The following is a 69,975-nucleotide window of genomic DNA, read 5'->3' as shown; positions in this document are numbered from 1 at the left end:
TACACTTACCTTTCACCATTGGTACAGGCCCTTACACAGCTACCATTACCACTAACTTCCTGGTGGTTGATTGCCCAACGGCATACAATGTCATCTTCGGACGCACAGGCATCAATGATCTCAAGGCCATGGTATCCACACATATGTTGTTGATGAAATTTTCAACCCCCTACGGTAATGGTTACATCAGAGGAGATCAATTTAGTGCACGATCATGTTACAACACTTCGGTGAAGCAACAACACCTGTCTGTGCCCAAGGAAACCCTTTCTATACATGACCAAGTCATAAATACCAGCCCAGACGAAGCCAACTTGGATCTTCACGGTGGCAATAGTCAACCCGACGATCCTCGAGATGAAGGAATAGCATTACTACTTGTTGTTAGGAAGACTCCTATATATGTCGACCTCCATCGTCCACAGACAGGCAGACCTGCAAAAATGCTCAACCCTTCCACATATTTGAGAGGGCACTCCCAACGAAGTCTCTTAAAATACTCAGCTTCTTTTCCTCCCGATAATACCTCTGCAAACAAGCCACACCAGAGCAAGAATATCTCATATCATCAGGGTTAAAAGCAAGAGTATCCCATATCATGCTTTTTCCCTGTCTTTTCCTTTGGCCTTGTTCTTACCTACAAGACAAGGAGAAAGAGAGCAATCAGTCAGCACTTAGAATCAAGCTTCCAGTCAGGAACTGACTGCCTGGAACCCATTGCCTGATTACTTACCTGGCATTGCTCTCGAGTACTCGTCTTCAACATCTTATGCTTCTAGAAAAGATACCACATCTGCTTGAGGAACATATAGGGCAAGTGAGAATGATACAAGGAAGCATGTGGAGACAAGCGCCACAAAACACATGCCGATTCATCTATTACTTCGTCAACAACAAAAGTATCCCATATCATCAAGGTCGAACGCACTCTTGATTTGATGGACTTGTTTTGACCCTCAAATTCTTGAGTCGGCCTTATACTCTGGAGGAAACCAAAAAACCCTCCAGCCTAGTTCAAGAATAAACCAGTGGAAAGTTACTTCTTCAAAAGCAAAAGCATCTCATATCATATCTTCTCCATTTGCTTCTCCTTATCCTTGTTGCTGTTTACGACACAAGGAAAAGGAGAACAATCAACCGGAAGCCGAAGCCGAACCTCTGATCCAGGTTGCTTGCTTGGAAGTTTGATTGCTTACCTTGTCTGTTACCTCTTTCGGCTAATTTCCTAGCTCAGCGACTTGGGGGACTCTTACTATTGGGGTTTGTATCGCACTTGACCAAGCCCGAAACTATAAGTAAGCTTCAAATAAAATTGATACATTACCTTGTGCATCTTCATCGATTAAAGATATCACCCTTGGATGAATGAAAAGTACTTCCAGAGAAGATGCCACATCTACGTATAAGACACATAAAGCAAGTGAAAATGATCCCACACTTCAGTACTTAGAAGTTTCATGATTACTCAATGGCTTGGATCTTGCAAGTCCCCAATCGAGGAGCTTCCCTCACTCGATAACTTAGGGAAGCACTGTTTGTACCATACTTGACCAATCCCGAAACTACTGAGCACCGGTCAACGTTATACCGTCAAGTACCTAGAAGAGTTTCCCTCCAACCAGGAGGCCAATCACAGCGCGACACGTGTCGACATCAGAAGCCAATCATAGCGCAACACATGTCAACATCAGAAGCCAATCATAACACGACACGTGTCAATGTCAGAATGAAACTATAGGTCATTCTCTCACAATATTTCCTAATGTCATTTGTACTAAATCATTCACTTGTAGTCACTAAAGGAGACCCTTCACAATTAATGAAAACTCCTCTACTCCGTGGACGTAGCCAATCTGGGTGAACCACGTACATCTTGTGTTTGCTTCCCTATCTTTATCCATTTACATACTTATCCATACTAGTGACCAGAGCAATCTAGCGAAGGTCACAAACTTAACATTTTCTGTTGTACCAAAGTCCTCACTGATTTTGTGCATCAACCAAAATCTTTCATTTTGCCCTGAGATTGATATGTCTGTTGACTTGGCAAAGTATTAAGTAAGGCAGGGGGAGGCACCACTTCCGTTTGGAAGGTTAAGGTCTTCTCATTTGGTTGGATCTGGCTTCCACTCCCTACTTGTTGATAAGGGGTGGTTGTGAGGGGTTTCCCTTGATATGTCCTTGCCTCGGTGGAAGCATGGTTGTAAGCATGTGCCATCACCTCAGAGTAAGTCTTATAAGTGTTGGCATTGATCATGTACTTGAAGAAACAATCACGTAGGCCTACCGTGAAAGCTTTGAGGGCGGTCTTGTAATCTGCCTTAGTGCAGTGAGAATACTCATGGCTGAAGTGACTGGTATACTCTCGTAGTGACTCGTCCGGCTTCTGGCAAATAGTGTACAAGTCATCTGTATAATGCAAGCGATCGGTCTGGAAAATGTGTTGAGAAACAAACAGTTTCCTCAATTCCTCAAATAAGTATATCGTCTCAGTTGAAAGACAGCAATACTAGTTTAGAACTCCGCTTGAGAAGGTGGAGGGGAAGAGAAGACATCGCTCTTCATCGGTGTGCATCCAGTATGCCATGGTGGACTCAAAGAGGTTAAGGTGTTCAATTGGGTCCTCCTTTCCAGTATAGAGTTCCAAGCCAAGCTTCTGCTTTATCTTTGCTTAGAGGGGGTGTCGAGGATCCTCCTTGTAAGAGGGCCAGGCTTAGGTTGGTTCCAATCAGGTATCTCAGCATGTCGTTTGGCTTTCAACTTGTTTACTTCTTTAAGAAGCTGTAGGATAAGAGGGTCCTGAGTGGAGTCATGTACCACTGGAGCTTTCTTTCGTAAATCTCCATCTCCTCTTGGAAGTAGGAATGTTTGATCAAGAGCATGTGATTTTTCCCTGGACTCGCCGTACTGACTTTCAAGGTATGTCTGTCGAAACATCTCTGAGTCCCCTATACCTTCATGTTTCTCTAGGACTTGTTGCCCCTTCCCTAAATTGGTAGTCGGCCTGGGACGTGGAAGGGGACCGAGTCTTTCAGAAACCCTTGGGCATTGATCTTCGAACATATATGGAGGGGATTCTCTCGACGTTGCTTTAGGAAGTCTCGACAGTCACGATAAATGGCTTTCGATCCTTCCAACCTTTCTGCAAAGAGGTGTCTTCCTCCACTTCTCCTGCTTCGGGTCGAAGCAGCTGGGTTGAGAAAAGTCTCATGTTGATCAATGTTTTGATGATTGGCTTGCTCCTCATCAGGGATACCCATGTCGAAGGAATGTGACCCTCCTTGTTGGGAGGCATCCAAATGATGGTTGATGTCCACAGGGGTAACGGGTTCGCGTGTTTGAGTACGCCTAGTTTCATGGAGCATCTCAAAGAGCTTCTCATCCTGCTCCTGGAGGACCTTATTCTTCATTGCTATCTTGTTGTTTTGAGATTCTAGCTCATCGACTTTAGCTTGAAGAGCAACCCTATTTCCTTCATTCTTTCGTTGCTTCGCACTAGGTGCAAAATGGGTGTCATTCTGTGTGCTGTGGCTTCCTTCGTTCCCCATGTTGGAAAGGGATACCTGGTCAAAAGAGAGTGTACGAATGGTGGAAATCAGCTTAACAAAGCTTAAGAGAGTGAGAATAAGTGTCGTTCCCACAGACGGCGCCAAATATTGATACACAAAATCAGTAAGGACTTTGGTACAACAGAAAGTGTTAGGTTTGTGACTTTCGCTAGATTACTCCGGTCGCTAATGTGGATAAGTATGTAAATGGATAGAGACAGGGAAGCAAACACAAGATGTACGTGGTTCACCCAGATTGGCTACGTCCACGGAGTAGAGGAGTTCTCATTAATTGTGAAGGGTTTACACAAGTATATAGGTTTAAGCTCTCATTTTGTGAGTACTAGTGAATGATTTAGTACAAATAACATTAGGAAATATTGTGAGAGAATGATCTCTATTTATAGAAGAGAGTTTCTAGTTTCATTCTGACATTGACACGTGTCCTGTTGTGATTGGCTTCTGATGTTGACACGTGTCACGCTATGATTGGCTTCTGATGTCGACACGTGTCACGCTATGATTGGCCTTCTGGTTTGAGAGAAACTCTTCTGGGTCATTGACGGTATAACGTTGACCGGTGCTCAGTAGTTTCGGGATTGGTCAAGTATGGTACAAATAAATTAATTTGAAATGGTGCCTCCATGTTAACGACTTGGGGGTTAAATTGCTTGCTGTAAAGTGTAAAGACCTTCTAAGTGTGGATCTTTCTTACTTGCCGATCATAGATAGATGCTTGCCATCGATCTTCGAGTTACAATATCTTGAAGATTTGGTTCCAGAAGGATGCTTCAATATCGATGATGATAGCCTTTCCATCTTCAAACATGGGTACTTTGTTGATTTCAAAGCCTGTTGAAAATGCAACCAGAGATACGAGAAGAACTCATCATCGTTGATCGTTCCCCACCAATCTTTAACCATCATGTACTCTTCTTGCTCGGATGGATCTATCTCCCTCCAGCCGGTTCAAGCGATGAATCTGCCACATGTAGAGGAAAAAACAAAAGCAAAAGAGATAGGCGTAGTGGGAAACAAAAGCAAAAATAAGGAATAAAAAGAGAAAAGAAAAAGCAACATGGGTGGACAGAGAAGGAGCGGGGAGATCAAGAAAAGCAAAAGACAAGCTTCATATTGTTAATTCTATCATGATTCCTTTTATCTGGCAGATGGAGAGACAGAAAGAGGTGCGGTAGGAAAAGAAGAAAGCAAAAGCAAAGCAAAAAAACAAGTAAAAGAAGAAAGAAAAAACAAAGTAAAAGCAGAAAGCAAAAGAAGATAAAAAGAAACAGACATAATTACGGTGGTGATGGCATGCAAAAAAAGGAATTATGGGCATGACCCACTGAGCAGAGGATCAGATTTATTTTTGAATGATGTAAATTATTTTTCGGGGATATCTGTATAACCCCATCAGATGATAATAAAAAAATAAAAAGTAAAAAAAAAGGCAAAAACGACAAGCCCAGAATAATGGGCTGGAATGTTATGTGGAGGGCTAAGGCCCATATGCCCACAAGAGCCAGGCCCTATGGCTTCAAATTTATTCGGCAACCTACCTCTATTATCACCAACCAGGTGATCACAAGTACGCCCAGTACTACAAAAAAATTATTCGGCAGCCTGCCGTTATTACCACCAACCAAGTGATCAAAAGTACGCCCAGTACTCCAAAATTATTCGGCAGCCTACCGCTATTATCACCAACTATGTGATCAAAAGTACGCCTAGTACTCCAAAATTATTCGGTAGCCTGCCACTATTATCACCAACCAGGTGATCAAAAGTACGTCCAGTACTCCAAAATTATACATGAGCATCATTCATGTCAATCATACATAAACATTCATGAGCATCATTCATGTCAATCATACATAAACATTCATGACCATCTTTCATGTCAACATTCATGACCATCACTCATGTCAACATTCATGACCATCACTCATGTCAACATCTATGAGCATTACTCATGTCAATCAACATAAACATTCATGAGCATTACTCATGTTAATCAGCTTCGAAAGCTTCATTTACAAAGCTCCAACTTCAAAAGCTTCATCTACAAAGCTCCAGCTTCAAAAGCTTCACCTGCAAAGCTTTACCTACAAAGCTTCAGTGCAGGGTATACAAATACCGCCTCTGAACAATCGCCATTTTGGCATATACATGGATTGAATTTGAAGTCTTTAGCCAACATACTCTATTGACCGAAGACTTGGGGGACTACATTATATACCATATATTGGGCCTCATGAAAAATACTTGGGGGACTTAGCCCATTATTTATGTATTGAGGAGCGAGCCCTTATTCTATAAAAGGGACTATTTCACTTTCATTAGAGAGCACCCATTATTCATGTACTGAAGAGCGGGCCCTTATTATATAAAAGAGACCCCTTCACCATCATTAGAGAGCATCGTCGCCTACTGAGCAACACCTCGCTACGAGCATCACTCCTAACCCATTACTTATGTATTGAGGAGCGAACCCTTATTCTATAAAATGGACTCCCTCACCATCATTAGAGAGCATCGCCGTCTACTGAGCAACCGCCTCGCCGCGAGCATCAACTCTAGCCCATCATTTATGTATTGAGGAGCGAGCCCTTATTCTATAAAAGGGACTCCCTTACCTTTAACGCCACAAGCCGAGCCAACCAAAGCAACATAAGCCACAAACCAAGCAGCCTCGCAACATGTGCTACTTCTAGTTGAGCATCATTTCAGATTGAGCACCGTCCCATATCGAGCATCAGTTCAAGACGACATCTAGTTACTTCAGCCCACACACGGACTGAATTTCAAGTCTCCAGCCAAAAGACTCTCTTGACTGAAGACTTGGGGGACTGCTGTTTGTACTATACTTAGGGCCTCCGTATTTAGGTCTTGTATAAATACTCGGGGGACTCAAATTTAATTATGTAATAAATGAAGGGGCAAATATGTAATAAGTGATGAGCCTTTATTCTATGTGATGACTCCTCACTCTCCTCATTTGAAGAAGCCAATTCTTAGGCCTGAGATCCCCAGAGCCTCACTCTCACATTCAGAGAGGCTTATCCTCACATACAGAGGCTCTCTCCCTCACAATCTTCTCAGAGAAATAGAATATCAGTGTGGACGTAGCCCAAACATTGGGGTGAACCACGATACATCTTATGTTCTTTACTTTCTTGCAGATTCACGGTCGGATTTACGTTGTTCCAAGACCCCTCCGGTTTTGTACATCAACATAATTAAATATTAGTGCTCATTATCCTGCACCCCGGTGTTAGTGCTCCGCCCGAGGCCAGGGCCAGCCTTCACGTGATCGTTCACCTCATGCACCACACGCTCACCTTGGATCCAAGGTAGGTGCCAGCCTGTCGTACATACCACATTAGGTGGTTCCGACTCGTAGGTGACTTGCGATACTTCGCACAGCCTTCACATGATCGTAGCACTTGAGCGTATTTATTTACACCCATTCTGTTGTACGGACCACCTTAGGTGGTTCCGACTTGTGTGCAAGAACTGATTTGTGAGATATAGGCTCAGCCATACAGGTCACGTTAGGTGACTCCAGTTGGCACATCATTTTACATTGATTTATTCTACTTGGCTTACCTATTGCATTTCTGAGATACTTGACATGGCATACACTTGATTTTCATTACTCTCGAGCATGATCTCTATATACATATGTATTATTATTTTCTAGGAAACTATACGGGTTTTACGGTGAAGGGTTATTATTTTTGGAAAGAGAAATGGTTTTTGAATAGTTTTGTTTTTGCCCACTCACATTTTCTGTTTTGTGCCCCTCCAGGTTCTAGTAGCAAAGTTTCTGTATCGACGAGGATTCGTGGCATATCCCAGTACATATGGCTTCCTATAATGGTATAATCTTTATCTTACCTTACTGTACTTTACTTATGTTCTGTAATCACATGTGAAATGGGTCCATACTCGCTCTCGTGCACTCGTGTATTTAGGCACTTGTAGGATTAAATTTATGGATACTTTGGATGCGGTCCTTAGTTATGAATATTATTTATGAATATTATTTGATTAAAACCTTGTTGGTTTTTATTTTTTGATCGAGGTCCCTGAAATTAATGTGATAATTTATTTCTATGTACGTTACTATATTTTTTAAATTAAAAATTAGAAATTTTAGTTGTTTATATAAATGAGATTTTAAATAATAAAAAAAACCATAATTTGTGGGATTTAAAATATTAAAATATAAATATACTATTGTGTGTGTATTTATATAAACATGGGTACATTCATCAAAATTAACCAAAAAAATTATTTAAAAATTATTGTATCAAAACATGGGTACATTCTTCAACATCAAAAAAAAAAAAATATTAGGCTTAATATAATTAGTAATTTTCTTCGATTAAACTTGACATGGATACAATTTAAAATCAAAGAAAAAAGAATGTACCCATATAAGTTTAAAAATGGATTAGAAAAAAATTGAATAGATTTTATATAAAAAAATGGTACATTTTACATATAACAAATTGGTATATTTAAGAATGAGTACATTTTAAGATTAAAAAGTTTTACATGAATGAGTACATATAATTAGCATGGGTACATTTAGCAAAATAAAAAGTACAAATAAAAAATATATATGGGTACAACTACAAATAAACTTTAAAAAATATGGGCACAAAAAGAAATTAATATATGGGTACAAATTAATACTGAAAAAAAATTGGTACAAATTAAAAATAGGTACAAACTATAACTAAAAATATATGATAAAAAATTTAGTCATAAATATAAATATACTAATTGTAACATTTTTAACATTAAATGAATATATTTAGAAAAAAAAAATATTTTATTATTGAAATAATTAATGATGTTATTAATACCCAAAGACCTTGATCAAAAATTGAAAAGGAATAGGATTTTAATCAATGGAGTGGCAAAAGAAATGATGAGAACCTAATTTCTCCTTAAATTTATTCACATTTTACACATCATCACACTTTATGGCTTCGTCACCTTCTAGTTGTCGGCCAGCACAGCTCGATTCGAAGTCCTAAACATTCCCGGTCGGAGTGTATCAATCCATAAACCTTTATGTTCATCATTTAAAAAGAGCTATTTTTATTGTGTAAGATTATGAATTTGTTATGACTATGATTAAAAGTGTTTTATGATAACTAAAAACGTTTATATCCTCATTTGTCAGAAGAAGAAAAAAAAAACAACCTAAAAGTGATTTGTGGATAGTTAGTTTGTAGTACTGGTTTTAGGGCAGTTTATGTCAAGTATGTATTTAGTTGTTGGAAGTGCTCTAGCAAAGTGAGGTACTATTCATCCTTCATCATTTTTTATTCGTTGATCCAAATACTTGAAATAATTGAGATATAGGGATTTGCATATATAACATCCATGAATCTATGGAGGGATTTGCAAATGACAAAGGATTTAGCATGAGTTAGAAATGTAGTAAAAAGCATTTCGCGAAGGAATTTAAAATGACCATATACAAAGCATTGAAAGAGATTTACAAATGACTCATTTCAACCCCTCTTCCTAATGTTTTGTAGTGTGATTCAAATTCATCTTTTTAATGTTTTGTATTCATTTCTAACTAAATTGTTTACTTATATGTCCCTCATCTGAACTTAGTGGAGTTCACTTTACAAATGGAATAATGAACCTAAGCATTCATCCTACTTGTCAATGACCTTGTGTAAATCCTGAGGTGATAGAAAGCTCTGGGCGCCAAGGTCAAAAAGTTCATTGGACATGATAAAATATGTATCACAAGGGATATAACTCAGTTAGATGGAGCAACTTGTTTACACGTGCCAATGTTTTTCCAGAGAAGTCTTCATCATGCGTGTGTGATATATAGCCTGACCCAGATTAAGGATATAGTTCTCTTCCTAATCTAGGTTAGGGTTCTAAACCGAAAGAAGTGGATTTAAGAGGACTACAATAAATCACAATAATATTTATGTCACATATATATTTCGTATTCTTTAAAAAAATTTATTATTGGAGAAGTATTTGAACTTGAAACTTCCTCAATAGCTTAAATGTTGAAAAATCCTTGGACATTTTCTAACCATTTAGAATTAATTTTGAGTTATATGCATCTATTGCTTGGTCCGAATAATGAAAGATAAAAAAAAGTTGATCCTTCACAATAATCTTGTAGAATAAAATTTATATACAAATGACTTTTTAAAGAAAACCCTTGACAACCACTAATATCTTATCAAAAGAAGAAAAAAAATAGATTAAACTTTATATGCAAACATGCTATCCATCAAAAGAAGAAAAAAAATGATATTGCCATTGTTGAAATAATAAGGCTATTTCCTGCCAAGAGTTGCAGGCCACAGAGGGTTAAAGCGAATTAGGTTAAAAGAATCAAGCTAAGTTTGGCGTTAGGATAAGACAAGTTAAGTTTCGTCCAAAATGTAATAAAATATGAAGCAAAATATATGGCTGCATGGGTGGAGATGAAAAAAAATTTAGTTCTAAGGTAGTTTTTAAAATATTAATTTTTAGAGAGCTGGAACATAATCAAGGGCACATATAACCCTTTATGATTGGAGATGACTTAACAAAAAAACTTTCTTCTCACACATTATATTTCTTTCTCTCTCATCTCATATATATATATATATATATATATATATTATATTTTTTTTTAAGATAATGAAAACTTGAACTATTCGGTAGGTGGTGATAATTTACATATTAACTTTGAAACACGTAAAGTAATAACATTATGATACTGTATTAACGTTGGGCAAAAGAAACTTCTCGCCAAATAAAATAAAAGTAGAGATCCAAGATGTACGGTTGGTGGGAGTGATAATGTCTGCTTTGGCGTTAGTAGGTTGGTCAAATACTCCTTACCAAAGAGATGCTAAGTAGACTAATATTTTTTATTATATTTATAAATTATTTGATGTATTATAAATAAAAGGTAATTTAGTCAAAAGATCAATAAAAAATTTACTATTTAGTAATATATCAATGACATATTTTTATTCTAAACTTAATCAATGATGCATTTTTATTAATTAGATGTAGGTCAATGATAAATAATATATCTCTCTGCACCCTTCGTCGATTTCTCCTCCCCTCCTTGTCCACCTCCTCCGCAAAATCCACCCACTCCGCCGCCGTCACCCCCAAGAAACGCCTCAGCACCTCCTTGCACAACGACCTGGACGAAATCAATGCCGCCACCGCCAAAAGCTTAGACCCCAAAACGACGGGTTTGATGTTTTCTTCTTTTGGGTTTGAAATCATATTTATGTTTTGATTAATTTGATAGGTTCTATCTCCTTCTGTTCTATGATATGAAATTTATAATTTTTTTTAAAGAAGTAATTTTATGGGTCGAGAGAGACTCCATGAAATGTGGAAAAGATTATGGAAGAGGAAGAGAACAAGGAAACGAACAATGCAATTTGAATAGAAATATAAAAACATAACCAGAAAATTGACACTGCATTGCATTGTCTAAATCAAAACGGAAAAAAAAAAACAAGAACCAAGAAATCAAAATGTAAAAAAAAAAAAAAAAGAACCAGGAAACGGACACTGCATTGTAGTGTCTGAATCAAAATGTAAAAAAAAAAACAAAAAAAAGGAACAACCAGGAAACAGACACTACATTGTAGTTTCTAAATAAAAATGTAATACAAGAAAAACAGGACAGGGAAACGAACATAAATAGTTGCTCAAAGAATGAAGCATAGAAGGCGTGTGAGTGATGGAAAAAAAAATGGAACTAGGAAGTTGAAGTGGATGTCAGCAATAATGGTAGATTCTGTAATGTTTGTTTATTTTAAATGCATTTAAATGTCATAATAGATGATTGACCTATTTATAATTAACATAAATATTGTTGATCTATTGTCAATATGGTAATTTTGTTTTGATTTTATACAAAATCACCCATAAATAAAAGTAAGCACATTGATCAATATTCAAATATTTAATCATTAACGATTACTTCATGTAATTTACAAAATATAATTTACATAAATGTTCTCTAACATTATCCGTAGAGGCAATAGTAGCACCAACAGGATCCTCTCCCGATTCTTTTGATAAGGGTCATGGAGATTTGTAAATCGTGTCCGTTCATTATATATTATGTGGTCAGTTTTTATCAAGTATTGTTTGTGTTTAATTTTAAATAAAAATATTTAAAATAATTTCTGACTGCACGATATATAATGAACAAATACGATTCGAATATTTGAAATCTTCACAAAAATATCCGACGAAAATCCGGATTTGTAGTAGCATATCTCATTTCTTTTGCTTTTGGGGTTCTGAGTTGTATGAGCGTCAAATGTTGTAATCACACGCCACTCTCTGTATGGCCTATATATAAAATGAATATATAGATAAATGCATGCATTGACAGAAAAGAACAGAGCAGAGTCAGCAGACACAACGAACCGACCCAGGTCCTCCAGAGAGCCCCCAAACCCCAATCGCAGCCCCTCTATCTCCTCTCCCTCGTTAGGCAATTGGGTCGGGTCCCACAGTCTGATGAGAGATTTCCAAATCCCTCAAAGACGAAGATCCACACATTCCAACATCAAACCCAGCCCTACGTATCCTTCTCCCATCCCCTTAAGCGTTTAGCCTCCTCCCCTTATACCTCCACTCCTCTCTGTTTTTCTGCTTCTCTTTGTTTCTGAACTCAATGGTTTGAATTTTTGTTAATTCTTTCATCTGGGTGCCTCCGGATTATTGGTTTTTCTCTTTGGTCCATCTGGGTAGCTCTGGTTTTGAGTATTTTATTGATTCGTCACTGCTTTTTTAAAAGATTAGGTTTTTTTTTTCTTCTTCATCTGGGCACCTTTGATTTCGATTGATTTCGCTGTGTGTTGCGGGGATTTGGAGTCCTGATTCGGGATCTGGGTCGGTGCTGTTTTTGGAATTGGAGGTCTGTCCATGGGCGCTTTGGATGAAGGGCATTTCTGCTCGGAGCTTGAGAACGGAGTGAAGCTGGGTTGCATTGAGCTGAGTTTCGAGGAAGAACCCGAAACCATAGCTATTGAGGATGCTGTTAAAGTTCTCATGCAGGGCCTGGGGGAGGATGTTAACAGAGAAGGTTTGAAGAAGACGCCTTTTCGCGTTGCGAAAGCCCTCCGAGAAGGAACAAGGGGTAATTACTTTCTTTACTCTGTTTTGTTTGACAAGGCGATATTTTAAACTATTCTAATTTGCAGAGGGGGAGGTTTGAATTTGAATTTTCTTAACTTTGTTCACTTGTTTTATTTTGGTATTTGCACGCTAAGTTTTTTCCCCATCTTGCGTCTGCTGATTTTGTTGTGTTATGTGGGCCATTTGGCAGCATTTTCTTTAATTCTTGTAGTACCTTTGAATTGTTGAGGCTTTTGGGTAGTTTGTTTTGGTTGGTAGTATTTGGACTTAGTAGTCAACAATTGAATAGTCATTGTTTCATAATTCGGAATCTCCATGTTAGTGCCAAACTAGTTGTGTTCCTAGTATCATGGACTCCATATGGAAATTGTTAGCAATGATACAAAATGCTTCCTGCTCACAGCCGGCCTCTGCAACTTATTGACCTCAGATTTCAGGATTGCAACTGTATGCATAATTTCCCGTACACGATTTTCATTTTCTTTTGGAACTTGAAAAACTTACTTTTCTTTTGGAATGCTCACAGTGTGCAAATCCCCTTTTAATCGCCCCTTTTTCTGTAAGTAAACGCGTAAGTCTAAGTTTATTCATTATGGCTACCAAAATCATCTAGAATGGCTTCTGTTTCTAGGTTGCTAGGGGCGAGGAATTGTGCCCCAACTATTTTACGAGGCTAGGTTCTTCGTTGGCATATATGTGTGTGTGTGTGCGCGCGCGCATTATCTCCAAGTTCAGAAGTTTTTCCCAATTTCCGTTGCGGAATTGATTCTTTATGCAGCATGAAGCATGTTTCCTGATTCACTCACCTACTTTTAATATGACATGGATGATATTGGTGGTGCTAATTTCTTTTAAAATATTCGCCTAAAAGAGAAGCTATCCCAAGCACTGATTTGGAAACTTTAATTATTTTCCAGGTTACAGACAAAAGGTTAAGGACATTGTGCAAGGTGCTTTATTTCCTGAAGCTGGCCTGGACAATGCAGTTGGTCATGCTGGGGGAGCTGGTGGACTTGTAGTCGTTCGAGATCTTGACCTCTTCTCATACTGTGAATCTTGTATGCTACCCTTCCAGGTTAGATGCCATGTGGGTTATGTCCCTTCTGGTCAACTGGTTGTAGGCTTAAGCAAGCTCTCTCGAGTAGCTGATGTGTTTGCAAAACGTCTCCAAGATCCCCAGCGTCTAGCAGATGAAGTGTGTTCAGCTTTACAGCATGGAATCAAAGCAGCAGGTGTTGCAGTCGTACTCCAATGTTTGCACGTCCATTTCCCAAATCTGGAATCTGTTTTCCTTGACTCGAACCACCAAGGATGGGTAGAATTACTGGTCAGCTCAGGTTCAGGAGTCTTTGAAAATGAAAATGCCAATCTTTGGGCTGACTTTTGGAGTCTGCTGAGATTCAGAGGCATAAATGTGGAGAAAACTCGCATGAGAGACACAAGCGATCACCATTGGTGTCCATCTCGTTCTTCTGCAGGTGCAATTGCTACCTCCGAGATGGAATCTATCAATCCGGGAATGGTCACTGCAGTAGCTTCAATCCTTAGGTCGTTGGGTGAAGACCCTTTAAGGAAGGAGCTTCTGGGAACACCTGCTCGTTTTGTGAAGTGGTTGATGAGCTTCCAAAATAGTAACTTTGATATGAAGTTGAATGGCTTCGTTTCTGGTAATGGAGATAGCTTCAAGGAAAAGCATATCCATTCCGAGCTGAACTTGTCATTCTGGTCTCAGTGTGAGCATCATCTACTTCCTTTCTATGGTGTTGTGCATATAGGATATATGTGCACAGAAGGATCCAATCCCATCGGAAAATCTCTTTTACAATCGATTGTGTGTTTTTACGGTTTCAAGCTCCAAGTACAAGAAAGACTCACGCGACAGATAGCAGAGACAGTATCACCACTGTTAGGTGGAGATGTGATTGTGGTTGTGGAGGCTAGCCACACCTGTATGATCTCTAGAGGGATCGAGAAGTTCGGAAGTAGTACAGCAACAATTGCTGTACTGGGTCGATTTTCAACTGACCCCGCTGCAAGAGCCAAGTTTATGCAGAGCATTCCAAACACTGCCGTTTCAGGACGATGATCCTAGTTCATCAACATATTTTATTAAGATATCCATTTTTCTCGAGCGATTTCTTTGCAAGGCGTTCGGTTTAGCCATTGTACCCCAGCTTGACCGTGATAAGTCGAAAGATCAAGCAATCTCGGCAGTCTTGCCCATTTTTCGTGTTGTCGGAATTCATTAGATGACTCCAAAGTTTTGGTCGTTTATCTTCTACTATCTGTAGCATAAGCCCTTGCAAGATTCCAAGCCTGTCTTTGTTTCAACGATTTTATTCTCTCAGTGCTTTTTCTTTGTGCGGTAGGTCTCGGTTCGAGACTTGGGAGCAGCCTCTTCATAAATGGGGGTAAGGCTAGCCGACATTCACCTCTCCCAGACCCTGCATAAAGCGGGAGCCTTGTGCACTGGGTACGACCTTTTAGTGCTTTTTCTTTGTTCCTTTTCTGGAATACCAAGGAAGAAATACTGAAAACGAATAATGCGTTGGACAGTTTTTTCAGATCGATTCTATGTGTTCGCCAAGCAACAGGAAAACCATACTACTACTCGAGCAAATGTATTTTGAAGTATTTGAAGATCTTCGGAAAATACGCGTAAATAGAACTTTGAGTAACCCTTGTTCACTGTGTTGTACTTTTATGGGTAAACGAAAGCGAATTCTAAAAAAGTACCAATATCAACGTCGTAGGTCAAAGCTAAAACAAACAATCTCAAACTAACACAAGGGATTTACGTGGTTCGGCGTAATGCCTACGTCCACGACCAAAGCACAGCGAAGAATTTCACTAAACAAATGGAGATTACAAAAGAGTGTTTAAACTCTCACAACCCAAATCTCACAAATTACAAACCCTAAACCAAACGAGCAAAGAACCCAAAACTAACGGAGAAGATTCTCCCAAATTGCTCTCTAACTCACAAACTCACAAATTGACTCTCACCAAATTGCCACACGAAGGAGCCAAACTAAATACACTAACCCTAAGGTCCTATTTATAGTGCATAGGACTTAGGTTACAATAAGAATCCTAATAGGAAGTAAATACAAATCCTAAACAAATAGGTAATTAACAAAATCTCTCCACCAAGGAAACTAACTAAGAAGTTAAAATCCAAATCCAAATAGGACACCAAAACCAAATAGGTAACGCAAACCTAATTTTTGCATCATCCTAATTTTGAGCCGTAAAACCCAACACACTGTCGTATTCAAAACTCGAAACAGGGTTTGCACGGACCAAATGCAGAGAATGAACAACATTACCAACGAAGGCGTTCGCTTGAAGCGAAATAGATTGAACGTGCATATACCAATTACAAAACCATATAAACATCAGCACTTAACAGGCGCATGTATACATATGTCCGACCGGGAACAATGTGATTATACTATATAGAAGTGAGTTATAAGACATTGAAACAAAATAACTTAGTCATCTAACCACAAGTGTTGGATTTTACTCCATTCGATCCTGATCTTCTGATGAAGTTTCGTTTTGGTCTGATGAAGTTTCGTTTTAATCTTGCGAAGTTCTACTCTCGGCAAAGGGCCATTGTAAATATGCTTTTCCGCTGAAGGATCATGCTGAACATGCTCTTGGAGCAAAGGGGATGAAGGCGGTGAAGGGGATGAAATCGGTGAAGGGTTGTCGTGAATATGTGCTTGGGGTGAAGGACCATGGCTATGCTGGATATGTGCTTGGGGCGAAGGATCATGCTGAATATGCTCTTGGAGCAAAGCGGATGAAGGCGGTGAAGGGGGTGAAAGGGGTGAAGGGTTATCGTGAATATGTGCTTGGGGTGAAGGGCCATGGCAATGATGAATATGTGCTTGAGGCGAAGGATCATGCTGAATATACTCTTGGAGCAAAGTGGATGAAGATAGTGAAGGGGGTGAAGGATTATCGTGAATATGTGCTTGGGGTGAAGGGCCATGGCAATGCTGAATATGTGCTTGGGGTGAAGGATCATGCTGAATATGCTCTTGGAGCAAGGTGGATGAAGACGGTGAAGGGGGCAAAAGGGGTGAAAGGTTATCGTGAATATGTGCTTGGGGTGAAGAGCCATGGCAATGCTGAATATGTGCTTGAGGCGAAGGGCAGTAGCCATGCTGAGTATGCGCTTGAGGCGAAGGGCAGTAGCCATGCTGAGTATGCGCTTGAGGCGAAGGGCAGTAGCCATACTGAATATGTGCTTGAGGTGAAGGGCCGTGCTGAATATCTGGAAGATGATTCATAGACCATATGTTTGTGGCGATGCTGAGGAATATTAGCAGGAGCATACACTGTAACAGTGACAAAGTATCAACCTGCATGTAATAACCACAATCAGCAAACGAACAAGGTACTGGAAAGATACGGGGAAAATCATAACAAACAGATGACAAATTACATCAGTGTTTGCAAAAAGTACAGACCTTTCTTCTACGAGGAAGATTTTTCTCGGCATGCTCAAGCGAATAGCGTATCATGTCAACTATTGTCAACTCAGTTACCGGATCACTGCTTTCTACTAGCACAAAGAGAAACATCTAATTTTGTAAAAATTAATTAATATGAAAACCATAACGGAGAAGGGGATAACTTCAAGGGTCACCTGGGATGTCAAAAATTTGAGTTGTAGGAGGAATACCAAGCAGTTCTCCCAAATGGACACGAACACGAGCACGTTCATCAAGTGAAAGTAAATCACCATGTGTGACGACAAGAAGGGGTTTATCATCTGGAAGAAAAAATGGAGACGTAGTGACTAGACACCTTAAATTCAAGTTTCCAACACTTCCCTTGCTTCAAAATATTGAAATGAAGATTGAGTCATAAAAACTCAGCATCCAAATACCTTTAAATGCCAAGTATCGAGAGTTGAAAGCTGAGGCGATCATTTCGGTATATCGTGTCTCTGCATCTTCATCGCTTTCCATTGATTTCAGAACTGAGAGGCCATTAACAACAAATATGACAAAATTAACGTTCCTGATCTCACTGGACAGATAACCATCATCACAAGCTTTGTACATCATCGTACTCCTCAAACTCTGACTGTCTGAATCCCTGAGAGTCAATTGAGTTCAATTGAAGTGAAGGAAAGTAAACAAATTCGTAAAGCCAAAATGAGAGTGCTGTACAGACTTGGAAATTCAGACCTTATAACAAGCTCCCCGTGACGAACACCATTTTCCATCCAGTGCTTCAGTATTATCATGTTTTCGAGTGAATTATCAGACAAACTACGGGTATCATAAAGGCAAAAAGAACTCGAACATCTTGGTATCATGTATCCGTGGAGGAAAAAAGTTCCATCTCCAACAGATGAATTATCTGGCACAAATGAAACAACACAGGTGAAGCTGTGGAACATAAATAACCAAGTTCATTCACAAAAAGCGTCTTTCATGATTCAAAACTGAAGCCATACATGATACTTGGGCTCTTTCACAGGCAAACTCGTCATCTTCAAACACTTTGGATATTCTATTTACAAGGCTGCTCTTTCCAGATCCTTTTGGACCAACCAATAAAAGCGTTGTCATCTTTGGCACATCATAATTCCTCGGCTTCACAGAACCTACCCTATCAATCCACGCACCCGGGCGGTAGCTGTAAAATTCATGAAGCCAAATCACTTCAAGCAAGCATATATAACCAATCTAGCCAATGTATACAATACAAAATCCTCAACACAGAAGATATTCTGAAATGATATCAAAGAAATGCCTTAATTTTCTGAAAATTCGAATTGATCTCAACGAGTTATTATTCCACTACACTGACCACAAATGACAAAAACCTTTTCTCCCCCCGGCATTTCAAATAACTTGAATATAGCTTGGGAATTCGAGGACAAAACATTCTATGAAAGATACCGGAATAGTTCTGATATGTCAATGTGCAAACAAATATTATACCTCAAGATTTTGCTCTTGGCTTCTTCCAAATCTTTGCTTCGAATCCGCAAGTCATCATAACCCTGCAAAATTTTCCTATAAACATTTTCCCTCCTCTGATCAGCTTCAAAATCCAAAGAAGCAGAAGAATTTTGACTTCCCAATCCGCCAAAATTTCGAAAAACCGGCCCATTTTGTTGATCCAGCACAGCATCCTTGACACTCAGACCATCACTGCTCCATTGAAAACCATAAACCACTTTTAAAGTTCAACTTTCACAAACAGTACATGTATTTAATACAATCACGACGGTCCGATATAAATTAATTCGATAGTAATTGTATTAAATTCGTGTAACACGAACAAAAAATTGAAACATGGGTTCCGAGAATCACGTCCTATAGTTCAAAACCAAATTTGATCATGCGTTTTTCATCATAGTTTCTCGGGAACCAAACAGGAAGCAAGAAACCGAGAGGGACTATGGGAATACATGAGGTACCTGAGAATTTGTGATGAAAGTTGGGAGGAATCTTGGTGGAGTAAGAAGTCTTCTTCTTGCCCTGTATCTGTAATTTTACCATTACATTAAATAGTCGGTTATTAACTTCATTCACCCAAATCACATGTCGGAAAGCTAGCTTATGGATCAGCTGATAATTTACCTCTGCCATCGCCACCCATGTCAGCTCCCTGGGAGTTGCAGTCTTCAGACACAGAGAGAGAGAGACAGAGAGAGAGAGAGTAACTAAATTCGCAGAATATCTTTTAGGAAGGATTGATTAACAGTTAAGGAACCAGGTTGACGAAGACGACGCGCCAGCCACGTGAAAAGGTGAAGATGCGCAAACTGTTGCCACCTGTCGGGCATCACCCATTGATTTACATTTTCTTTTTAATTTAATCTTTTTTTTTTTAAGAAAAACTAATGAAAACTGTTTGAAAATTTTGAGTTTTAACGATAAGGATAAAATAGAGGGTAAAGTGAATAGTATCATGATTGATTTTTTAGTGTAAAAATATGATTTTTTTTCGTTAAAATGAACGATACCGGGAACTTTTCGTTAAAGTTCTTTTTTTTTTATTGATCATGTATTTAATCCATCTTATTTGGCAGATTTTACCTACATTTGTGGCTGTTTTGTAGATGCTCTACCGTTCTCTTTGAACTTTAACACTAGAAGATGATGGTTTTGTTGAGCCTGCACTGGTTTGTTCGGATGCTCTCAAACCGTTAATTCTGGGTTCCTTGATGTCTGCTTTACAATTGTTGGCTGGCCCCTCCTCTGATAAAGACTCGGCAACAGTTTGGCTTGCTTCAAATTTCCTTCCATTTTTCACGATTTGGCTAACGAGTGATCCGATAACAACCGATTCGTTCACTAATTAACTTAAAATCTGATAATTTTTCGTATCGTTTCGTGTCATGTTAACAAGTCGTCACCTTGTTATAAATTGCATTGATTTTATCTCAAACTCATGGCCAGATATTTAGTTGATTTTGACTTTAAAAGAAGAAAACAAAAAAAATTCAAACCAATGGTTAACCGTTTGGTTCAATTCGTTTGGGTTGTTTGGGCTTCCATTTGGTTTATAAAAACAGAATTTTCCTGATAATGGGCCCCTCTATTTGAAAGTGGTTGCTCGTTGTTGTGTGTATCCTGTTTATATTATCTTGTGTGTTGACAAAACCTTCCTTTTCTAATGTTCCAAACATATATTGGAAATTAAACGGATACATGATTTAATTTCTCCAATATAACAAAAAATAAAATAAATAAACATGCATCATAGATTCTTAATATAAGATAATATTTCATGTCAGATCATTATATTACACACCTTGAAAAATTTCTTAATTTTTCGAGTTTGAGTTTAGATTTTGAGTTTATATATAATTTTAATAAATACATTGTCAATACATATTATAATCATCCTAAACCATTTTCCAACTTCTCTCGAGTTTAGAGTTCAGATTTGAGGTGTTGAAATTGTTTTGATGAGATTTTTCTTTTTATATGCAAAACTTTTCAAGTGCACTAATACATTGACTTCAGCTATTAAAACCGAAAGGTTAAACGTGCACCGAAGAATTCAAGTTGATAACAACGTAATACTATGCATTGGTGCAAGGGCGGAGGCACTATAAGGCCTACCCTCACATTTTAAGGCTTTCTAAATATTTAGTATTATAATTTTTATTTTATTTTGTATTATACTTGTTTTAGTTTACTCAAAACTCTTAAATTTTATTCACAAATAATTAAACAAGAGTTCTCCTTTTATTTGAAACTCCCAACAACACTCATTCAAAAACTAAATTTAACATCTTATTTTATAAACAAATCAATAACTATTAGATTTAAAATTTAAAATCTAGTTTAGTTTTATCAAATAAAATTCTTTTATATTGCCAACCGAAGAATAATAAGCCTTGAGCTTCTCCTCTTCCCTTTCTTGAAATGTCATATATTTTGTTCTCCAAATTCTCAATCCATTCTCATTTTTTGTCCAAAAATTCCCAATATATTCTATATTAACTTGGATTGATGCTAGAGAGACTATCTACATATGTTGAGACCACGTGATGATATAGCGGTTAATAGTTGGACTACTTAGTTAAATCATTAAAGAAGAAATCTAATCATCAACAGTCACATTATGTGGTCTCCAAAGTATGGTCTAAAACATTTTTCTCTAGCATTTTTCATTGAGTTGATATTGAGGGTTAATTGTTAGTTAATTTCAACATGAAAAAAATGCATTTAGCGCCTTGTAAAATTAAATTAGCCCACAACTCCAAGCATGTATTGTACTCACTTGTAACTATTATCTATTTTTTTAACATTGATTTGAGATCATTCCTAAAATAAAATTCTGATTCCGTCACTGTATTGATATATAATACAAGCGTCGAAGGATGCCTTGATGCGTGGTGTCCGCCCATTTGCAGTGTTTACTCCAAGCCTATCCATTGCCTCGTTTTTCCCTTGCCTATCCACTCCCCGTCACCCGCCCGCTCGTTCACGCGTTGGTGAAAGAAAAACGCCACTTTGTTTAGTCAACCAAATGGCGTGTGGTTGCATCTGTTAACAGTCGGAAAAAGTAGATTTGCAACATTGTTTGAGCTTCAATTATGCACGAGTTAAGGCGTCAAGTGAGATCGCTAAGAGTTTGTCATTGAAGACAATCACAACATAATCCGATCTCAGATGCTAAATCGTCAACCGTCATATAATCCAGGGACGAAAATCAGCATAGATGATAACCGAAAAACGCATATACCCGAGTAAAAATTCAACTAAGAAGCACACGGGAAGGAGAATGCAAGTGTTTGGAAAATATATTGAAGATTGGCTTTACAATATTGAAGAATTAGAGTAAGAAAATTCTGAATACACTCTACATGTTCAGGGTACAATGACAGACTACATGACAGTGCTCGATAAAACTCTATATTATCATGTGTGATAAATTACAGCACACGTCATTCGTTCCAATAGCAGTGTATCAAATCATCTCACTTAGAGGCAATGGCTTTGTGGAAAGGGAGGAGACACGGTCAAAAATCGACCATCTAAGATGTTTGGCTGCAGGGATGGGATGGAGTAACCAGCCGATTGTGGAACTCTGACTGTCGGATGTTGAATTGAACTGCGATAAAGGGGTGGGAAATTACAGATATCATGTTAGTCAATATGTTCCTGTGAATAAAAGTCGCACTCGCACATGCAAAATCCAACCACAAGATAACTACTATATATCATGCACAGCTTCTTGGTCCGTCGAAGTACAATCATAAACCCATAGGAGAGATACGGTCACCACAGCCATAATTATTAAAGCAGAAATGAAACATAATTTTGTCCACCGTCACCACATACACTGTCTATACGATGAGCAGATTAAACATATTACTATTTAGGAACGTGAACTGACCTGAATGATAAAGAAAAGGAAGGATCTACTGGGGCACAAATTCCACCTTGATCTGGGGGCATAAGAGACCAAAAAACTGGGGAACAATTGCAACAGCACATCAGTTTCAAGAAAAGAGAAGCTAACAAGAGAAGGTAAATAGTTTTTTCTTGTCTTAATCCACATTTCTCTCCCTGATTAAGGTAGGCCTTCTAATCTGAAACGATGATATTAGAGAAAGATCCAAATAATTACCAGATCGTCCAGAACAATCTTCCAAACCCGAGCAAAATAATGCATCCTGAAAAATGAAATTAACATAATTCAAAACAACAGTAAAATATCTAGCATTTGGGTTCTAATGCTATGAGAAGCCACAAAAGTATCGGTGAAAGAAGTCCGTGCACTCACCTCTTTCATATGATGAGGTGCATCGTGGCCCACATCTGCAGGGAACAATTGCATAGTAAGATGAGTATAGCCCTCCAAAAAGATATATAAAGAATACTCTAATTATGAAATAAAGAGGAGAAGAATGGAATCATCTCCAGTCAAACACAAATGATTTTAAACTTGAAATTCCATATCATGAAATCTAAATAATGATGCATGGCAGCATGGGAGACAAAAGAATGTGCTATGTAAATGAAGCGAATCATGTGCTACCAGAAGATAATGTCCAGAGGATGAAATAAAGTAGGTTCCACCATTCTGGGTTACCCTGAACCTAACTGGATGAGAAAAGCTAAAACAGAAGCTAGCATGCAAAGCACCGTTCTGGGTTACCCTGAACCTAACCGGATGAGAAAAGCTAAAACAGAAGCTAGCATGCAAAGCACTGTTCTGGGCCACCCTGAACCTAACTGGATGAGAAAAGCTAAAACAGAAGCTAGCATGCAAAGCACCGTTCTGGGCCACCCTGAACCTAACTGGATGAGAAAAAGCTAAAACAGAAGCTAGCATGCAAAGCACACATTGCAATAAAACCAAAAACCTTTTTGGCAATAATTTGTTTTAAATTTCCTGTTTCCATCCCAATCCATGCCTTAAATACTGAGACCACAGGGACAATGATAATTACCGAAGTCTGGAACGCTAGGCTTCACAGCTAACGTCAAGCCAAGAAAGCAGTCCTCAGGTTCAGCACCAAAGTCAGATAGTTTCAACTCAAGTGTTGGGTTTGCCCCTGTGAATAAGGCAGAGAAAAAAACAGATACATTGAAAAAGATAATAAAATGAAAAATATTATTATTGGGCATGAATAAGGGAGGTAGGTACGCAAGAAAGAAAGGGGAAAGGGAAACCTTACCCATGTTACTCAGCTTCAGGTCAAGTGAATCAGGGAGTGAATGAGGAATCCAGCCCACCTATTAGTAAGTTGATCACGTTTATAACATAGAACAGCGTAGAAGAGAAGAAAACTTGAGAACACATATTACCTGGAAAAAAGGATGTTGTAATGATTCATCTGCAGTTGGCCTCCTTGATGGATCCCATGAACATAGTTGCTGCAAAGAGTCAAGAATGCAAGTTAATAAAGCATTAAACAGATATTTATAGTAATTAATGATGGGCGAAAACTGTATAAAAATTCTCACCGAGATCAAATCAATAGCTTCTGGGCTTGCATTTGGAATGATATCGGAGAGGTTTGCAGGCAAGATCTATTAAAAATATAATATGGTGAGTGAAAGCCGAGCAATATGAATTGATAGTAACAAATCTATGCAAAAGCTTACCTTCTCATAATTGATAAAGCTATACAATCGAGAGGCATTTGTCCCTTCAGGAAAGACAGTCAAGTCTGGAGTACCAAGCACACAGCAGATCTTGAAGAATTGGTCTATCTCACTGGCCATTGAAGAAACTAATTTTGTAAGATGTACAGAAGAAGTTCTTCAACATATTAGGGTTACTAAAAATGAAAAACTTAGCACACATCTATAATGCACTTATTTTTTAAGTACATCACAACAGGTAGAAATAAATGGACTTAGAGGTAACTTCTAATGAATCGTTTTTACTCACATTTTTCTCACCATGACCAAAAACAATAAATATCGAATAGAATAACCACCTTTCACCAGGGAAAATTGGGGATAAAGTGAAAAGCTCAGCTAGGATTGCACCAGCTGCCCACATGTCTGCATATGTTTTCATTTGTTAATCACCAAAGAAGCGCAAAGGAATAATCAACCTCACGCTTGATATAGAAAAATCTCATGCAGCCTAATCATTAGATACACAACACCAGAATGGCCCTCAATTAAAACTTTTTCACACAGAAATTACAGAACTTCTGGGCGAGGAGCTGTTCAATTCATCCTATTGCCAATCATACTGAACAGGAGTTCAATGAATAGGTAATAAAGACCATGCTTACCAACTGCAGGAGTGTATAATTTGGACTGCAACAAGACTTCTGGTGCTCGATACCTAGGATGCCAAACAAGCACCATAAAATTTAAGAGATTAGAGTGCATGCAAAGACATTAGCACACAATAAGATAACACAACTCGACATTAACCCACCCCCCCCCCCCACCCCCCTCTTCCCCCTCCTCCTCTCCAAAACCATGCACTCAGAAATGCAAAAAATAAAATACAATGATTGAAGATGACTAACTCACCAGCGTGTGGAAACATATTCAGTGTAAGGAGGCATCGATGATGCTTCTCGAGCCAAACCAAAATCGGCAATTTTAAGAACGTCGTTTGTCACCAACAAATTCTCTTTATGGGAAACAATCGTGTTCGATTAATTTCTTAAGAAACAAATATACAGAGATGCATGGGAACACAATATTGCCAATATGTTTTACCTGGCTTTAGATCTCGGTGAAAATATCCACTTTTATGTAGGTGACTAAGTCCATGCAGCAGTTGAGACATAAAGCTACGAATCTCATCCTCCAAAAAGGGTCTTCCTTGTTCTTTCATTATTTGGTACAAATTATAGTTCTGGAAACATGAACTTTTGAAATCAAACACAAACATCTTCCATAATGAGATTAACTTGACCAACTGGGGTTCATCAACTTTTAAATTAAGAGCATGATATCATTTTGTGTGAGATATAAGATATAAAATAAACAAAATTAATCACAGATTAATGAGAAGGTAGAAGGTCTCTCACCATGTATTCAAAAATGAGGAACACCTCATTATTTTCCCTGACAACCTCCTTTAACTTTATGATATTTGGATGATATAATTTACGAAGGACCTGGGAAAAAAGAATTTGACTTGTATCAATGGAAACAACCAGATGACATTATCTATTTCATTTAGCAATATGCAAAAGGTAAAAGCTCATATTTATGCATATGGCACAACAATATTGAACAGTTAAAGTTACCACAGGACATACCTTAATCTCTCGTAACCTCCAGTATTCCTCCCAGAAAAAGAACTTCCTCTTCATCTTCTTGACAGCAACCTGAGGTTAGAAAGGTAAGATAAAACTAGGAAGGATTTTATTTTTTTATAAATGCCTACACTGTTAGAGGTCGCACTTGGTGCGATGGCAAGTGCCTTCGCCCGTGAGCGGTAGGTCTCGGGTTCGAGACTTGGGAGCAGCCTCTCCATAAATGGGGGTAAGGCTAGCCGACATTCACCTCTCCTAAACCCTGCGTAAAGCGGGAGCCTTGTGCACTGGGTACGACCTTTTATAAATGCCTACACTGTTCTCCTAACTAATTCACTCATATAATAGAGACAACAATAAATATTAATTACGTCTTCTCCCTCAATACTTGTTTAAACCACAAGATCGATAAAATCAAAAGCATATGACCAAAGTTCACGAGGGTTAAATGCAAAAACAAATAAATTCACAGGTAAAAATCAAACAAATCTTAAAAGAAGTAATCATTTCTTTAGTAAAAAGAACCATACAATCTCATTTGTTCTCCAATCACGAGCCTTATATACACAACCACAAGTGCCATCACCAAGCTCTTCCAAAATTTTATATCTGGAAAAAGAATTCAAATAAACAAAAAGCTATAAGAATAAAAAAAATGAAAACCTTTTGATTTTAGACGATTCAATGCACTAAAAAGCAACTAACCTTTCCATTTTCAAATGTGAACAATATACAGTCAAACAATCGTTCAGTGGAATTTAAACAACCTCCAAAAAGAGGTGTCTTCACTGACAACACAGTTTTGGTCACTGGTTTGTAGGCATTGTATAGTGCTTAAGTCTAGCATCAAGCATTTGGCTTCCTTAAGTATCCACTTGTCATTGTAGGAGCGGTTCACAATCGGGAAGAAGTTTATAAACATTTTGCAACCCTCCACGTGAACTCCAGGGACCAAGCATTAAACTCAGCCGAAGAGCGTTAATCCATTTTCTTTACACCTACTAACTTACAGCCTCATGTCAAAAACTGGGGCAATTGATCTGCAGTAGATGGCAAAGAAAGAAGTTTAATTCAACTTTAACAAACCCAACCATTCAACATCAAACAAAGATCATGTCTTTTAATAGCTACGAGCCTACAAATCACTGTTTGCCTTCTTGGTCAACACAAACAAAGCACGCAGAAAGAAAAACGGAACCGAATAAAAAACTATACAATATTTTGGTTTCCCAAGTTAAACATCTTAAGTTCGTTAGAATTGCAAGATCAAAGCCTATTCCCTTCGTTATTTCAATCTTACAATGAACTCTACATCAAGTCAAAATTTTGACGCCTTCCCCATCCTATATACCTTGTTCAAAGATCAAACAACGAAATTTTCGAACATAACAAATCTACTCAATCCATATCCCCTCCCCTCCTATCAATTCAAATCCTAAACATGAAACTACATACTAAAATTAGAAAACAAATCCAAATACACTAAAAAGATTCAAACTTTACGACATCACCATATACAAAATTTAAAATATCACCATATAATTTGGTACTATTTGATTAAAACCCAACAATCAACTTCACTAATCCAACCCTTTTTAGATATATTGGTACAAAATCATCAAAGAGTAGAAACCCAGAATTCAATTTTCTTTCTTCTGCTTTTCCTGATTTTCTTAGCAACCAAACAGCCCCGAAATGAAAATCTCAAGTGTATTTCAATTTGCAAACAGCTAAAAAAAAACAATCCAAAAAGTCATAACCTTGCACAAAATAATAATAGAAAAATTGAAGGATGAACTTACAAATTTACAATTGATGCTAATAAATTGAGACAACCAGATAAACAATTAGGCGAGAAGGATAAACAGATCAACAATGCACAAACAGTTTTCCTAGGAAAATTAAGAGGGAAAATTTCATAGACAAAATTTTCGTTTGAGAGGAGAGAAAACTTGTCAAAGAGAGAAAAATTGGATTGCTGGGGAAGCCTTGTGAGGGAGAAGGATTCCGCATAAGAAGCAAAGGAAGAAGAAACCAAACAAATATTTTTATTAAAATTCGAAATATTATTAATTAATTGTTTCTAATGATTTTATCGGTTCGTTATATAATTATAATTATAATAAAAATAGAGAAGTGTTATTAGCACTCTAAAAATCTTATTTTATACTCTTTATAAATGTATTTTTTTTTCATAATATAGAAAGTTTGGAGTATAGAATGAGATTTTTTTAGTGCTAATAACAATTCTCTAAAAATAATCTCTATTAATTAATGAAACACACTTTGTCAACCAAAAGAGGGTGAAAAGATAATTTAGTCCTCTATCACACAAAAAAATGATGGGCAATAATGTAATTTTACATATTCAAATGTTACTGTTTTTTATTGAAACCTCACCTACAAGCATGGTCTAAAATATCGATGATATCGGAAATATCGGTAGTCCAAAAACATGGAAATTTCTATGGAAATATCGGAATATTATCGATATCGATAAAAATTGAATAAAAACCACGAAAATTGTAAGAAAAACTTGGAAATTTTTATTGAAACTTTGCAAGATGTTAATTTAGTTCATTATCTATTAGTTTATCACAAAAAATTGGAACGAAATGCATTGCATGATGAATTTAACTGATTTAAGTTGATTATATAGCGAGCTGGCAAACATTATGAGTGTAGAAAATATGTAGTAATTAATGAAAGAAGTTTAAACACACCATAATCATTTATATATAATGAATTAGTACAATATTTTACACTTTTATACATTGCATGGTAAAATACATAAGTAACTTAGTAGTACATAGAATTCCTATCAAGGTCTAAATATATCGGAAATATCGGTAGTCCAAAAACATGAAAATTTAAATGAAAATATCGAGATAATATCGATATTTTAGACATTGCCTACAAGTGATGTTAAAATATCTCTAATATTTAAAATCAAAAAATCAAAAATCAAATCAAATCAAAAACAAAAACTTCCGACTCTCCCCCCCCCCTCCGGTTCTCTCTCTCCCTATCTCTCTTTCTCATTTTCTAAAAAAATGGGTTCATACACACAAAGCGTGTAAGCAAATGCTAGTTATATATAAAGCCAACAGCCTAATGAACAGTATTTTTTGGTGTCACAAGCTTCACCAAAAAAATTGAACAAAAATACCCTCGAACAAAAAACTTCAAAAGCAACCCAAAATAATGCATAAAATGTGACAAGGTTTTTTCGTTATTTTAACAATATATTTTTATTTTTTATAATTTGTACCTCACAATATGCTAGTAATAATGTGATTCAATCAGTTGTTCATTAAATATTATTTTTTTTATCTTTATCCACGTTCAAAACTTCTTAAGGCACATGTAATGCACCTATAAAAAAAGGTGATAATGTAACTAAATTAGTTGTCAAATAATTAATTTTTTTTTAACAAACAATATTATCTATACTAAAAGAGATGAGTGTAGGTTTAGCCTCACAATGAGCTTGTAATAATGTGATTCAATCAGTTATTTATTAATATTATTTTCTCTATTCTTAATATAAATTTAATAGAAACTGATTTTATTATGCATATTTAGCTGCTTTAATTGGTTTATAAGGAGTTTCTTCTAGCATGATCTAAGATTATTAATTGATTTCAAATATTTGACTTTCCTTTTGTCAATTTACACATATAAATATATTTAAAACGTATAAGTTGTGCTTAACACGTCAAGCACGTTCAGTATAATTAAAAATAATACCGGAAAGAGTAATGCTTTTGGTTGTGGTGGGGAAGAATAGTGGTCCAGGTGGTCCCGCGGCTTATTCATTAGTTACGGACTTTATTGTCCCAAAATTAAAAACAAAATTGTTGGATTTAATTTTTAATTCTTAATTTATTATAAAGTAGATTACCATTTCCGAGATCTTGGGTTTGAAATTTTGAATCCATATTTTTGTAGTTTAGATGAATTTAGTGTAGATTACATATCGTTTGTCAAAAAAAAAAGGTCTTATCTAAGATGGTCAGAAATTTTACAAAGTTAGTACTGAATTTTGCTTTCCTTTTTAATAAAGAAAACAAATTTCATATATTTCTCATCCATAGCTAAAGAGCACCACTGTACAAAACAATTGAAAATCTGGTCTCTTTTCTATGGAGATTCTAACACATAACCGTTATATATCACCCTGTTAATATCTCTCATCACGTGATATAGCCAGCTCGCTTGTACCCAAGAGAGTTAGATAATTGGCCTCTCTCCGCAACCCATTTGCTCAATTAGTTTGAGAATGTGAAGGCAATCCTCAGGTTCCTCTTTCTTTACTAGGATCTCCAAATATGGCAAAACTGAGGACTTTTCCTCGATATCATTGTGTCTTAATAGTTCAGAGAAAAGTTCTTCACCTTGTTCAGCCCTTCCTTCACTGTAAAGTCCCTGAATCACCGAACAATATGATAACACGGATGGAACAAACCCTTGATTCAGAATTGTTGTCATGAAATCGAGGCAATGATCATATCGGCGCTCCTTGCAATAACTGTTGATGAGTGCACAAACAGCCTTCTGAGGAAACACGCCGCATTTTAGTACATTGTTGATGATATGATCTGCTTCTGCAACCCTTGCTTCCCTGCATAATCCCATGACAACAAAGTTGTACAAATCCATTGTAGAGCAGCCACATTTTCTGACCTTTTCTTCAAGACTGAAAGCATGTTCAATATCCATATTTCTAAAAGCATAGCTAGCAATGCAATTGTCGTCAATGTCCTTCGGAAGTAATGGTGTAGCATCTGTAGAAGTGGAAGACATATATGAACAGGCATCTTCCTTGGCCTCGTTTGACAAAACAAGACCTGCAAGAAGCGCAGAATAGATTCGAGCGTTTGGCTGAAAACCTTTTTGAACCATAACACTCAAAATCTCAAAGGCATGATCCAACCTACCAGCATTAACAAGACCTTTAACTAATACAGTATATGTAACGTGGTTTGGAGGTATACCGAAATCAGACATGCTAAAGAGAAGCTTTTCTGCTTCCTCCACTCTTCCGTTCAAGCAGAGACCATTGATCACGACTGTGTAGGTGTAGACATTTGGAGGGCGGCTAGTTCGCCTCATCAAATCCAACATTTTTAGTGCACACATAATATCACCTGTTTGGCAAAGCCCATCGACTAGTATTGTATAAGTCACAACAGATGGAACTGATCCATACTTCAGCATCTTCCCCAACATTGCCTGTGCCGCATGCACCTTATCATCTTTGCTGAGAATATCAAGAAAACAATTGAAAGTGTGTGGTGTTGTCAATTTCTTCTTCTCCACCATCTTCTCAAAAAGCATCGATGCGTTTCCAATTTCGTCATTCTTGCAATACCCGTCAATAAGAGCTGTCATGGTTACTTCATCAGGGGAAATCCCCTTCTTTACCATTAAACCTAAAATGCTGCTTGCATTCCCTGGTCTCCCTTGCTTACAGAGGCCATCAATCAAGGCGGTGAAAGAAAAACAATCTGGTTCAATACCAAATGAGCTCATTGACTTAAACGTTTCAAAAGCCAATCCAAGTTGACCTTCTTTGCAAAACCCATCGATCAAAATATTGTAGGTAACCCTATTTGGTAACAAACCATTATCAACTATTCTTTTCAAAAGAAACATGGCTTTGTAAGTTTTATAAACCTTGCATAGCCCTTCGATGAGCTCATTGTAGGTTCGAATGTTAGGCTTACATAGTCTTTTCTCCATCACACCAAGGAGCTCAAAAGCAGAAATTACGCGTCCTTCTTTGCAGTATCCATTTATCAGTGCATTGTAAGTTACTGTGCCAGGAAAAAGCTCATCTGCAAGCATCTTTCTGAACATTCCATTTGCCTCCTCAATCTTTCCTTCCCTGCATAATCTATCAATCAATACGGTATAAGTATGAACATTCGGTTTACAACCCTTTGTAACCATCTCATCAAGCAACCCTAAAGCCTTATCAGTCGACCCAATGTCACACAAGGCCTTGATGAGTACAGTAAATGTACGAGTACTCGGCTGGCAGCCCTTCTCACTCATCTCTTCTTTCAGACGAAAAGCTTCATCAAGCTTATCAATTTCACAGTAACCATGAACCAAAATCGAGTACGTCACCGAATTAGGCTCACAACCATGACTCTTAGACATTATATCGAACACCCGGGAGGCCTCCTGGAGATGACTCTCTCGACAATTACCCAACACCAAAGAAGTACAAATATGAGTGTCCAACCGAAACCCGAGTTTCAAAACCCTACACACAAACATTTCAGCAGATTGCACAAACCCATTTTTGCATAGAGCATTAATTACATTTCTGTAGTCAATAACACCAAGAAGAAACCCATCACTAAGCATCTTTTTATACACCAAAAAAGTCAAAAACCCCAAATCCAACCTAGCTAAAGACATCAAAAGGCTACTATAACAAGGATAACTCAACCAAAATCCAACCTTTCGCATATTTTCTAACGCCCCCATCAGCCTCATAATCTCAGGCTCACTATTGTTTAACTCCTTGATTAACAAAGCAATGGCTTTCTGAGCAAGCCCATATAAACTTTCACAAGAAACCAACAAATTCAACAGAGCGATTCTGCTATCCAAATCATAACAATAAGTAGAATGCTTACAAACCCACTTGAAAAAGCGAACCCCGAGTTCGGTGTCGCCGCCGTGGAGCTGTAAAACCTTGGCGGCTGCTTGTGGTGCCATGTGGGAGACCATAGACTTGAGAAGACTGCTCCTTTCCCAATTGGGTTGCTGAATCAGAGACGATACGCGAGAAGTCGTGTCATCTGAGCTTTCTGGGGCTGCTCGGCTGCCGGAAGATTGGTATGCGACGGAGGAAAGCGTCGGAGGAAGTTCGAACAAATAGGGAGCTCTCAGAAGGACGTTTCGGACATTGTTTGTGCGAACCAACATGCAGAGAGAGATAGTGAGGAGTGAGAGAGATGAGAATCAAATATTTTGCATTCTGCAAACTGAAAAGAAGGGATGTTTTGGAGGGCTGTCTTTGATTAATTTTTGAAAGAAAAGAATTTGATTTTCTTTTGTTTTTGTTTTTATTTCTGCCTTTGAAAACCCCTTAGCTTGGGGAAGAAGAACATCTTGATCCTTGGGCAATGGGCACAGTTTTCTTTCCAATGGGTTTGGTAAAATATGAGTCCTAGACTGAACTAGGGCCATGATGGTTTCCAATCATGTTATGTTATTATTAGCGATGGAAAAAAATACCGAAAATTCGAAACCAAATTGAAAAAAATCTCAAAACCAAACAAAAAAAAATCTCAAACCAAAAATTCTGAAAATTTCGGTATCCAATCCCAAACCACTCTCGAAATTTTGGTACGGGAATCGGTCTCACATTTTCATTCGTTCAGTAATCCCGAACCGAATCGAAATAAAAAATATATATTATTTAATTTTAAATATATATATTTGGAATTGTAACAGCCGTCGAATTTGGTTGAGACTTAATCTCAACCGTTGAATCTAAATAAAACCCTCACTCAGTCACTCTCACTCTTGACCTCACCTCACCTTGCTCTCTCATCCTTGCTGATTTCTCTCGATCTTTCTCTTCCTCCTTATTTGCCGTCTTCGAATCTGGCCACATCACACTAGCGACTCACCTCTCTCTCGCCTGACCTCTATTATCTCTCTCTCTCTCGACTTCTCAGCCTTCACTGAAAAACACGTTGCAGGAATGGCAGCAACTCAGGTGATAACATCCTCGATCCTCACTAAGAGTTTGACTTTGTTTGAAGGACTTAGGGTTTCGAATTGGGGGCTCAGGTTAGGAGGAGGACGTAGGTCCATCTGACTATCTCTTGTGTCTCTGTCTCTCTCTCTCTCGATCACTGATTCACCGTCGCTCTTTGATTTCAATGTAAGTTTTTAATGTAGGTTCAGATGATTTCAATTTCTATCTAGATGATTTGGATTTTGATGCAGGTTCGATTTCGGGAAATACCGAAAACATTTTGGGAATCCCAAAATTTTGGTTCGGGATCGGTTGTCGAATTCTCGTCCCAAAAAAATTTGGTTTGGGATTTGGTATGCCATTTTCGGTTCGGTATCCCATACCGAACTAGCCCTAGTTAGTATTGTCGTGTGATCAATTTTTATTCACATTACAAATAATACCATAAAGTTCTGAAATTGTATTAGTTTATATTTGACCATCCTATTTTCTATTTAGGTTAATGACGGATTTAGGATTCTCTTCCCGCTTTTTTTCTACTCTCTCTTCTTATTTAAACAATTATGATTAAGTCACGTCAACGTCTTATGTTGACTTATTTATAGTGAAAGAGACAAAGTGACAAGTGTGAGAAGATGAGAGGAAAGGGAAGGGAAATTGGATGAGAGAAAATCCTACTTCGTTGATGATCTATTAGATGTAGGACTCTTCTTTCTCGAGCTCTAACAATAAACATACAATCCTACATAAGAAATATAAAAGGCTTTTTATCCAAAATGGTCTTTGAGATTAACATAACTCCTCATTTTGGTTTTAGTCACATGACTATTTTTTGACAATAATCATACAATCCTACCTAAGAAATATAAAAGGTTTTTTATCCTAAATGGTCCCTAAAGAATTATAAAGGGTTTTTTATTCACATGACTATCTCAATTCACATATTTCAATTCAAGGCCCAAATTCAAATAAGAAAAGTAATTACTCATCTCAACATATCCATACTAGAAACTAGCCAATTATAAACATTCCCCGGGAGGGGGGCTAAAATTAAAGCTTAGGGAGAAATTGAAAAATTATAAAAGTTCAGTGAGAAATTGACAAATTATAAAAGTTTAGGAGAGTAATCGGCTAAAATTAAAGTTTAGGGAAAAGTTGACAGCTCCTTATAAGTTTGAGAGGAAATAGGCAAATACCTCAAAAATAAAAACCTCAAACTCTTCTATGTTCAGTCACCCCAACCCCGCATCCATTCGAAGCCCAAAATTTGAAGAAACGCCAACCAGCAGAACAAGTAAGGTTAATGAAAGAAAAAAGGGATGGAGGGAGACTTAGATTCTTTTAGAAGGTTGTGGGGTGGGTGGCATAAATGACAGAAAAAAGGGAATCGTGGGTACTGGAGGTTTAGATCTGAGATTAGATTTGCAAGGTAGCGATGAAGAGGGAAGTATAGAGTCTCTCTTTTAGAATCTATGTAGTCTGAGCTTTTATAATTGGTCAGTTTATAATATGAATTTGTTGAGATGAGAAATTGCTTTTCTTATTTGAACTTGGGCGTTGAATTAAAATAGGTGAACCGAGATGGTCATATAAATTAAGTCACAAGAAAGACTAATGAAATGGCATCACAACCCCAACATATTGCTGGAAAAAAAAAAAAGGCCCATGGAGAAGATTCATAGTTGTCCACATTAGGGGATAAAATTTAAACAAAAAGTGTACGAAGTGAACTAGCTGAAGAGAAGAAGAGGAAGGAAAAAAATATGTTGCCCACATTAAGGATGAAATTACCTTTTTTCTCCTTGCCATGTGTTGTGCACATGACCAAGATGGATAGAAAATTGGATGAAAATTTCTAATATCTAATGCAAGGGGGGAAATTAGCCAATTGTAAAAGTTCAAGGGGTAATCGGCTAAAATTAAAGTTTACGTAGAAAATTGACCAATTATAAAAGTTTAAGAGGTGATTGGCTAAAATTAAAGTTAGGGAGACAATTAACAGCTCTTTGCAAATCGACAAATACTTCTTTATTTACTTTATTTGTTTAATTTGATTTTTAATGTTTTTTGTGTTGGAGATTTTTATTGTCTTTAAATGTTAATTTATATATTATCTTGCACATATGGCAATCATAACAAGCCAAAACTCCAATGCAAAGACTCAAATATTAAACCTATACTTTCATATTTGGGTCCCAAAAAAGTGGTGAATTTATGTATTTTGATTTTTTTTTCCTAATGCAAAGACTGAAATCTTAAGACTCATTGTCTTTCCATTGGAGAAGAAAAATTGAACTCAAAACTCATATGAGTTTTAACAATTTAGTTATGTGCATTGGAGATGATTGAACTTAAAACTCAAATTTCATTTTTCTTAGTTACATAATTTCATTTTTAGTTTGAATGGGCTCCACGTTGGACTCAAATATCACTTTGAAACTCAAATTGGGGGTCTCACTTTGCCTTACAACCCTAATATGAGTTTTAATTTCCATGCGCATTGGAGATGTTTTGTCTTGTATTCGGACTTAAATAAAATTTGAGTTCTCCATTGGAGATACTCTAAGCGAAGTTAACAATTTTATTGACATAACTAATGATATAGGGGTGTGATATCCACACACCACATTTTACTTCTCACATACATTTTTAAATTTCAATCGTCGGATTGAATGAATTGAAGAAGATCAACGGACATAGATTATCAAGAAGTGTGTGAGAAGTAAAATGAGCTGTGTGGATAGCACACCCCCATGATATATTGCAAAGTGGTGCAAACATTAAGTTTCAGAATGTAAAGTGGCGTAAATTAAGTTTCAGGGACAAAATAATATTTTAGGGGATAAATGGGAAAATAAAAGGTCAACAAGAATACAAGGTCGACAAAATACTGACTAACGTGTCTGAGTTTGTTCCACAATAGACGTGGGCTAATGAGTCATTTCACATGCTTGACAGTGTTTTACAGTACCAAAGCTATTAGGTGTTCCGGAGTTCCCGGATGCCCAGCAGTGTTGTACTGTTTTGTGCCAAAGATACAAAAGATAATGCACCAACGACTGAAGGATAAGCTCCGTACTTCATAAAATCTGGGAGGAGCTTCAAGCGTCTGTCGGCTCTTCGAAACGTTTAAGGTTGCAGTGGCAACTGCGAGACTATGGCCAATGAGATCATGCATGCGGTTCAGTACGACAGCTATGGCGGAGGACCTTCTGGCTTAAAGGTTATTCTTTTCGATTTTCCACCTTCTTCGTCTTCGAATTTGAAAATGAACTGCAACCCCATTTCGATTGCGAGTACCTGATTGATTCATTGAAATTTTGGGGAGGAAAAGATACAGTGATTGGTTTTCTTTCTCACGTTTATTGTTTTTATTAGGAAACGAGAATCTGAGAGATTCTTGAATCACGTGATGAGAGATATACTGACAGGAAATATACTCCGTCACTAGGTTTTGTTATCGAGAAAATTACCATTTGCATATGCTAATGGTAAACCAAGTTGTTGGTCTATTTTGTGGACGCATAGCATTTTGTCATGACATTGGCCTTATTGCAGCATGTTGAAGTTCCGATTCCAAATCCGAGCAAGGATGAGGTGTTGCTGAAGGTGGAGGCAGCCAGTCTAAACCCATTTGATTGGAAAGTTCAGAAGGGCATGCTGTGGCCTTTTTTGCCTAGCAGGTTTCCGAACATACCGGGTAATTTGGTTTTGCTGTCTTGAGACACTCTGCTACTTAGGGGATCCTTTTCGTGTTTATATGTCTTGACTTATGCTACATTCCGTGTATTATTTGATCTTCTTCTTGAAAAAAGTAGGATGGATGTTCGATACTTGCTTAAACACGTTGATACTTTGCGTTTGAATGCACTGTTTTCTTGTTCATTTGGTCTAATAAACTTTCTGCATTGGCCTTTTTGTGTTTCCTGGGAGAGATTCTCACATGAAACCATTGATATCCAGCATGATGAGAGGGGCAGAGAGTAAAGAGATATGCAACGGATAGCAACGTTTTTCAAAGGGAAGGGGGTGGGGGTGCACCTTTTAAGATGAGATAAAATGGTTTATGTAGAAGTTTTCACAGGACCACATTTTCTGAGAAGTCGTTTTGTTAACCGAAGATATTCCTTGCTGGAACTGGAACAGGTACCGATGTGGCAGGAGAGGTTGTAAGGGTAGGCCCTGGAGTTAAAAATTTCAAAGCTGGTGACAAAGTTGTTGCAATGGTTAACCCTCGTGTAAGTTCCCCTATATATCAGCTCACTTTCTCAGTTTCACTTGAAATTCTTCGAATTTAGTATTCGTTCTTGGCGAAGCACAATTTAGCTGAAAGGATAACATAATTCAGAAAAAAGGGTATTAAGCTTCCATATATAACTTAACTTAGAGCTATTAATTTCATAATGATCTCTGAATAATTATTAACCAATTTGAAAACTAGTATCCATTTGTTCCAATCTGAATTGTTGTATTTGTAAGCCCTCGTTAACCGCTCATCGATTTTATGTGCCCCTTTCCCTAGTGTCTTTCCGGTTGGTGTGAGACTGAACATTGCGTGTAGGAATGACTCTTGATGTGCTTAATATGCAAACCTGGTGACAGAATGTGTCACCTATATATGTAATGCGTCTTTCATTGATACATACCATGTCCGTTTTGACTGATTATATTCTTCGATGATGAATCATAGAATGGAGGTGGACTAGCTGAACTTGCCGTGACAATGAAGAGTCTGACCGTTGCAAGGCCACCGGAAGTTTCAGCAGCCACTGCTGTAGGATTACCCGTTGCTGGTCTCACAGCTCACCAGGCCCTTGTACAACCTGCAGGGATCAAGCTTGATGGAAGTGGTCAGCAAGCAAACATTCTGATCACAGCTGCTTCAGGCGGTGTAGGACTCTATGCGGTTCAACTGGCAAAACTCGGAAACACTCATGTTACAGCCACTTGTGGTGCGCGCAACATTGAACTGGTCAAGAGCCTAGGGGCTGATGAGGTTATTGACTATAAGACCCCAGAAGGTGCAGCTCTTAAGAGTCCATCCGGTCGAAAATATGATGCTGTGATCCACTGTGCAACAGGCATTCCTTGGTCAACTTTTGAGCCTAATTTGAGTGCGAACGGTAAGGTAATAGATATTACTCCCACCCTCGGTTCTGTGGCAAGCTTTGCATTGAAGAAACTTACCTTTTCCAAAAAGCAATTGGTGCCACTGCTCTTATCTCCTAAGGCCGATAACCTTGATTATCTTGTTAAGTTGGTGAAAGAAGGGAAGCTCAAGACGATAATTGATTCAAAGTATCCCCTGGCCAAGGCAGAGGACGCTTGGGCTAAAAGCATGGATGGCCATGCTACCGGAAAGATAATTGTGGAGCCTTAGTTTTGACCATGCTATGCTTTGAATTGCCCAGTGTTATGTAGTTATATGAGAAGTTTGAGTATTATTTCAAAGGAAAACTAATGAAAAGGGCTTGAAAACTTTGAGTTTTAATGATAAGGACAAAATAAAGGGTAAAGTGAATAGTACCAGGATTGACTTTTTAGTGTAAAAATGTGGTTTTTCGTTAAAGTGAACAGTACCGGGTGCTTTTCGTTAAAGTTCCCTTATTTCAATGGTGTTTATTCACCAAAGCACTATGATGCATTCCTCATCATCATCGTCGTCGTCGTCATCCTCACTGCCTCCATCGTCATAGTAGTCGCTTGATGTGTTAGCTTGCTTGGTCGGGTTTTTTGTCATTCGTGGTGTATAGAAAGATGGTAATGATGGGTTTGTTCTTGGTGTTATTGACGATAAGACTATACTTAATGCTCTATGCAAGAATGGGTTTGTGCAGTCTGCTGAAATGTTTGTGCGTAGGGTTTTAGAACTCGGGTTCCAGTTGGAAGCCCGTATTTGTACTTGTTTTGGTGTTTGATGTAATGCCTAAAAGTGAAAGCTCTAGACCTGATTTTGCGATGTACTTGATTGTGATTCTTGGTTGTCTCAATTTATGGTCAATAGTAAGTTCATTTCAACTCGAGCTATCTAGTTAACTCAACAGGACAGAGCAAAACACAGTATTATACATCGTTGAATTGCAGTACTTGAACTTTAATTTACAGTCCCCAAAAAAGTGCATCAAGTGCACAGACGGGACGGAACGGAGAAGGAGCAAAGATGCTCTTGGATGGAAACAAGGAGGAAGAAGAAGGAGACAGAGAGGTTATAATTTTGTGTTCCACGGATGTGGAACGAGTTGTTCCAGGGGTGAGACAGAACGAAAATTCATCCAAAATTCGTCCCGTTGAACAACGCGTTCCACCCGTTTTAGGCGCACCAAATGTAGGACGTAACGCCTCGTCCCACTCTGTTCCGTCCCGTCCCACGTACCAAACGGTACCTTAAAGCTCCAAAATGATCTTCCCTGTAGCGTGGCCCTCGATACTCTTAATCCAAGCATCTTCAGCCTTGCTGAGAGAATGCTTCGAGTCGATCACTGCCTTGAGCTTCTTTTCCTTCACCAAGCTAACAAGAAACTCCAGGTTCGCACCCTTGGGAATCATGAGCAGTGGCACCAACTGCTTCTTTGAGAAGGTGAGTTTCTTCACGACAAAAGTAGCGAAAGAACTCGTAGTCGGAGCAATGTCTATAACCTTCCCTTTTGCACTCAAACTAGGCTCAAAAGTTGACCAAGGAATGCCTTTTGCACAATTGATTACGAAATCATATTTTCGTCCAGACGGGCTCTTTAGAGCTGCCCCATCCTCGGTCTTGTAGTCAAGAACCTCATCTGCCCCTAAGCTCTTGACCAATTCGATGTTACGCGCTCCACATGTGGCTGTAACGTGAGTATTTCCGAGCTTTGCTAGTTGGACTGCATAGTGTCCCACGCCTCCAGAGGCAGCAGTGATCAATATGTTCTTATTTTGACCTGTTCCGTCAAGCTTGATCCCTGCACATTGGGTGAGAGCTTGGTGAGCCGTGAGGCCAGCAACAGGTAAGCATGCGCCTTCGGCAGCTGAAACTTCAGGTGGCCTAGCAACCATTAATCTCTCATTAGTTACAGCAAACTCAGCCAGTCCTCCTCCACTCTGTCAAACACACGAACTTTAAATGTGAGGATCCTAGGGATAAACAAGTAGCTCTTAAAGTAAAGGGGAATAAGTCGATCGAGCACTTACGAAATGGCTGAGCAGTACAACAACTTTGTCTCCGACTTTGAACTTTTTGGCACCTTGTCCAACTTCTACAACCTCTCCGGCCACATCAGTTACTGGTCATGCATGACGCGAGAGATAGAAGAGAATAAACAACAGGTTAGATTAAAGATTTTGCTCTATAGATAGCAGCCTAAAGCTCAAAGACATCCCAAGACAACTCATCTTTCAACATAATTTTGTTGCAGAATCCTACAAATCCGTCTACCCACACAACGCTCGAAATGCGTTCCATGTAAGAATCGAGCACAAATGAGAGATTATATTTGGTGTTCTGCATAAATTTTATTTACAAATGTTAAACAAGTACAATAAGATCACAAATAACATGAAAAACTGAATTACCAGGTATTTGAGGGAATTTTCTGGGGAAAAGAGGCCGCAGCTCGCCTTTCTGAATTTTCCAATCAACTGGATTGAGACTAGCTGCTTCCAATTTCAGCAAAACCTCATTCTTCTTCGGGGCGGGAATCGGAACCTCAACATGCTGTACCAAATAAAACTCATTTGTGTTCGATTACGAACCATTTCAACTCAATCCTTAAACAGTTTCCTAGCAGGTTGTACTTGTTACATGATTAACTACTAATTATAAATAAGTTACCACGAAAATCAAATTAAACACTGATGGCATAGAAACTCGATTATTCTCATGCTAAAGCATAGAACTTTTTAACTTTTTTTTGGGGCCATCAGAAATCACCTTCAAACCAGCTGCTCCTCCGCCATAGCTGTCGTACTGAACCGCATGCATAAGCTTCGCCGCCATGGCTGATCATGCACACGCAGAGACAGAGTAATAGAGAGAGAGAGAGAGAGAGAGAGAGAGAGAGAGAGAGAGAGAAAGTGTGCAGATTTCTGGAATTTAGTTTTTTGAGTTTTATGGATATAAATGACAGACTGAGGACGTACACATTGTTTTCTTCACTTCATTACCTGTTTTTTTTTTTTTTTTTTTTGTACTTGTAATAAATACAAAAACAAGAATACATGGATTATGTCCAATACGATAAACCAAAACTTGCTAAAGTTTCAGAAAGAATCCACCTTTGTAATTCTTTATTTTGTCCAACCACCCTTGTAATTCATTAAGTGCAAAGTTATATCACGAAAAACCCCGATTAGTTAGTAATGAAATTATTTCGTGTTAAAGAACTTCATTAGGTTTCCGATGTGGGACATATGCTTCAACAAAAATTTAAAGTAATTGGTTTGCCTTGCTTTAATAGTCAACTATGATAGCCACTCTCACATAGTACTACGGTTTAGTGGTATTTATCTTCATTTGTAAGTGAGAGATCTTAAGTTCAATTCTCACCCAATGCGAATTTGAACCACATTATTATTAGCCCATTGTGAGGCTAAGCACACTCCCTCCCCGTAGTGTAGATAATATCGTTTGTTAAAAATAAATAGTCAACCATGACTAATTTGTTTTTAAAAATCATCTATTATTCCTAGTGGATTGTTATTATGATTCTTGTAATTTAAAAGGAAAAGTTATTTGTATTCTTAATCACACATAAAACAAGATCACACGCATAGAATAATTCTTAATCACACATAAAACAAGATCACACACATATAATAATTCCTAATCTCACATAAAACAAGATGACTCTCATGCTTTGTTTGTAACATCAGCAAATGCATACAATTAGTCCCAACAAAATCTGTTCACTTAAGGCTCCACAATGATCTTCCCTGTGCATTGGCTATTGAGTCTCTTAGCCCAAGCATCTTCAGCCTTGCTCAGAGGATGCTTTGAGTCGATCACCGTCTTGAGCTTTCCTTCCTTCACCAACTTCACAAGACAATCCAGGTTCTCAGCCTTTGCATTTATCATCAGCGGCACCATCTTCTTCTTGGAGAAGGTGATTTTCTTCAGAACAAAAGTGAACAATGAACTTGCACCCGGAGTAAGGTCTATAACCAGCCCTCTTTTGCTCAAATTTGGCTCGAAAATCGACCAAGGAATCGCTGACGATGCGCTGTGGATTACGAAATCATATTTCCGATCTGATGGGCTCTTTAGGGCTGCCCCATCAGGTGTGTTGTAGTCAAGGACCTCGTCTGCCCCTAAGCTCTTGACCAATTCAATGTTTCTTGTTCCACAAGTAGCTGTTACATGAATGTTTCCGAGCTTTGCTAGCTGGACTGCGTAGAGACCAACTCCACCAGAGGCACCGGTGATGAGTATGTTCTTATGCTGGCCAGTTCCATCCAACTTGATACCTGCAGCTTCGGTTAGAGCCTGGAGAGCTGTGAGGCCAGCCATTGGTAGGCCTGAACCTTCAGCCGCTGAAACTTCAGGCGGCCTCAGCACTGTCGAGGTCTCACTTACTGCAGCATACTCAGCCAATCCACCTCCATCCTATCGGTTTGTAACATGACAACAATAATTGAAGTGAGGCATTTGGTCACGAACACATGAATTTTGTAAGTGAAACTTGGCATCTTCAAAATACTTACACCATAGGGGAGTATTGCCACAACTTTGTCACCTACTTTGAACTTTTGGACGTCTCGTCCAACTTCTACAATCTCTCCGGCCACATCGGTACCTGTCCCCTCATATGAACCATCCAAAGTTAGCACATCAACTACTGCCTAAGACTAGAAGACATCGAATATGCATAAATGACGAAACAGCTCATAATACTTCAACCTAGGGAAAGATGTTTGTGTCAAACTCCAACTAATGCATCGTCCCTTGTATTCTCACAACAAATGTTCCACATATGAATTGGTAAGTAAAGATTTTCGGGTTAATTTCAGAATTTTTTAGAACAATCACAGTTTTCAGAAATACTTTATTCTTCTCCATATATATTGATATCCCCGATAAATTACAAATATGTACATATACTTGAGTCAAAATAAACAAACAAGAGGGAGCCTTCACAAAGGTTGCTTAGGAGAAGTCTCAGCAGTCGGTAGAGCCCCAGAAAGAGAAGGCACCGGAGGGGGATCATTCGGAGCCTCAGTACTGGACAGAACCCTAGAAGGAGGAGGCATCAGATGTTGATCATTTGGAGCTTCATTAAGCGGTACAGCCCCAGAAGATGAAGGCAATAAATGCCTTTGGAACAAACCCACAAATCTCTGATGATCAAGTAAAACCTGACCATCAGATTCCTTCATCTGGTCAAGCTTCCTCCTCATTTTTGTAGCATAGTCATGTGCGAGCCGGTGCAACTGTTTATTCTCAAGCTTGAGCCCTCTAATCTCCTGTTTGAGACTCATCACTTCAGCCGCCAATGATTCAATTTGGCGGGTTCGAGCAAATAGGCGTTGGGCCATATTAGACACAGAACCTGCACACTGAACACTGAGAGCCAGAGAATCCTTAACAGCCAACTCATCAGATCGTTTGGAAAGTAGTGTGTTATCTTTGGGAGTGAGAAGGTTCCTGGCCACTACCGCAGCGGTCATATCATTCTTCATCACGGAATCCCTAACGGTAAGAGGACCAGTAGGGGAGACGAAGGATGGGCGCCATATGTTGTCTGGAGAAGGCGAGGCTACCTCTTCAACAAGGTTCAAGTCAAAACGACGGTCGGAGGGGCCAGACATTTTCAAAGGTGTTGAAGAGAGAAGAGGTCGGACAAATCAAGATCTTAGAAGTGCAAGAATGGAGCTTCTACTGGTGGATATTCAAGTGTGCTTTGGAACTTAATGTCAGCCCCTATAAAAATCTGCACTCGACGAAGCTTCAGAAATCGAAGAGGCGCCTGCTCAGAAATCGAAGAGGCGTTTTCTTTCTCAAAAGCTGGGCTGCTCAGAGACCACGAGGGTCGATCTCAGAAATCGAAGAGGCGTTTGCTTTCTCAAAAGCTGGGCTGCTCAAAGACCACGAAGGCCGATCTCAGAAATCGAAGAGGCTTTCTTTCTCAAAAGCTGGGCTGCTCAGAGACCACGAGGGCCAATCTCAGAAATCGAAGAGGCACCTACTTTTCCAGCCTTGTCAGCACCTGTCCCACGCACACTCAGCTTTGCGGAAATTATGGGCATTCTGTCGAAGATTTCTGGTGAAGTAGAAAGCACATGAATCGTACTGTTCAATCACCCACTTCCCACACGCAACAGTAGCTCATGGGTACCACAGATAACTTTGCCAAAGTTCTCTGACAAAGTTGAGACACGTGAAGCTTGCAGCTCCCACTACATCGCTCTGACCAAGAAGGGTAAAAGAATAGCAAAGAAACAACACTAACAAAGTTTAGACACATAAATTTTGAAGGTCTAGCTACCATATTATTACCCACAAAGGTAAAGGAACAGTACCACTGCTGGATAATTGGAAAGTCTCGGTGTGTCAACCTCTAGCAAACATGCCCAACCTTTACTCACATTCGAGAAAACACTCCCAACAAGATTGCTTGCTCCAAAATCGAAGAGGCACCGCCCTCCGAATCTCGAGAGCCAGACTCCCAACATGATTACTTTCTAAAAAATCGAAGAGAGGGTAAAGGAACAGTACCACTGCTGGATAATTGGAAAGTCCCTGTGTGTCAACCTTTGTGCTTCGTGGCAAGGTAGACTAGCAAACATGCCCAACCTTTACTCACATTCGAGAAAACACTCCCAACAAGATTGCTTGCTCCAAAATCGAAGAGGCACCGCCCTCCGAATCTCGAGAGCCAGACTCCCAACATGATTACTTTCTCAAAAATCGAAGAGACACCGCTCTCCGAATCTCGAGAGCCAGACCCCCAACAAGATTGCTTTCTCAAAAATCGAAGAGGCATCGTTCTCCGAATCTCGAGAGCTAGATCCTCGACAGGATTGCTTGTTCAAAAACCGAAGAGGCACCACTTTCCCAACTTCAAGAGCTGGATCTCCTTGGATAAAGCTTGTCTGTAATCTTCACACGCAACATCAGCTTTCCAGATACTACAGACCACTTTTTCAAAGTGCTCTGACAGAGTTAAAACATGTGAAGCTGGCAGCTCCCACTACCGTGCTATGACCAAGCAGGGTAAAGGAATAACATTATTACTTGATGTTAGGGAGACTCCTATATATGTCGACCTCCATCCCCAACGGACAGGCAGACCTGCAAAAATGCTCAACCCTTCCTCTTATCTGAGAGGGCACTCCCAACGAAGCCTTTCGAAATATTCAGCTTTCTTTCCCCCCGATAACACCTCTGTAAACAAGTTATACTAGAGCAAGAATATCTCATATCATCAGGGTTAAAAGCAAAAGTATCCCATATCATGCTTTTTCCCTGTCTTTTCCTTTGGCCTTGTTCTTACCTGCAAGACAAGGAGAATGAGAGCAATCAATCAGCACTTGGAATCAAGCTTCCAGCCAGGAACTGACTGCTTGGAACCCCTTACCTGATTACTTACCTGGCATTGCTCTCGAGTACTTATCTTCAACATCTTATGCTTCCAGGGAAGATACCGCATCTGCCTGAGGAACAGATAGGGCAAGTGAGAAGGATACAAGGAAGCATGTGGAGACAAGCGTAACAGCACACGTGCCGATACATCCACTACTCTGTCAAAAGCAAAAGTATCCTATATCAGCAGGGTCGAACGTACTTTAGATTTGATAGACTTGTTTTGACCCTCAAATTCTTCAGTCGGCCTTATACTCTGGAGGAAACCAGAAAACCCTCCAGCCCAGTTCAAGAATAAGCCTGTGGAAAGTTACTTCTTCAAAAGCAAAAGTATCCCATATCATCTCTTCTCATTTTTCTTCTCTTTATCCTTCATGCTGCCTGCAAGATAGGGAGAATGTGAACAATCAGCCGGAGCTCTGATTGCTTACCTTGTCTGTCACCTCTTTCAGCAGATCCCCTAGCTCTGCGACTTGGGGGACTCCTACTACATGGTTTGTATCGCGCTTGACCAAGCCTGAAACTACAAGTAAGCTTCAAGTGAAATTGATACATTACCTTGTGCATCTCCACCAGTTACAGATACCACCCCTGGATGGAGGAAGAGTACTTCCAGAGAAGATGCCACATCTACCTATGAGACAGATAAGGCAAGTCAAGACGATACCACACTCCGGTACTTAGAAGTTTCGTGGTTACGAGATCATTCTCCCACAATATTCCCTAATGTCATTTGTACTAAATCATTCACTTGTACTCACTAAAGGAGAGCTTGAACCTATGTACTTGTGTAAACCCTTCACAATTAATGAGAACTCATCTATTCCGTGGACGTAGCCAATCTGGGTGAACCACATACATCTTGTGTTTGCTTTCCTATCTCTATCCATTTATATACTTATCCACACTAATGACCGGAGCAATCTAGCGAAGATCACAAAAAGTGACCGTTTTCGCTATCTAGGATCTATCTTGCAAGAGAACGGAGACTTAGATGGAGATCTCAACCATAGAATACAAGCTGGATGGATGAAGTGTAAGAGTGCATCCGGCGTGTTTGTGTGACCGTCGTAGGCCACTGAAGCTCAAGGGAAAATTTTATAGGACGGCAATAAGGCCGCGATGTTGTATGGCACAGAATGTTGGGCGGTGAAGCATCAACATGTACACAAAATGGGTGTAGCGGAGATGAGGATGCTTCGTGGGAGGTATGGGCACACGAGAAAGGATAAGATTGAGAATGAGGATATCCGAGGTAAAGTAGGAGTAGCCAAAATTGAAGGAAATATGAGAGAAAATCGGTTCCGGTGGTTTGGACATGTGCAAAGAAGGCCTACTGATGCTCCGGTTCGAAAATGTGACTACGGGACAGAGGTTCAGGGCCGAAGGGGTAGAGGAAGACCTAGGAAAACTTTGGAATAGACCCTAGGAAAAGACTTGAGTACTTGGATCTAACGGAGGACATGACACAAAACCGAGCGCAATGACGTTCTAGGATTCATATAGCCGACCCCACTTAGTGGGAAAAGGCTTTGTTGTTATTGTTGTATATATATATAAGAGAACAAGATACAAGGCTAACTGAAGAACATAATGATGAATTCGGAGGGTTTTAAAGGCTCAAGGTCTTCAGTTTGTCATTGTAAAAGCAGAGTTCCTACTAATACATAGCAACCATGTTCGTGGACGGTAATCCCTCAGTAACTCTTTAAGAGCAAAAAAATTGGGAAAGTCCACTTTAAGATGACAATTAAGATCAGAGTATGTGCTATTGTGCCATACTTTCCGTTTACAAATGCCAAATAGTCCACAGGCAAAAGGGCATTACCAGGGGTGTGAGGCAGTTTTCGTGGAAAAAGCGGCCGCGCAAGGCCTTTCTGAATTTTGAAATCACTTGGATTTAGACTAGCTGCTTCGAGCTTCACCAAAACCTCCCCCTTCTTAAGAGTGAGTGGGGATTGGAATCTCCACATGCTGCAACAAACACAGAATAAATATAACAATTTATAACGGTAGCTCCAGACTAATTTAGATAGAATTAGAATATCGCTTGGATAGATCAAAGTCTCAACAAAACAAGTACATATTCGCAGCATGAAACAGTACGAATCCTCAAAGCCTTAAACCCATGTTTTGTATTAAAAGTTCAAAACATACAAAGAAAAAGGAGCAGATGAATAATTAAAAGTTCAAAACAAACCTTTAAACCAGAAGGTCCTCCGCCATAGCTTTTGTATTGAACCGCATGCATAAGCTTTGCTGCCATGGCTGCCAAACTTCCGAGACAGAGTTTGAGAAATCTGTACTTTTCTGTTGCCCTTTTGTTTTTGTTTTTGTTTTTGGTTTTGCTGCAACAATTATACTAATTCAGCCTCATTTATAGCGGTTCCAAAACTTGTTTTTGTTTTATGGTTCGACTGACTTGTTCCGGAGATAAATATAATGTGTGAAAGCTTCTTTCAGCTTGACTCTGTTGAACCGAAGAAAACGTATAGAATATAATAAAGCAATCGCGTTCTGAACTTTTAATTAATCAGCAACAATGTATTTTTCAGTTGAAGCTTTGCCTTGATCACCAAGCAAAATCTAACCACAAAGCCGAGAGATTTTTCAGTGTGACTGTCACACGAGGTGGTACACCACATGTCCTTATATAAATGGTGGAATATGTGTGTTAAAAGGTTAATAACTTAAAATTTTAAATTTTCCATCACTTATATAAAAACACATGGTATACCATCTATATTCCCGTCACAACTAAAAATTTCTCCACAAAGCTGCCCAGCCCTGCTCCTTTGGATCCCGCCACTTTAGCCCAATTGACTCACGTAAATCCAGAAGGCGGCTGGGTCTAAATTTAAATTTAACGACTAGGGGTAAGGTGCTTGTAACTCGATTAGATAAAACTTAGCATTTACCCTTGCACTCAAGATCTGGAGATACAGTGACTTATGTGGCATGCATTGTGGACAAATCATACATATAGCATGTGACTCACTAAAGTCGGGTGAGCTATTAAGAGGGACACGCTTCAACATTTGGTGGAAAGTAATTAAGAAATTGTCTTTATTAATTCTTTAATTAATTTTAGTTTAAACCAAACAAATTAATTAATCTTTTTTATACATAAAGTCAACAACCCCTTTTGCGGTCAAAGCTTCACCAAAAAAATTTCAAAAGCAACCCCAAATAATGCAGGGGTATTTTTGTCATTTTAACAATGTTTTTTTAAATAATTAATTCTTTTTGTACAATTTTTATTATTTTTTATTTTTTATGATTACCTCACAATATGCTAGCAATAATATGATTCAATCATTTGTTCATTAATTTTCTCTATTTTTAAACATGTTCAAAACATCTTAAGAGCCGTATAATGCCGGTTATAAAAAAAGGCCTTTCGCATGCGCATAATTATGTGATTAAATTAGTTGTTAAATGTTTTTTTTTTGAACAAACGATATTATCTATACTAAGGGGGAGGGGGTGGACTTAGCCTCACAATGGGCTAACAATAATGTGATTCAATCAGTTGTTTATTAAATATTATTTTCTCTATTCTTAATGTAAATTCAATAGAATGTAGAAGAAAATTGAAAGACCGATTTTATTATGTGAATTCATCTACTCTGATTGGTTCGTGAGGGATTTTTTCTAGCATGATCTAAGATTATTCATTTACTTCAAATATTTGACTTTCCTTTGATCAATTCACGCATATAAATACATTTAAAAAGTGTAAGTCACGCGTAGTACGCCGTGATTCAAAAAATGCTTTATACATACCTTCTACATGACCGTCCCACCATGCAGGTCCACATCTTATTTGAGAGCTATTGCATATGGTTGTTCGTACTCCCAGTGCAAGAATTTTCTCATTCTTGTGGGAAATCAACTTTCATATACGGGTATACTGTGATGTTTCATCTCAATGACACAATATTCGTAAGTCTTCATTCACAATTTTTGTGTCATCGATACGAAATTGCAGTGGCGGTCTACGCACGATTCAGCGATTTCTCGTTTTTGTCAGTTTTCCCCCCGGACTAAGATTCTCTCCCCTCCTCTTTCCATCTCCTTCCATCCCCTCTTCTCACATTCTCTTATTTTGTCTTTCTCTTGCTATAAAAAATTAATATAAGATATTGACATGGCTTAACCGTGACCGTTCAAATAGGAGAGGAGGGATAGGGGAGGGAAAAAACAGAGGATAGAGACCCTTCCCCCTCCCGTAATTGTCAGGAGCAGAACAAGTCACTGTGTCGACGTGCCGTGTGCATTAGACGTCTTGACGTGTATTGCTTAAGATATAAGCAACTGAAACACATCAAGTTCTATCCTAATATTTAGTCAAGGCATTCAGAAATAGGACCTGGATTGTCTGCCCTCCCCCATCTCATCCCCTTATATTTATGTAGTCATGGTTAAGCCACGTCAACATTTTATATTTCCTTTGCTTTTTGTCTTATTATTTCTATAAAAAAATCAATATAAAATGTTAACGTGACTTAACCATGACCACAAAAATAGGAGGGGATGTGAAGGGTATGGGATGCGAAGGGCAGACAATCCAGGTCTTCAGAAATATGACTTGGATTGTCTACCCTTCTCATCTCATACCCTTCCCATGTCCTCCTATATTCTGTGTTCACAGTTAAACCACATCAACATTTTATATTGATTTTTTTTAATAGAAATAATAAGACAAAAAACAATAGGAATATAAAATATTGATGTAGCTTAACCGTAATCATAAAAATAGGAGAACATGAAAAAGATATAGGATGGGAGGGCAAGCAATCCAAATTCTCATAAATAATATGTTGACAGACTCACCCAAAACCAAATTTGATTTGACGATGCTATGGCCAAATTAAAGATGAAAGGTAATTGATTTATTTGATTAAATCAAAATTATGTGATCAAGTCATATCACAAACCAAATTTGTAGTTAAGTTTAAAGATCTTTCAATTGCCTGTCGCATTCTGTTAATAGAACTGTTGGAAAATCAACACTCATTGCACGGAACACAGAATATTACATTACATGTTATTATATAAATAATAAAATATATATATTAAAAAGTTAATAACTAATATAAAAAAATTTCATTACTTATATAAAAATACTTAATGCATCCGATCACAATAAAAAATTTCTTTCTACAAATCATCTTTAAATCTTGCTTTTTTCAAAACTAAAAAATCTATAGGCCAAAACCTATCTCCATAGGTTTGTTTACCACCATCTGACCATATCACTTCCCAAGACAGGAATCACATCACCACCTTATTTTTTCAAACCATCCAACTTTCACGTGGACCTTCAAATTAGCAAAACCATTATCATGATCATAATCTAATATATCTATAATATCCTAATATTTTCATCCAAATTTTCGTGTTTTTGGATTACCGATATTTTTTTGAACTACCGATATTTTCGATATCATCGATATTTTAAACCTTGCTAAGTCACTCATGTATCTTACCATGCAATGTATAAAGTGTAAAATATTATACTAATTCATTATATATAAATGATTATGGTGTGTTTAAACTTCTTTCGTTAATTACTACATATTTTCTACCCTTACAATGTTTGCCAGCTAGCTATATAATCAACTTGAATCAGTTATATCTATCATGCAATGCATTTCCTTCCAATTTTTTTGTAATAAACTAATTGATAATTGACTAAATAAATATACTGCAAAGTTTCAATAAAAATTTCCAAGTTTTTCTTACAATTTCCGTGGTTTTTATTCAATTTTTATCGATATCAATAATATCCCGATATTTCCATCAAAATTTCCATATTTTTGGACTACGATATTTCCGATATCATCGATATTTTATACCTTGATCATGATTAGGATAAACCATGATTAAAAATCCATGCAAAGCACTCAGTCCGTTGAAGATCACGTGCAATAGGACACCGATTTAACTAAATTTCTCCATGCTTATTGAATACTTCTACAAGATAATTATTATTAAAATCCAATAGTATATTTAGGAAAATATTAAATTTTAATGGCCTCAATTAAATAGGTCAACGATGTAAAATCCAGTACAAACACCTATACTCAACATCCGCACATTTTCAAACTCTCAAAACACTCTACATACTCAAAAAACTCGCTACATTCTCTGTCACTCTCAAACACTCTACATAGAAATCTCTTTGCATTCTTTACCATACTTGTGACGAACATACACTCTACAAACTCACATGCAGAAGACTCAGAAAGCTCCCAGCATTCTTTGTCATACTCATGAAGGACATTCAAGCACCACTACAAATGCCGGTTCCTCCATCGCCTCAAGCCAAACCCTTGAGGTGTTCATTGGTTCGAGAACAAGTCACTACAACCCTCGGATCAACAACTCTACATAAATGTACGAGTGTTCTTGTTTCATTTGTTGTAAGAAACTTCGTGTTTACATATTGCTTTGCAAAGAGACTACTTTCAAGACTCGAAACCGTAGTCTTTTGGTCGCAAAAGAGCAATATTTCCGTTGTGTCAAGACTCTCGATTATTCTGAAGAAAAAAAAAATTATAATCATCATTTGAACAAACTAATTAACAGTTGAAAACGAATAATCCTAAACCTTGTCATTTATAATATCCAATCATGAAAAAAAACGAAATTATAATAATAACCACACATTATTTTTATTATTTATACAAAAATACTTTATATTCTGTTGCATAAGCCTACAATACTAAAAGGGAAAAGAGAAGAAAAATCATGAAATTAGAAATTTTGTCTGCTTAGTTGAGGCTCCAGAATGATCTTTCCCAATGCATCGGCTATTGGCTATTGAATCATCGATTCTCTTAGCCCAAGCCTCTTCAGCCTTGCTGAGAGGATCCGTCGAGTCGATCACCGTCATATTTCCGACCAGACGGGCTCGTTAGTGGTATCTTATCCGGGGTCTTGTAGTCAAGAACCTCATTTGCTCCTTAGGTATTGACCAACCCAACGTTTTTACGTGAGTGTTTCTGACTTTTGCTAGTTGGACAGTATAGAGACCTATGCCGCCAGCAGTGCCAGTGATCAGTAGTTCTTCAACTAGCCGCTTCCATCAAGCTTGATCCCTGCATCCTTGCTGAGAGCCTGGTGTGCTGAGGGACGGGTAACAGGTAAGCTGGAACCTTCAGCTGCCGAAACTTCAGGAGACCTAGCAACTACTAATTTCTCTTTGGCTGCGGCTAGCTCAGCTAGTCCACCACCATTCTATTGATATGATCAGCTACAAACACATGAACTTAATTTTATATGTGAAACTTTACGGCTTTCTAACTTCACTTCTTTTTCTAGTCGTTCCGTTCTGTCGATCGATGGTAGTATAAGAGATCCGTAACTCCCTAAAATTATTTACATAATGGTTCCTGCTTCCTACCCATAGTTAGCATGTATCTCCCCGGGTCATACTTGAGTATCACATCGTAGACCCCCACCCCAACTCTATCTTCCTTATATTCTTTTTTAATACGAGCGATAGTGGGGGTTTTGTGGGGTTGGGGGATATGGGCCCGGGGGGCACGGGTAAATACTCTTCACCAATTAAGCTACAAGCCCGTGTGAACTTGTGCATATGAAAATTACACTTCAAGAAAGGAATAAAACGTAAACTTACACTATAGCCAAGTAATGCCACAACTTTGTCACCCACCTTGAACTTCTTGACTCCTTGTCCAACCTCGACTATCTCTCCGGCTACATCAGTAACTATTACCCGCACATAATGTCATCAGCCAAAGTTAACAAAAATCAACCTATAGAACTAAGGCTCGAAGACATCGAATTCATAAATCACAAAACAGGTCTCATTGTCATTTTAGTTTCCACTGATGCAAAGGAGAATTAATTACCAGGTGTGTGTGAGGCAATTAAGTTGCATGGAAAAAACGGCGCGCAAGGCCTTTCTGAATTTTAAAATCCCCTGGATTCAGACTAGCTGCTTATAGTTTCAATAAGACCTCATCTTTCTTCGAAGTGGGGATTGGAATCTCAACATAAAAGAGCATGCCCTTGATGCACTCTTAAACAGAATTTAATCTTCTCTTGGTGTATTTGCCTTAAACATAAATGCGAAACTGAGGCCAAAATCTATATAGGAATATGTCAGAAAAAGAAAAAAGGAAACTTCTATTAATTCTACAAAAATGTTGATAGAAAACATAAGAAAATGAGCAGATAAACAATGAACCTTCAAATCAGAAGGTCCTCCGCCATATCTTTTGTACTGAATCGCCTGCATAACCTTCACTGCCATGGCTGCAAACCGGAGACTCAGAGGGTGGGAACTGCGAGAAAAAAGGAATTTTTGTATGCACCATCAAGTGAACCCCATATTATGTATGAATCATCAAATGAACTGCATATATTATACTGTAACATGTTCATTTGGTTTATAAATTGGTTGAAACTTTTGTGTCCATAGAAGTTATCCCCTGATAATTGTTGTATTGGAGCATTTTGTTTGATTAATGATTATCTGAAGGGTAACTCCAAGCCAACAAAACTTTTCATTTTGCGAGGTTCGGGGGAAAATTGCTATGGTATGCAGCCCATATATTGTTAAAACATTTCATTTATTGAAAATAGTCCTCCAATCACATATAAAATAAGAGCAATTGTATTCTGAGCTTGTTCTATATATATATATATATATATATGGAAAAATTAGTATCCGGTCCCTAGTTTTTACTGTTTATTGACTAACACCTTATTAGTTCTCAAATTTTGATTCAAGTCCCTAGCATTAATGTGATAATGAATTTACATGTTTATTATATAATTTTTTTAATATAAAAATTAGTAATTAATTTAGGGTTTAATACTCACACCTCTATTAAACTTCTAATTAATTTTCAATTCAAACATTTCCAAAATAATACAAAATTAAATTAAATTAAGTTTGTACCTATTAGTTTTTTTTATATATAAAAAGATTCTCAATTTTTTAATCTTAAATGTACCCATTCATATAATTTTTCAATTTTTTTAATCTTAAATGTACCCATTCTCAAATATATCAATTTGTTATATGTAAAATGTACCCTTTTTTAATATAAAATCCATTCAAATTTTTTAATCCATGTTTAAACTTATATGGGTACATTCTTTTTCGTTGATTTTGAGAATGTATCCATGTTTTGGTACAATAACTTTTTTTGTTAATTTTGATTAATGTACCCATACATATATGTATATATACACACACACACACAATATAATAGAGAGAATAATTTATATTTTATTATTTTTAATCCCATAATTATGGGTTTTATTTAAAATCTCATTAATATAAACAATTACAAATTTCAATTTTTAATTTTTAATTAAAAAAATATAGTAACTTACATTATTACATTAATATCAGGGACCTCAATCAAAAACTAAAAACTAACAAGGTTTCAATAAAAAAATATTGATAACTAGGGATCGCATCCAAAGTGTCCCTATATATATATATATATATAGGCTTTGGCTTGGTCATCAAGCAAAATCTAACCACAGACCATATTAATTGTACTGTTTTCTTAATTAATGATTCGTTATTCCAAGTCATTTAGAGTAATCTAAGACACATACAAAACAAGATCAATAGAGCAAACAATTGAATATTAGTGCTATGAAAAAATGCGCGTGCGTTACTAATTTCTGGTTGTTGGTGCTTTAGCCCTATTTTTTTTGGGGTGTGATATCCACACATCTTATTTTACTTCTCACGCACTTTTTTAATTTTCGGCCGTCGGATCGGATGAATTGAAGAAGATCAACGAACATAAATTATCAAGGAGTGTGTGAGAAGTAAAATGGAGTGTGTGGATAGCACACCTTTTTTTTATTCATACGCATCTATGGTTAGTAATCACGCGTGAGCGATTGGTTGTAGTGCCTACATAACATGAAATAAGTTGAAAACCTACCAACAAACTAGTACGTGCTTATGTCTTGCAGTACTGTCCGTAAAAAGAGGAAAAAGTCGATACAAAAGAGGGAAAAGTCGATACAATTTGTTCTTTTGATTTAAATTACCATGCACATAGTTTTTACAGCAAATTGAAGAAGTTTTACATATAATCAAGCGTTCTCCGTAACATATCCAAACGAATCCTTGTAATTATTCCACATATCATTCACAATACTATAAACCATCTCGAAAAACCCTTCGGAAATATCCGGATAATCAGTGAGCAACCCATCGAGCGATTCAAGCGTAGTCTGTGTTTTCTCCACAAGATCTACAACTGCAGAAGTGGTAACGCCAGCAGAACCTTTTACACTTCCCTTTAAAAAATCAAAGAAAGTGGAGATTATAGCACTTATTGCTTCCATTACAAGTCCCACAAAGTACTCGGAACATGACCTGATGACCTCTGTGACTAGTTGTAACATGCCATGGACGCCTTGGCCTGGTGCTTTTAATCCCTGGATCAGTAACACGAGAAGATGAGCCGTCGTGGACAAGATCAAGCGCGTAACCAAGTTCAATATGAAGCTCAATGCGAAGAAAATGAGGTTGAGAACGAACACAACCATCTTTGCTGATTGTTACGAGTCTTCGAAATAGCATGCAGTGTTGGAAGCAACTTGGTTTATTATATATGTGTGATTAAGGCTTACACGGGGTTGATGTCACAGGATTACAATAGCATATACGCAATGCTAATTGTTTACCACTGGAGTGGCAAACCATTTTTGGCTGTAATTTTATAGGGGTGTGATATCCACACACCCCTTTTTACTTCTCACATACCCTTTTAATTTTCGGTCGTTGGATCAGATGAATTGAAGAAGATCAACGGACAGAAATTAACAAATGGTGTGTGAGAAGTAAAAAGACCCCATTTTATAAGGAGCAGTTGTTGAATCGTTATCTTCCGTTAAATTTCAAAGTCACTAAGAAATATAAATGGCGCTTTCATAAGGACTGATTCTAACTAAAATTAATAGTAATTAACTGAATCAAATGGTTTCGTTTTGCTTACACAAAACATAATCGAATCAAGTCAGGGTTATCAACTATTTAAATAAGGAGTTGAAGTTTCACATAAACGTGTATGATGAAGTTTACCTGAGAAACATTAATCGCATTAGTACTAATCTGCGGATTAGGATCCAAAATCCAACTGAAGCATGTGAACTTTACTGTTACATATATTACAAGTACATTATACCCAAGGCATTCATAAATAACCGAAAACAGAGCTTGTGAAACTGAGAAGATAGAATTCAGTTGAGTAAAATAAGACTCACTATAAGCATCGACATAAGGAAGGTCAGAACGATGCATCTTGATTCCAGCATCCTTGAGTTGGTATGACACTGAATCATATAAAACCAATTCTCCGCTAAAATCTAAACCAAATACAACTATATGAACTCTACTATTTGTTCTAAACCCCAGGGGATAAGCTACAAATCCCCTTGGTGGAATATAGATAGTGCGGATCACTTTCCAAGTATCCGCTACCAAAACCCACGCGTCACAATAGCAGTCCTTCCCATCAACTAGGTCTAGTGTATGATGGAACAAAGAGAGTGATTTTTCAAACACTTGAAAAGTAATTAAACCGAACACTTCGTGCAATTTATCAGGATACAGAATCTTTTGAAAAACCTCACTACCCAGCTCAAAAGATAGGATGAATGAGCACTTCTCAGAACTCCCGTTTGCAATCCAATACACAACTCCACTCAAGAAGGAGGAACTGCAGTAATTTTTCTCCATGAGTCCAATCTGTCTGTAAACCTCAACGCAAAGTTTCTTGCGAAACTTCTTAATCCTCATCTTTCTTAGGACTGGGGATTGCAACCTTAACATGCTGCAACATGAAATACAAAATACATATAAGAAATTTAGCTCCACAAGATGGAAAAATACAAACTTTTAAACCAAAAGGCCCTCTTCCATAGCTCTCGTACTGAACCGCATCATACGCTTAGCAGCCATCACTGCCAACAGGAACGAAACCGGATTTTAAAGTGAGATGGGCTGAGGACTCTGGATTGTGGTTTTAGAAATTTACATAGAAAAAAGAAAGCTTTTGTCAACTTAAAATGATGTTTGCATCGCATGCTTAATAGTAAACATGAAGTGAGTGTCAAAACTGATCACCTTTGACTAATACATTAGGTGACCAGAAGACTTCAATATATCATACATGGTTTGAAGTTTTAACTGCTGAGTGGAGTGTCAAACTTTGAAAGGATCAGAATTTAGAGAGCGAATCAGGTCATATCATTTATTGATATAATTTTTATTTTTTTTATTTTTTTTAAAGAAGGACAACCGGTGGCAAGCCATAGTTATCCACCACTTCCAGGCCCGGAGAGGCTATAGGGAATTTCATTCTGCCCGTGACCACATCAAGTCCTATAATCAAGTGACCTTCAAGTAGCGTAACATGTTGTGTCCGAATTTGTCAATCGTAGCAAATTCCTATCAAATTCATTGCCTTGGGGCCTAAGGTTACTTGCTATTCTTTTTCTTCCAAATAGCAAGTAGCCTGAAAACATTACTCTTGCCCCTTCCAATTCCTCCTAAAATTTGATAAGAGTCGGAGAGCAACAAGAATCAAAATCCTAGACCTAATCAGCAATCTCATACATAAATTAGCAAACCATCATCCCATAAAGAGAAAAGGGTAAATATTGGCACGGGATAAAAACTAGGGAGTTTTAACGAAAAGTCCACGGTATTGTTCACTTTAACGAAAAACCACATTTTTACACTAAAAAGTCAAACCTGGTACCATTCACTTTACTCTTTATTTTGTCCTTATCATTAAAACTCAAAGTTTTCAAGACCTTTTCATTAGTTTTCCTTAAAAACTATACTTTATTTATAGTCATCATGTACACTATACAATGGAAAACCACCCGGCGCTTCCATGGCAGAGCCAAAATGCAGAGTAAGAAATCCTTGCTATTTACAAAGATAATTAACCCAAACCATATTCGGGGGGGAAAAAAGAACTACCATATCTACTAATTAGTTCGACTTAAGCTCATATATTGTCTCAATGCATTCTTCAGTGTCCCAGAGGAACGAACCAAAGGCGACAGCCTCCAAAACTAGCCTCTTCAGACTTGAATATGAAGTTGAGATAACTTCATCGGTCTCAGGCGAACCCATGCTCCCATCATCGCCGAAGAGTGCACAACAGTGATTCTTAATTAAATTCACAGCCACCTTGGATCTCAGTTTTGCGCATCTCCGAAGTGTATTAGGATCAAACCCCATCACGTAACATCTCAACTTTCCATGTGTCTTCTCCTGCCTACTTGGCCCTTGAAACTTCGTTTGAATGTTGCCAATGCGGCCAAAGAGAAGATTTTTGTTTTCATTAGGACACATTTCCTGAAACGGAAGGGAGGTTCGGTGACTCATATGGAGGTCTTGGCTTTCCAGAGTTAGAATGCGGTCCAGGCTGTGTCTCAATGAGGCAGATTTCAGAAAGTAACCGTATAAGATGGAAGCCACATATGCTTGACCAAGTGTTTGACGTGTGATCGTTGTCACTGCCCAATTGTCTGTGACGCTAGAATTTGCCTTCAAGCCAATGACTGTGCTTACATGTTCCCTTATCATCTCCAAAACGTCCCCGCTGTAAAGGGACTCTAGTTCCCAATCCTTTGAAGGCCATATCTCCAGTCTCGCATTGTAGATGCATCTAGAAAGCTTAGGAACCAAATGAACTTTGATCTCAGAAAACTTGTAAAAGACTAAAAGGTACATGACATCTTCGACAACAGTCTCACACTCCTGCTCCTTCAGTTGTGCAATCCTCCTGGCATTTCAGTAATATCTTAGGTCAAAGAAATAAATGTAATTATAAAGAAATCTAAACAGAAATTCCACATACGAGAGGTTCAACCCACCAAGCACTTACAAGGAGTGGTTCACCAATTTACTTACGCTAATGGGATAGTAAAAGGGTCGCTAGGCATGAACACCCAGCAACATTACTGCAGTCACCGCCTGCCTATGTGCACAGGTAAAAAGTGCATGTTAGGCATACCAAGGGCATTCAAGAATGCCCTACTCAAGATCATCAGTCCTTCCTACACCGATAAATTTAAAAGGTAGCAACATAGCACGTAAACAACAATTTCTTTATTAATGAACTAAAACCTCAATGTAGTTTCACATATCGTTAAAAACTACATCACCTTCTACCAATGAATTCTCTCAGATCAGGCAAGAACTTAAGGGATTCCTTTGACCCAAAACAAAACAAAAAAAAAACACTTAAGTGAATGCCAAGTACAGGGTAATTGAGCCATTCCTATGAACATAGTGATTTCCTCGCTAAGATATAACAAGGGAACCTCTCCATCCTCCAACACTGTAAATCATAGTCTATCAATCCATCGTCCAAGCGGAAATTTTGAACAGAGCAAAAAGGAAAAAGAAGAAGCAAGACCAAACTTCTAGCTCTTAGGGTAGTGACTTTCACACCCCCGTTTTCTCCTTATGCACTCCTCCCTGTCTTTCCGTCCCTGATTCTCCCTTGAATTATTCAATCCAAAGGAAAGAAAAACAGGGGGGAGTGCATGGGGAGAAACAGGGAGTGTTGAAATCACTACCATAGCTCATATCACACAGCACACGAAAGAGAAAAACTTGATCATCTTGACAGAGCATCAAAATTACAGTAACAACTATAAAGTTTCAATCTGTACGAGAAGAAGTAGAAAAAAATCACATAAATCCGGAAAGATTACTATAAAAATAGAACCTTTATACGTTCATATGAAATTTAAGCAAAACCAGAAAAAAAAAATAAAAAAAATAAGTAACGAGATTTAAGCAAATACCTATGAAGGCAGGCCTCATGAGAGGCGGCGCTGAGAGACGCACGCGAGAGAGCGAGTTCCCGATCATCGGCCAACTTCTTCAACTCCTGAGCGACCGCAAGATGGAACAGCTGCGGATGATTCTGCAAGACGGTGCAGAGGTCCTTTCCGGGTCGGGTCCGCGGGTCGAGCGGCGAGTTGAGGCTGCTGAACTCGCAGTGGCTCGCCCCGGCTCCCGCGACGACGGTCAACGGCCTGAAGAACCGATTGGCGGTCCGCGATTGGACGGCGGGGCGGGAAGGAGTGAAGGCGGGGGTTACGCGGAGCTTGAGGGATGAAAGGGCGAGACAATGGTCCATCAACAATGGCTGGAATTTGGATTTTGAGAGTGGGAGTGAAGAGTTTTTTTTTTTTTTTTTTTTGGGAGGGGAGAAGAATATATGGAGAAATTTGGATAGGGTTGTTGCAGTGGTCGTGTCAGAGGGCAGGAGGGATTGGGGGGCTGCGGTCGGCAGCAGTGCTGTGATTGGGCCACGTGGCGCGATCGGGTCCGTCGGATTGTTTCACTAGAAGAAGGATGAGGGTGTTTGTAATGATTTATATAATCTCGTCATTATAAATCAATTAAAAAGTTTACATAGTTCGACTGTCAGACACATATTTTTTTACACAACTAAGTATTAATTTCTTAACAAGTATATACTGTCCTTGCTAGAGGAAATTGAGAAGTATTGTTTTGAACTGCACGAAACACCATCATTTGATGCCATCATTCGTTCCACTCCAATTATGAACAGAAGTTTTCCACTCTAATTTTAAACCGGGTTTTTTTTTTTTTTTTTTTTTCTATCAATATAATTTATAATAGGAATATACCAATGATGTTATTTGCATAAATATAATTTGCAAATCATGAACAACTCGTGACAATATTTCAACTAACATAAAGATTTTTCCAACTTGAGATATCCCGTGGTACCTCCATAGTATTGAATGGGACAAATATCAAAAGTCAGTTCGTATTGATTGATGTTTGATGTATAAGGACAAGCGAATCCTGGTAATGTATGGCGCCCACAAGCAGTCAGGCACATTGGTTTGGTATGGACCAATGTGTTCGTATGTCCACGTTGACCAATGACGGCTCACTTAACCCCAATGATTAAATTTTTGATAAAGGATTAGGATAAGCTGGTTTAGATAGCAAAGTTGAAGTGAGATGGGATCGGTAATACGAAGACTAACAATAGGATAGGATAAGCTATTTCTTTATGCAAGTATAATAATGGATGGTAGATCTTGAGACCTAACTTATCCTTCTTGTATTTGATTTTGGAGCTCTACTCAAATATAACCTTCCTTTCATAAAAAATAAAACAAAACAAAACAAAATAAAATTTGAGTGTGAACGTAATATTAATTTACGTATTTTAATTCACAAAGGCAATACATATAAATGTGTATCTTAGCGTACAAGTAAGAATCTTTGTATATTAAGAATACAATCAGAATTGGATCACAATATTGATTCCTAAACCTTATAAGAGATGGTTTTCTTGGATAAGATACTCCTCTGACACATATCCCCCTCGTTGCACTAACCAACTTTTTTTACATAGGCAAGGGCAGAAAGCACCCCAACCTATAAAAATTAGGATGAGTTGCTTATGACTTATTTTTATTCATTCTTTATATATGTCATATGTAGGGCTGGTTTGGAATTGCCGTGCTTTGAAAAAAAAACTGCTTCTGCTGTGTTGTGAGAATAAACTTATTTTTGCTGCTTCACGTTTTCAGCTTTTTTTCACCTAAAACTGTGAAAATAAGTTGTTATTAAGTGTTTACCAAACACATTTTTGAGCTTAGCTTTTTTTCATACCCACTTTTTATAAAAGTACCTCAGTACCAAACTAGTACGTAGTATGTTGATCTCTAACAATAAGAAAATTATAATAATAATAATTGAATTTTGTGTAATATATAGTGTCTGCGTCTGCCAATCAAATACATTTAATCCAGGTACAGTTAAATAAGTCATAAACTGTTATAAATTTATGTATAAAGTTATTTATTCAATTTAAAATATTTAAGAATGAAATTAAAAAATGTGCAAAATATTAGGGTGATGAATGATTGGAAATAATTGAGGACACATGAAGAGACTCGCGCATCGCTGGTGTGATCTCAAGGAGTGATGGTCGGGTTTGCTGCGTGTTGCAGTTGGGGGTGTTGGAGGAAGACGAATGGCATTATGGGTTTAATCAATTTCTGTTCAAGTTATGGAATATCATGGATTAGCTAACAGAGTTATACACGAAAATCAAATTGGCTAAATTGAAAACACCAAAACTTTAAATTAAAAAAAAAATACGAGAACTAAATTGGTTAAATGACTAGAAAATAAAGACTATTTTAACATTTAAGCCAATTTAGTTGCTGTTACTGTGGACGTAATTACTCAACTATTTTTTTTTTAACAAACATGTTATCTACACTAAGGGGGAAGGGGGGGCTTAGCTTTGCAATGAACTAATAATAATGTGGTTCAAATTTTGGCGAAAATCGAACTTAAGACTTATTACTTACAAATGAAGAGAAATATTACTAAACCGTAGTACTAAGTGACATAATTACTCAACTATTAAAGTTAAAATCCCTCATATTTCACTTCTTTCCATATATGCAACTCCTATTATGTAACTGCTACCTTACCTCTCAAGGTTAAGAGCAAATAAAACCGTAGACAAAAACCATATAAATGGCCAGTCTCATGCCAATATAGAACAAGAATCTAGGGCATTTCAAACATGAATTCAATTATCCTCTGCTTGCCCTTGTTAGCATGCTGGTGATGGACAGCGGAGTGGAAGCTAAGAGGCATGTCATCGACATCTGAGTTCTCGATCCCTGCAAAAGACCAGGAGGGTGGCATCCTGCTTGTCCGTTTACGGACAAGCCTACTCAGCCCGCTAACCCCTATGACCAGGGTTGCTAAAAAATAAATCGGTGTCGCGATGGCCATCAAAGAGGTTAATTACGTTCCATCCAAGGCTATCCAAGCAATCATAATGAAATTTTAGTAAAGGAGCCTATATGTGGAAGACATTGGCATTTTAATGCACTTTGTTTATATTATATAACTTATTTTATTTTAGTAATGTTATTTAGATTCAAAATTAACACACGAAAAGCTCTTTGTACTGTTCACTTTAACGAAAAACCACATTTTTATACTAAAAAGTCAATCCTGGTACTATTCACTTTACCTTTTATTTTGTGCTTATCGTTAAAACTCAAAGCTTTCAAGTCATTTTCATTAGTTTTTTTTTTTAATACAGGTGAATTGTACGTAGAAAGACCCACTCTCCGCCGCTTGGCAAATAGCAGAATCTCCAATTTTTTGGTGACTTGATGTCTTGGAAGTTATAAACTTTGAAGTTGATTTCACAACCATCTTCATCTGATTTTAAATGCCCTTGAAACTGTATATATATATATATATATATATATTAGGAATGTGACTGTAAATCCTAACATATCTAGAATATCCTTATAGGATTCTATCATATCTCTTAGACTAGATATTATTTTATTAGAGTTGTAATCCTATTGGGGTAAAAAATTTACCTTCTTTATTACTATAAATAAAGGCACAATGAGGTGGAATAGAACATACCTCACAATTACACATCATTCTCTTCTCTCTATATGTTGCACCCCCTATCTCTTTTTGGCCTCCATAATTGTTCAGTAAATTATGCCTACAATACATTATCAGCACGCTCTTGACGCTATGCTAAAGATAGTTTATTCTTCAATAAGGGGGGTATTACGTTTTAATCATTTTTATGATTAATTTATTATTTTATTAAATTGATCTACATGGTATTAATTCAATTTAATTTTTCTTTGATGAACGTGATACAATGCATCAGAGATGCAATTCCGGCCTTCAGAGAGTGATCTTCTACAAATTCAAAGGTTCAGTTGTTTTCTGCCAATCAGGTTCTTTTAAAATAAATTAAGATATTTGAAACGACAATGAAGTATGAAAATATTTCCCATGATGCATGAACCCCCTATATTTATATTTTCCTTTCAATTATATATATATATATATATATATATATATATATATATTGCATATGTGTTCATATATTTTGTCAATATATATATATATATATATATATATATATTTGTTCATGTAATACGCAATTATGCTATGTGGAATTTGTGAGTCAAAGCATCAAAATTAATTTAGAAGCAAGTAGGGTTTTTAACCTTAGAATTCGAAAAAAAAAAAAGAAGGGAAATCAGGGACTTTTTCGTGGTTGAGCCGAGCTGGTTGGCTAGCAGCCATATTACAGCTAGGACGATGTCTTTTCGACGCCCTGTACAGCACCAGGCCTCGACCTGGGTTGGTCTCCAAACAGGCTTGAAGCCTTGAGCCCACCAGCAGGCCCTCAAAGCTTTGCTGGGCTCAGCCTAGCCTCAGCCCACCACACCTGCAATAAGCTTAGGCTTGTTGAGCTTTGCCTGCACGGACCTTGCTCGCCTGCAGCAAGGTTTGCTTGCTAGGCTCGCCATCTATCTCGGCCCACGAACACCAAAGCCAGCCCACGTGGTTGGGCTCGCCTAAAATTGGCCAAACGAAGCCAGCCTTTGGCTAGGTTTCGCGCGCACCCATACCAGGCCAGCCCCCATGCTGGGCATGTGTTCCCTGCACCTTTTATGGCTCAAAACCAGCATCTTGGTTTCTGGGCTCCTTCCCAGAACCGGCTCGTGGCCTGCAGCCACACATGGGCTGCATTGGCAGCCTACCTCGAGGCCAACTAAGCCTTTTAGGGCCTTGCCTTGCACACGACAGCTAGCCTATTGAGTTGGGTTACGATTTTTTCAAACTCAATGCCCTGTTTTTGGATATTCGAGATGACAATGATCATGAATGAAACCACTGATGGAAAATAGAGTAGAATATATTTTCACCACCTCCAACAATGAGCCTGAAGCTTTGTTTGGGGGCTAATGGGCAGCCTCCCAACAGGGAACACACCACATGTGGCTGGCTTAGAGCCTGGTGATTGAGCCAAGTCAAAATGGTACTGAAAGTTGCTCATGATAAGCGAAAAGTTAAATGAATTTAGACTACGGAAGCTACCAACATCAAATTGGGTTTATCATCTACTAGTACACAAAAAGAGGTTTTTTTTTACAACCCAATGAAGCTCATTACCTGAAGGACACATCAACAAACCAAATCGAAGAGATGTTGTTGCCAGTGACGCCTGCACGAAATAATTAAACCAATCAGTTGCAGTTCAGAGCTTCAACCCACTCCGAATCAAACATAGAACATAAAAAACGAAAATGGGGTGACCTGCTGGTTATTTTCTCCTCATTTTCGCTTTGAATTTTCGGTCCACAAAAGGAGCATAAGCAAGATGGTGCAGTAGAAGGACAAAGAGCTCGTGACCTGCATAAAAAAGCCTCTGCGATTTAGGGGGAAAAGAGGATAAATTGGAACAATTCAAAAAGAGTTTGAACTCCACCAATCTTACCCATCTTCATTTGGAAATCAACGGCTAACCAACCCAAAAGGAATTTCAAAATATTTCGAAATCAACGAGAGCCCAAGTATTGCGAAACTGCCTTTTGCTTATGGAGGAAGACCACCGGGTTTTAGAGCCAAGAAAAGGGGGATTTCTGAAGCCATTTCGCGAGGGGGATGAATAAAGTTTGCACCTCACGTGGAGAAGAAAAGAGGTTGTTGAACTTGGAAGCCAAGTCCTATTTGAACTTAGAAGCCTTGATGTCACATAAAAAAAGGAGATAATAAAACTTGCTGTCAGTTTGGAAAGAAGCTGGGGTCAAATGGGTTTAAAGTCCCATGTCAAATAGGGTTGAAAGTTCAAAAGAAGAATAGAAAAAAATTGGGGGGGGGGGGGGCTGCCTTGAACAGAACCCATGTGGGATAAATCCTGTGAAGGAATCAGATGAAATATTTTCTCAATTACAAGCACATTTCTCTACAAACTTGTCAGAGGAAAGAAGTTGCACAAGAGGAGGAAAAATAAAATGCCTCTTATGTGGGCTTTATGAATATAGCCTTCGTGAAGTTAAAATTATTCATGAAGCCATAAATGCAGAGACAAAAGATACGGTACCAAGCCAAAGTCAAATGCAAAAACTAAATATTAGTGGGTTTATTACAAAAATGCCCGTTAATTTCATTTAAACGACGAAGTGGTACAAAACCATGAAAGCTCTTCAATGGTCATACAACCATCAAGTTTTCTCAAATGGCATAAAGCCATGTCAAATGGCACAAGGCCGCAATAAGTTTCAAATGACACGAAGCCACTTTAAATACTAAATGGCACGAAGTCGTATTAAATTTCGATGGCACGAAGCCGCAACAAATCCCAATGGCACGAAGCCGTATCAAGTATCAAAAGGCACGAAGCCGTAACAAGATTTAAATGGCATAAAGCCGCGAATTGCTCCAATGGCTTAAAGTCCTCGCTTGCACGAGTTAAAACTACACAAGGCATCAAATGCTCTAATGGTTTAAAGTCCTCGCTCGCACGAGCTAAAACTGCACAAGACATCAAATCCAATGGCTCAAAGTCCTCGTTCGCACGAGCTAAAATTGCACAAGGCATCAGTAGCTCCAATGGCTCAAAGTCCTCGCTCGCACAAGCTAAAACTGCACAAGGCACCAAATGCTCCTCGCCTGCACGTGTTGAAACTGCATAAGGCATCAAACCTCAACAAATTCATGAACTACGAGTGACTTGATTCCTCAACGAGGGTACGTAGGCAATCTAGGGCTCGACCTAGGTGCAGTTGCAAAATCAAATAGACACCCAAATCCCTAAATTATGATTTATTCAAATTGGAATCAAAGGGTATTCCTTTCCCAAAAGAAGGGTTGTAATTAATAGACGTGTAGCCTAGAATAGGTCGAACTCAAATTAATAAAAACCCTCTTCGAAAAAATGAAAGAGGGTGAAATTGTGTCGAGTGAATTATTTGTTTACATATTGTGTACAATTTTTTCTCAACAGCCACAACACATCTCCTCACCTGAATTAAGGATCTTGTGCCTACAAGTACACTTTGCCAAGCCTGCTCATTGGGGAAATTGATTTTCTAAATCATCCCTAGCAAAGATACTAATCCAACCAAAATGTGGACCATATAAATACTTATGGTTTTGGCTGATGAATTGACAAACTGGTCACATGTTTGTCACACACATTGCTATTAAACCTCTTGGCCAATTTTGAGGGTTCACAACCCTAATTATTCCATAAAGTCTGGAAGACTGGATAAATGCCGGATAGTTTATATCTTAGGTTTTCGATAAAGTATTGCATGTCTTTTGGGATAATAATTGAACATCGAATTCCCATATTCACCCCACAACAGCCTCGCAAAGTGATCATAAAGCGCAATTTCATTGATCGCCCGAACCTTGGTGAACGCACCAAGCTTTTGGTTTCTACCTAGTGCTATGTAATCTTACGTAGCTATGTTGGTCCGCCTTGAGGCCCATTGCCACCCAACCTATTGCCATTACTGTTGGTTACTGGGTAAGAACCTGACGTTTTGTACTTACACATTTGGGTGTATTCCATGTGCCAAGTTGCGCCGCCGCAACCTACCAATATGGGTTCTCAAAAGAAAGATGTGAATCTTTATCGATTACGATTCTCTTTCACACTAGATCTCTTAGAACCCTTGCAAGTGATCTCTTTACCACTCATTTCGAATTGTCACTTCATTGAGACAGTCTTCCCTCAATTAGGGGGAGATAAGAACATCAATGACATGAATCTTACTAAGACTCTAGAATGAATGCCCTTGTGTGTTAAACTATGAAGTCTTATTCCGAATTGCTAGAGTTACAATTTATATCAATGACATGAATCTCACTAAGACTGTAGAAAAGCTTGAGAAAACTGCATCGCACCTGAAGATAGAATTTGAAATGAAGGATTTTGGGAAAACTTGTTTATGCCTTGACTTGAAGTTGAAGCATTATTCTGACGGTACATTGGTCTACCAGTCAAACTACACCCTGAAGGTGTTACCTTTTGAGTATACCTATGATCTTCCAACACTATATGCAAATGAGACATTGAAGAGGTTATGGAATTCGAAGTTCCATATATGAGTTCAACTTTGCGCTTTGTTGTACTTAGCTCATTGCAATTGAAATGACAGCTCTTTTGATGTTGATCTCTTGGTAAAGATACAACACTGCGCCTACATGCAACCACTGAATTGGTATTAAAGACGTTTTTCCACTACCTTGAAGGTATTACGGATTTGGGCTAATCCCAACGCATCTCAAGCGGATCCGACCCCCTGATCCTCGGAATGATGGTTACTTTATTGTTATGCTGACACTGGTTACTGATCAAACCCGCACAAGGCAAATCCTTGAATGGTTATGTCTTTATTGTTAAGGATATTGCAATATCTTGGAGCTCCACGATATGACCTTGGTTACGAAATCTTCAAAATGCTCAAAGACTCACCTCACTTCACTACGCCACATGTGATGGTTGAGAGCTCTTGTTGAGCATATTTGAAGTACATGCTGTTTTCATTCATCATTGAGTCCTAACGACGATCCATGAAGACTATATTGCATGTATCGACCCGACCAAGACATGATACATCAACAAAGTCAACACTAAGACATATTGTGTCTACATCACATCAACAAAGCATTAGGAGATTGAAGTCAAGCAAGCCGATCCTAGACAACATTGCCGACCTCTACATGACATCACTGCCAAAGTCAACCTTCCAGAAGCTTATCAGAGGAATTGGTATGCCTAACTATTTATATACAATGCTTGTAGTTCTTATTTGGAAGTTCTGTCAAACTTAGGAGGAGTATCCAGAAGTATACTCA

General features: G+C 38.1%; 7 protein-coding genes, 2 long non-coding RNA genes and 2 pseudogenes across 14 annotated transcripts; 3 read left to right on the top strand and 8 right to left on the bottom strand.

The window, feature by feature from the left end:
- Window positions 1-11,944: 11,944 nt before the first annotated feature.
- Window positions 11,945-15,060, top strand: LOC126585636 (GTP cyclohydrolase 1). The gene is made up of 2 exons (XM_050250104.1): window positions 11,945-12,714; window positions 13,631-15,060. Exons 1-2 carry the CDS (start codon window positions 12,501-12,503, stop codon window positions 14,797-14,799), a joined length of 1,383 nt encoding a protein of 460 aa, XP_050106061.1. The 5' UTR covers window positions 11,945-12,500; the 3' UTR covers window positions 14,800-15,060.
- On the bottom strand, window positions 14,849-15,329 carry LOC126585652 (uncharacterized). Its single transcript, XR_007610613.1, has 2 exons — window positions 15,194-15,329; window positions 14,849-15,054 (listed from the first exon to the last, which is right to left on the bottom strand). It is a non-coding gene; the product is annotated as an uncharacterized LOC126585652 (long non-coding RNA).
- A 709-nt stretch (window positions 15,330-16,038) lies between these two features.
- On the bottom strand, window positions 16,039-19,496 carry LOC126585631 (uncharacterized). Of its 2 annotated transcripts, none has more exons than XM_050250097.1 (9): window positions 19,328-19,496; window positions 19,165-19,231; window positions 18,683-18,895; window positions 18,193-18,374; window positions 17,921-18,095; window positions 17,617-17,828; window positions 17,374-17,499; window positions 17,195-17,289; window positions 16,039-17,086 (listed from the first exon to the last, which is right to left on the bottom strand). In XM_050250097.1, the coding sequence occupies exons 1-9, from the start codon at window positions 19,344-19,346 to the stop codon at window positions 16,208-16,210; spliced, it is 1,968 nt and encodes a 655-aa protein (XP_050106054.1). In that variant the 5' UTR covers window positions 19,347-19,496; the 3' UTR covers window positions 16,039-16,207. The 2 variants fall into 2 exon arrangements, with proteins under 2 accessions (XP_050106054.1, XP_050106055.1); XM_050250098.1 differs by having other exon boundaries at window positions 17,195-17,286.
- Window positions 19,497-21,982: 2,486 nt separating this feature from the next.
- On the bottom strand, window positions 21,983-28,001 carry LOC126585637 (serine/threonine-protein kinase MHK-like). 2 transcript variants are annotated; one of them, XM_050250106.1, is made up of 18 exons: window positions 27,750-28,001; window positions 26,653-26,987; window positions 26,478-26,556; window positions 25,951-26,019; window positions 25,717-25,806; window positions 25,403-25,541; window positions 25,211-25,313; window positions 24,964-25,016; window positions 24,658-24,724; window positions 24,320-24,431; window positions 24,179-24,244; window positions 24,020-24,088; window positions 23,890-23,902; window positions 23,662-23,766; window positions 22,992-23,026; window positions 22,836-22,881; window positions 22,602-22,677; window positions 21,983-22,316 (listed from the first exon to the last, which is right to left on the bottom strand). In XM_050250106.1, exons 2-18 carry the CDS (start codon window positions 26,658-26,660, stop codon window positions 22,187-22,189), a joined length of 1,260 nt encoding a protein of 419 aa, XP_050106063.1. In that variant the 5' UTR covers window positions 26,661-26,987; window positions 27,750-28,001; the 3' UTR covers window positions 21,983-22,186. The 2 variants fall into 2 exon arrangements, with proteins under 2 accessions (XP_050106063.1, XP_050106062.1); XM_050250105.1 differs by having other exon boundaries at window positions 23,890-23,947; window positions 27,750-27,999.
- Window positions 28,002-29,969: 1,968 nt separating this feature from the next.
- On the bottom strand, window positions 29,970-33,126 carry LOC126585630 (pentatricopeptide repeat-containing protein At3g07290, mitochondrial). Its single transcript, XM_050250096.1, has one exon. The coding sequence runs from the start codon at window positions 32,890-32,892 to the stop codon at window positions 30,181-30,183; it is 2,712 nt and encodes a 903-aa protein (XP_050106053.1). The 5' UTR covers window positions 32,893-33,126; the 3' UTR covers window positions 29,970-30,180.
- Window positions 33,127-36,667: 3,541 nt separating this feature from the next.
- LOC126585641 (chloroplast envelope quinone oxidoreductase homolog) lies at window positions 36,668-39,691 on the top strand. 2 transcript variants are annotated; one of them, XR_007610607.1, is made up of 5 exons: window positions 36,668-36,896; window positions 37,232-37,373; window positions 37,820-37,911; window positions 38,364-39,571; window positions 39,619-39,691. XR_007610607.1 is itself a non-coding variant. In XM_050250110.1 (4 exons), the coding sequence occupies exons 1-4, from the start codon at window positions 36,831-36,833 to the stop codon at window positions 39,051-39,053; spliced, it is 990 nt and encodes a 329-aa protein (XP_050106067.1). In that variant the 5' UTR covers window positions 36,668-36,830; the 3' UTR covers window positions 39,054-39,691. The 2 variants fall into 2 exon arrangements, 1 of the variants encoding a protein (XP_050106067.1); XM_050250110.1 differs by having other exon boundaries at window positions 38,364-39,691.
- A 30-nt stretch (window positions 39,692-39,721) lies between these two features.
- On the bottom strand, window positions 39,722-42,049 carry LOC126585642 (chloroplast envelope quinone oxidoreductase homolog). The gene is made up of 4 exons (XM_050250111.1): window positions 41,577-42,049; window positions 41,219-41,360; window positions 40,838-40,929; window positions 39,722-40,747 (listed from the first exon to the last, which is right to left on the bottom strand). Exons 1-4 carry the CDS (start codon window positions 41,640-41,642, stop codon window positions 40,058-40,060), a joined length of 990 nt encoding a protein of 329 aa, XP_050106068.1. The 5' UTR covers window positions 41,643-42,049; the 3' UTR covers window positions 39,722-40,057.
- Window positions 40,847-41,209, top strand: LOC126585653 (uncharacterized). Its single transcript, XR_007610614.1, has 2 exons — window positions 40,847-40,972; window positions 41,062-41,209. It is a non-coding gene; the product is annotated as an uncharacterized LOC126585653 (long non-coding RNA).
- A 254-nt stretch (window positions 42,050-42,303) lies between the features above and the next one.
- Window positions 42,304-48,554, bottom strand: LOC126585640 (chloroplast envelope quinone oxidoreductase homolog; annotated as a pseudogene).
- Window positions 48,555-52,774: 4,220 nt separating this feature from the next.
- LOC126585646 (quinone-oxidoreductase homolog, chloroplastic-like) lies at window positions 52,775-54,510 on the bottom strand (annotated as a pseudogene).
- A 4,545-nt stretch (window positions 54,511-59,055) lies between these two features.
- LOC126587835 (UV-B-induced protein At3g17800, chloroplastic) lies at window positions 59,056-61,482 on the bottom strand. 3 transcript variants are annotated; one of them, XM_050252919.1, is made up of 3 exons: window positions 61,068-61,216; window positions 60,166-60,232; window positions 59,056-60,037 (listed from the first exon to the last, which is right to left on the bottom strand). In XM_050252919.1, exons 2-3 carry the CDS (start codon window positions 60,195-60,197, stop codon window positions 59,239-59,241), a joined length of 831 nt encoding a protein of 276 aa, XP_050108876.1. In that variant the 5' UTR covers window positions 60,198-60,232; window positions 61,068-61,216; the 3' UTR covers window positions 59,056-59,238. The 3 variants fall into 3 exon arrangements, with proteins under 3 accessions (XP_050108876.1, XP_050108875.1, XP_050108874.1); XM_050252918.1 differs by having other exon boundaries at window positions 60,166-60,311; window positions 61,068-61,215; XM_050252917.1 differs by lacking the exon at window positions 60,166-60,232 and having other exon boundaries at window positions 61,068-61,482.
- Window positions 61,483-69,975: the final 8,493 nt, after the last annotated feature.

The sequence above is a fragment of the Malus sylvestris genome, chromosome 10 (genome assembly GCF_916048215.2).
Source record: "Malus sylvestris chromosome 10, drMalSylv7.2, whole genome shotgun sequence".
NCBI classification, from domain to species: Eukaryota; Viridiplantae; Streptophyta; class Magnoliopsida; order Rosales; family Rosaceae; genus Malus; species Malus sylvestris.
The sequence above is the reverse complement of the archived record's forward strand: the minus strand, read 5'-3'. Positions and strand labels throughout refer to the sequence as shown.

Bases quoted from the DNA above. Each gene is read 5' to 3' on its own strand.
- LOC126585631 (XM_050250097.1), bottom strand. The intron at 18,096-18,192 runs GTATGGCTTCAG...CATTTGTGCCAG, and splicing joins TGAAAGAGCCCAAGTATCAT to ATAATTCATCTGTTGGAGAT. The intron at 17,290-17,373 runs GTGACCCTTGAA...TCTTTGTGCTAG, and splicing joins TCAAATTTTTGACATCCCAG to TAGAAAGCAGTGATCCGGTA.
- LOC126585630 (XM_050250096.1), bottom strand. From the start codon at position 32,892: ATGTTGGTTCGCACAAACAATGTCCGAAACGTCCTTCTGAGAGCTCCC.
- LOC126585637 (XM_050250105.1), bottom strand. The intron at 25,314-25,402 runs GTAAAACATATT...TTTCCCATAAAG, and splicing joins TCACCGAGATCTAAAGCCAG to AGAATTTGTTGGTGACAAAC. The intron at 24,432-24,657 runs GTGGTTATTCTA...TTCAATGGCCAG, and splicing joins CCAATTTTCCCTGGTGAAAG to TGAGATAGACCAATTCTTCA.
- LOC126585636 (XM_050250104.1), top strand. From the start codon at position 12,501: ATGGGCGCTTTGGATGAAGGGCATTTCTGCTCGGAGCTTGAGAACGGA. The intron at 12,715-13,630 runs GTAATTACTTTC...ATTATTTTCCAG, and splicing joins CCTCCGAGAAGGAACAAGGG to GTTACAGACAAAAGGTTAAG.
- LOC126585641 (XM_050250110.1), top strand. From the start codon at position 36,831: ATGGCCAATGAGATCATGCATGCGGTTCAGTACGACAGCTATGGCGGA. The intron at 36,897-37,231 runs GTTATTCTTTTC...GCCTTATTGCAG, and splicing joins GAGGACCTTCTGGCTTAAAG to CATGTTGAAGTTCCGATTCC. The intron at 37,912-38,363 runs GTAAGTTCCCCT...GATGAATCATAG, and splicing joins TTGCAATGGTTAACCCTCGT to AATGGAGGTGGACTAGCTGA.
- LOC126587835 (XM_050252917.1), bottom strand. From the start codon at position 61,405: ATGGACCATTGTCTCGCCCTTTCATCCCTCAAGCTCCGCGTAACCCCC. The intron at 60,038-61,067 runs GTATTTGCTTAA...CTGAAATGCCAG, and splicing joins CATGAGGCCTGCCTTCATAG to GAGGATTGCACAACTGAAGG.
- LOC126585642 (XM_050250111.1), bottom strand. From the start codon at position 41,642: ATGGCGGCGAAGCTTATGCATGCGGTTCAGTACGACAGCTATGGCGGA. The intron at 41,361-41,576 runs GTGATTTCTGAT...TATTTGGTACAG, and splicing joins GAGGAGCAGCTGGTTTGAAG to CATGTTGAGGTTCCGATTCC. The intron at 40,748-40,837 runs GTAAGTGCTCGA...TGTGTTTGACAG, and splicing joins TTGTACTGCTCAGCCATTTC to AGTGGAGGAGGACTGGCTGA.